The sequence below is a fragment of the Pristiophorus japonicus genome, chromosome 15 (genome assembly GCF_044704955.1).
Source record: "Pristiophorus japonicus isolate sPriJap1 chromosome 15, sPriJap1.hap1, whole genome shotgun sequence".
Taxonomy (NCBI): Eukaryota; Metazoa; Chordata; class Chondrichthyes; family Pristiophoridae; genus Pristiophorus; species Pristiophorus japonicus.
Window position 1 is genome coordinate 183,487,418 of NC_091991.1, and position 72,089 is coordinate 183,559,506.

Consider the following 72,089-nt stretch of genomic DNA (forward strand, 5'->3'; position numbering starts at 1 on the left):
CACAATCCCAATGGACCCAACCACCTTCCCATTCACTCCCATTGTAAACAATCACAATGGACCCAATCCCCTTCCCATTCACTACCACTATATACAATCCCAATGCACCCAAACCTCTTCCCATTCACTCCCTATACACAATCACAATGGACCGAAACCCCTTCCCATTCACTCCCATTATACACAATCCCAATGGACCAAACCCTTTCCCATTTACTCCCTGTACACAATCACAATTGTCCCAAACCCCTTCCCATTCACTCCCATTGTACACAATCCCAATGGACCCAAGCCGATTCTCATTCACTCCCACTATACACAATCCCAATGGACCCAAACCCCTTCCCATTTACTCCCTGTACACAATCCCAATGATCCCAACCCCTTCCCATTCACTCCCTGTACACAGTCCCAATGGGACAAAATCCCTTCCCATTCACTCCCATTGTACACAATCCCAATGGATCCAATCCCTTCCCATTCACTTCCATTGTACACAATCCCAATGGACCCAAACCCCTTTACATTCACTCCCAATGTAAACAATTGCAATGGACTGAAACCCCTTCCCATTCACTCCAATTGTACAAAATCCCAATGGACCCAATCCCTTCCCATTCAATCCGACTGTACACAATCCCAATGGGCCCAAACCCCTTTCCATTCACTCCCATTGTACACAATCCCAATAGACTCAAACCCTTTCCCATTCACTCCCATTGTAAACAATCCCAATGGACTGAAACCCCTTCCTATTCACTTCAATTGCACAAAATCGCAATGCAGCCAAACCCCTTCCCATTCACTCCCATTGTACACAATCTCAATGGACGCAAATAATTTCCCATTCACTCGCACTGTACACAATCCCAATGGACCCAAACCCTTCCCATTAACTCCCACTGTACACAATCGCAATGGACCCAACCCCCTTCCCATTCACTTCCATTGTACACAGTCCCAATGGACCCAAACCCCTTCCCATTCACTCCCATTGTACACAATCCCAATGGACAAAACCCCTTCCCATTCACTCCCATTGTACACAATCCCAATGGACCCAAACCCCTTCCCATTCACTCCCATTGTAAACAATCCCAATGGAATGAAACCCCTTTCCATTCACTCCAATTGTACAAAATCCCAATGGACCCAACCATTGTCCATTCACTCCCTGTACACAATCCCAATGGACCCAACCCCTTCCCATTCACTCCCATTGTATACAATCCCAGTGGACCCAACCCCTTCCCATTCACTCCCATTGTACACAATCCCAATGGACCCCAACCCCTTCCCATTCACTCCCATTGTACACAATCCCAATGGACCCAAGCCGCTTCTCATTCACTCCCACTATACACAATCCCAATGGACCCAAACCCCTTCCCATTTACTCCCTGTACACAATCCCAATGATCCCAACCCCTTCCCATTCACTCCCTGTACAACGTCGCAATGGGCCCAAATCCCTTCCCATTCACTCCCATTATACACAATCCCAATGGATCCAATCCCTTCCCACTCACTTCCATTGTACACAATCCCAATGGACCCAAACCCCTTTACATTCACTCCCAATGTAAACAATCGCAATGGACTGAAACCCCTTCCCATTCACTCCAATTGTACAAAATCCCAATGGACCCAATCCCTTCCCATTCAATCCCACTGTACACAATCCCAATGGGCCCAAACCCCTTTCCATTCACTCCCATTGTACACAATCCCAATAGACCCAAAACCCTTTCCCATTCACTCCCATTGTAAACAACCCCAATGGACTGAAACCCTTTCCCATTCACTCCAATTGTGCAAAATCGCAATGCAGCCAAACCCCTTCCCATTCACTCCCATTGTACAAAATCCCAATGGACCCAAACCCCTTCACATTCACTCCCATTGTACACAATCCCAGTGGACCCAACCACTTCCCATTCACTCCCATTTTACACAATCCCAATGCACCCAAACCCCTTCACATTCACCCCCATTGTACACAATCCCAATGGACCCAAACCCCTTCACATTCACTCCCATTGTACACAATCCTAATGGACCCAAACCCCTTCACATTCACTCCCATTGTACACAATCCCAATGGACCCAAACCCCTTCCCATTCACTCCCACTGTACACAATCCCAATGGACCCAACCACTTCCCATTCACTCCCATTGTATACAATCCCAGTGGACCCAACCCCTTCCCATTCACTCCCATTGTACACAATCCCAATGGACCCCAACCCCTTCCCATTCACTCCCATTGTACACAATCCTAATGGACCCCAAAACCCTTCCCATTCACTCCCTGTACACAATCCCAATGGACCCAAACCCCTTCCCATTCACGGCCATTTGTACACAGTCCTAATGACCCATACCCCTTCCCATTTAATCCCACTGTACAGAATCCCAACGGACCCAACCCCTTCCCTTCAGTCCCATTGTACACAATCCCAGTGGACCCAACCCCTTCCCATTCACTCCCATTGTACACAATCCCAATGGACCCAACCCCTTCCCATTCACTCCCATTGTACACAATCCTAATGGACCCCAAACCCCTTCCCAATCACTCCCTGTACACAATCCTAATGGACCCAAAACCCCTTCCCATTCACGGCCATTTGAACACAATCCTACTGACCCAAACCCCTTCCCATTCACTCACACTGTACAGAATCCCAATGGACCCAACCCCCTTCCCATTCACTCCCATTGTACACAATCCTAATGGACCCCAAACCCCTTCCCATTCACTCCCTGTACACAATCCCAATGGACCCAAACCCCTTCCCATTCAGTCCCACTGTATACAATCCCAATGGACCCCAAACCCCTTCCTAATCACTCCCTGTACACAATCCCAATGGACCCAAACCCCTTCCCAATCAGTCCCTGTACACAATCCTAATGGACCCAAAACCCCTTCCCATTCACTCCCTGTACACAATCCCAATGGACCCAAACCCCTTCCCAATCACTCCCGGTACACAATCCTAATGGACCCAAAACCCCTTCCCATTCACTCCCTGTACAGAATCCCAATGGACCCAACCCCTTCCCATTCACTCCCATTGTATACAATCCCAGTGGACCCAACCCCTTCGCATTCACTCCCATTGTACACAATCCCAATGGACCCCAACCCCTTCCCATTCACTCCCATTGTACCCAATCCTAATGGACCCCAAACCCCTTCCCATTCACTCCCTGTACACAATCCCAATGGACCCAAACCCCTTCCCATTCAGTCCCACTGTATACAATCCCAATGGACCCAAACCAATTCCCATTCACTCCCACTGTGCACAATCATAATGGACCCAAACCCCTTCCCATTCACTCCCATTGTACACAATCCCAATGGACCCAAACCCCTTCCCATTCAGTCCCACTGTATACAATCCCAATGGACCCCAAACCCCTTCCCAATCACTCCCTGTACACAATCCCAATGGACCCAAACCCCTTCCCAATCATTCCCTGTACACAATCCTAATGGACCCAAAACCCCTTCCCATTCACGGCCATTTGAACACAATCCTAATGACCCAAACCCCTTCCCATTCACTCCCACTGTACAGAATCCCAATGGACCGAACCCCTTCCCATTCACTCCCATTGTATACAATCCCAGTGGACCCAACCCCTTCCCATTCACTCCCATTGTATACAATCCCAGTGGACCCAACCCCTTCCCATTCACTCCCATTGTACACAATCCCAATGGACCCCAACTCCTTCCCATTCACTCCCATTGTACCCAATCCTAATGGACCCCAAACCCCTTCCCATTCACTCCCTGTACACAATCCCAATGGACCCAAACCCCTTCCCATTCAGTCCCACTGTATACAATCCCAATGGACCCAAACCAATTCCCATTCACTCCCACTGTGCACAATCGCAATGGACCCAAACCCCTTCCCATTCACTCCCATTGTACACAATCCCAATGGGCCCAAACCCCTTCCCATTCAGTCCCACTGTATACAATCGCAATGGACTCCAAACCCCTTCCCAATCACTCCCTGTACACAATCCCAATGGACCCAAACCCCTTCCCAATCACTCCCTGTACACAATCCTAATGGACCCAAAACCCCTTCCCATTCACGGCCATTTGAACACAATCCTAATGACCCAAACCCCTTCCCATTCACTCCCAATATACAGAATCCCAATGGACCCAACCCCTTCCCATTCACTCCCATTGTATACAATCCCAGTGGACCCAACCCCTTCCCATTCACTCCCATTGTACACAATCCCAATGGACCCCAACCCCTTCCCATTCACTCCCATTGTATACAATCTTAATGGACCCCAAACCCCTTCCCAATCACTCCCTGTACACAATCCTAATGGACCCAAAACCCCTTCCCATTCACGGCCATTTGAACACAATCCTAATGACCCAAACCCCTTCCCATTCACTCCCACTGTACAGAATCCCAATGGACCCAACCCCTTCCCATTCACTCCCTTTGTATACAATCCCAGTGGACCCAACCCCTTCCCATTCACTCCCATTGTACACAATCCCAATGGACCCCAACCCCTTCCCATTCACTCCCATTGTACCCAATCCTAATGGACCCCAAACCCCTTCCCATTCACTCCCTGTACACAATCCCAATGGACCCAAACCTCTTCCCATTCAGTCCCACTGTATACAATCCCAATGGACCCAAACCAATTCCCATTCACTCCCACTGTGCACAATCCCAATGGACCCAAACCCCTTCCCATTCACTCCCATTGTACACAATCCCAATGGACCCAAACCCCTTCCCATTCAGTCCCACTGTATACAATCCCAATGGACCCCAAACGCCTTCCCAATCACTCCCTGTACACAATCCCAATGGACCCAAACCCCTTCCCAATCACTCCCTGTACACAATCCTAATGGACCCAAAACCCCTTCCCATTCACGGCCATTTGAACACAATCCTAATGACCCAAACCCCTTCCCATTCACTCCCAATGTACAGAATCCCAATGGACCCAACCCCTTCCCATTCACTCCCATTGTACACAATCCCAATGGACCCCAACCCCTTCCCATTCACTCCCATTGTATACAATCCTAATGGACCCCAAACCCCTTCCCATTCACTCCCTGTACACAATCCCAATGGACCCAAACCCCTTCCCATTCAGTCCCACTGTACACAGTTGCAATGCACCCAAACCCCTTCCCATTCACTCCCATTGTACAAACTCCCAATGGACCCAATCCCTTCCCATTCACTCCCATTGTACACAGTTCCAATGGACCAAAGCCTTTCCCTGTCACTCCCATTGAGTATTATTTAAAACTAACATTGATTACGAAATGCTGATGAAATTGAGTCATTTTTGATGTTGTGCAAAATCTGAAAGTGGATTGCTCTGAACAGTTCCTGCCAAATATCCACCAACGGACAATGGCACATTAAAAATATTCATTACCGTTATGAAATAAATATGGCTGTGTTGTGATTTTTTGTTCTGTTTGTTTTTCTACTGAGATGCTGAATGAAGCATTGGGCAGCTGATGAAAGAATCGTTTGCCAAAGATTCTCCTTTGAACAAACCGTAATCAATGCATGCGATGGGTTTTGGCAGACATCAATGGTTCTCTGGGCTGCATGTATCAGTAAGTGCCCAAGTGAGGTGAAATACTGCATGAGAGGTGGCTTGTCAATTTACTAACAACCCTCGCCCTTAGTTTTGCATGATTGATATATTTTCTCCATTATCTCCCCTTCTCTCCCAAAGGTGCTTAATATTTATGGAGTCCTCGTTGTACGGATGTCACCAGCCAATCAGCACCTTGCTCTGCTAGCCAATCGTATGAGTGAGCGCCATGAGAGAATTCTGTTGCTATCCTGAGTCGGCCCTATTCCGATTCTTACCAGTTGCCCATCAATACATTTTCCCGCTGGGGTCGGTGGTGGAGGTGGGACCCTGGCCGGTTCCTTTCTGCTTCCTGACCCCAGGCCGAGGCCAATTCCAGTATCCCACGTGGCTCCCGAGCTGGGAGCCAGCGAGTTCAGCACAGGCCCAGACCAACTCGGCACGTTCTGATCAAGCCTTTCCCTACCTCAGCCCTGTGAAGCATTCTGACCATGGTCTTTATTGCCTTCATAACTGATTTAATCCCTCAGCTCCACTTCCCCGCCCGCTCCCCATAACCCTTCACTCTCTTGTCACTCAAAAATCTGTCTATTTCCGCCTTAAATACATTCAATGACCCAGCCTCCACAGCTCTCTGGGGCAGAGAATTCCACAGATTTACAGCCGTCTGAGAAAAGAAATTTCTCCTCATCTCAGTTTTAAATGTGCAGCCCCTTATTCTGAGACTATGTCCCCTAGTTTTAGTTTCCCCTATGAGTGGAAATATCCTCTCTGCATCCATCTTGTCCAGCCCCTTCATTATCTTATCAGTTTCAATAAGATCATCTCTCATTCTTTTGAACTCCAATGAGTAGAGGTCCAATCTACTCAACCTATCTTCATAAGTCAATCCCCTCATCTCCAAAATCAACCGAGTGAACCTTCTCTGACCAGCCTCCAATGCAAGTATATCCTTCCTTAAATACGGAGACCAAAACTGTACGCAGTACTCCAGGTGTGGCCTCACCAATACCCTGTACAGTTGTCTCTGCTTTTATACTCTATCCCCCTTGCAATAAAGGCCAACATTCCATTTAGTTGGCAGAGTGACAACAATTCTGCTCTCACGCTAAGTGATGTGGCCACTTGTCACTTCACAGCCTGTCGCTGGGAGTTGGTGACAGAGCAGGAGGAGGAACGTGAATGGTTTGGAAAGGCAGGGGAAAGCTGGAGCCCAGCACAGTAACATTGGGCCGAGCGCAGAAATATCAAAGCTCAGCAGCTCATTGGTTGCCCGTGTGTAAAACTACTGCTAACCACCCTGTTTATTCCTCCTGCACTGGCCGGTTGTCGGAAGCTGTCAGTGAGATAAGATACAAACAAGACAGGCACAATAAAAACAGACAGATAGGCCGACCAAAAATAAATAGGTTTTTGATTCCACTGGTGCGTGTGCTTAGCACGATTATCAACTGAAGGATTTGACGATATTGATGGGCAAGTCCCTGAAATGCCCAGGCTGAGGGGCCGCCCTCCCCCCAGGGCCCCCCCCGCAGGTTCAGGGCCCCCCACCCAGGCTCAGGCACCCCCCCGGCCCCCGGGTTAAGCCCCCCCTGCCTCCCCAGGCTGAGGGACTGCCCCCACCCCTCCATGCTCAGGGCCCCCCCCACAGGTTCAGGGTACCCCCCACCAGGCTAAGGCCCCTCCCCCCAGGCTCAGGACCCACCCCCCAGCCCCCAGGCCCAGGCCCCCCCCCCCGCCTCCCCAGGCTGAGGGACTGCCCCCACCGCCCCCCCCAGGCTCAGGGACGCCCCCACAGGTTCAGGGCCCCCCCCCAGGCTTAGGGCTGCCCCCAGGCTCAGCGACACCCCCCAGGCTCAGGCTACGCCAGGCTCAGGGCCACCCCTACCCCCCACCGCACAGGCTCAGGCCCCCTCACCCACCCCCAGGCTCAGGGCCACCCCTACCCCCCACCGCACAGGCTCAGGCCCCCTCACCCACCCCCAGGCTCAGGGACTCCCCCCAGGCTCAGGCCCCCCCACCCACCCCCAGGCTCAGAGACAACCCCCCCAGGCTCAGGCCCCCCCCCACCGGCTCAGGGTCCCCCCACCCCAGGCTCAGCAACCACCACCCCCCAGCCCCCCGCCCAGGCTCAGGGACCCCCCCATCACTGGGAGGCATTGGCACTAATCGGCTGGGGCTGCAATGAGACGGAGAATGAATGGAGCTCTGCCCAGCTCAGAATTGAGACCTCCAGACCAGAAACACCTCAGCTCCATCGGCAGTCTGCCATCATGGAGGTGGAAGGGAGGGAAAGAAAGAGAGAAGGAAAGCAAGAAACAAAGAAAGAAAGAAACAAAGAAAGAAAGAAAGATCATTTTTTGAGTGTAGTTACTGTTGTAATGTGGGAAACATGGCAGGAAATTTGCACACAGCAAGCTTCCACACACAGCAATGTGATAATCACCAGATAGTCTTTTTTTTAGTGATGTTGGTTGAGGGATAAATATTGGCCAGGATGCCAGGGAGAGCTCCCCTGCCCTTCTTCGATAATGCCATGGAATCTTTTACATCCACCTGAGAGAGCAGATTGGGCCTCGGTTTAACATCTCATCCGAAAGATGGAGCTGCCAATCTGATAGTGCGGTGTTCCCTCAGTACTGCCCTCCAACAGTGCGGCACTCCCTCAGTACTGCCCCTCCGATAGTGCGGCACTCCCTCAGTACTGCCCCTCCAACAGTGCGGCAGTCCCTCAGTATTGTCCCTCCAACAGTGCGGCACTCCCTCAGTACTGCCCCTCCGACAGTGCGGCACTCCCTCAGTACTGCCCCTCCGACAATGCGGCGCTCCCTCAGTACTGCCCCTCCGACAGTGCGGCACTCCCTCTGGAGTGGGACTGGAACCCACAACCTTCTGACTCAGAGGCGAGAGTGCTACCAATACGAAGGTGCTCCATTTTGCCACAGCACCTCTGAGCCAGGTTTCACACTCCAAACCACTGCCAGACTGTGAGTGTGGGGACATCAGCTGTGCACAGGATTGGGCTCAGGACTGATATCTCCCCTATTGGCTCAACTCACACTTGATGAATGGACTCTTGAAGAATGAGTGTTTCACTCTCTCAGCCTATCCCAGTCCAGATAACCCCCACAGGAACAGGAGGAGGCCATTCAGCGCCTCGAGCCTGTTCCACCATTCAATTAGATCCTGGCTAATCTGTATCTCAACTCCATTTTCTCCATATACCTTGAAACCCATACCCAACAACAATCTACTGACCTCACTCTTGAGCCTTTCAGTTGACCACAGCATGTGCAGCCTTTTGGGGGAGAGAGTTCCTAATTCCCACAACCCTTTGTGTGAAGATGAACTTCCTAACATTGAAACATAGTAACATAGAAAATAAGTGCGGGAATAGGCCATTCGGCCCTTCGAGCCTGCACCACCATTTAATAAGATCATGGTTGATCATTCCCTCAGTACCCCTTTCCTGCTTTCTCTCCAAAACCCTTGATCCCTTTAGCCGTAAGGGCCATATCTAACTCCCTCTTGAATCTATCCAACGAACTGGCATCAACAACTCTTCTGCGGTAGGGAATTCCACAGGTTAACAACTCTGAGTGAAGAAGTTTCTCCTCATCTCAGTCCCCTAAATGGCTTACCCCTTATCCTTAGACTGTGACCCCTGGTTCTGGACTTCCCCAACATCAGGAACATTCTTCCCACATCTAACCTGTCACGTCCCATCAGAATTTTATATGTTTCTATGAGATCCCCTTTCATCCTTCGAAACTCAAGTGAATAAAGGCCCAGTTGATCCATTCTCCCCTCATATATCAGTCCAGCCATCCCAGGAATCAGACTGTGAACCTTCACTGTACTCCCTCAATAGCAAGAACGTCCTTCCTCAGATTAGGAGACCAAAACTGAACACAATATTGCAGGTGAGGACTCACCAAGGCCCTGTACAACTGCAGTAAGACCTCCCTGCTCCTATACTCAAATCCCCTAGCTATGAAGGCCAACATACCATTTGCCTTCTTCACTGCCTGCTGTACCTGTATGCCAACTTTCAATGACTGATGTACCATGACACCCAGGTCTCGTTGCACCTCCCTTTTCCTAATCTGTCGCCATTCAGATAATATTCTGCCTTTGTGTTTTTGCCACCAAAGTGGATAACCTCACATTTATCCACATTATACTGCATCTGCCATGCATTTGCCCACTCACCTAACCTGTCCAACTCACCCTGCAGCCTCTTAACGTCCTCCTCACAGCTCACACCGTCACCCATAAGAACATATAAGAACATAAGAATTAGGAACAGGAGTAGGCCATCTAGCCCCTCGAGCCTGCTCCGCCATTCAACAAGACAATGGCTGATCTGGCCGTGGACTCAGCTCCACTTACCCGCCCGCTCCCCATAACCCTTAATTCCTTTATTGGTTAAAAATCTATCTATCTGTGATTTGAATACATTCAATGAACTGCCTCAACTGCTTCCTTGGGCAGAGAATTCCACAGATTCACAACCCTTTGGGAGAAGAAATTCCTTCTCAACTCGGTTTTAAATTGGCTCCCCCGTATTTTGAGGCTGTGCCCCCTATTTCTAGACACCCTGACCAGTGGAAACAACCTCTCTGCCTCTATCTTGTCTATCCCTTTCATTATTTTAAATGTTTCTAGAAGATCACCCCACATCCTTCTGAACTCCAACGAGTAAAGACCCAGTTTACTCAATCTATCATCATAAGGTAACCCACACATAGAAACATAGAAACATAGAAAATAGGTGCAGGAGCAGGCCATTCAGCCCTTCTAGCCTGCACCGCCATTCAATGAGTTCATGGCTGAACATGCAACTTCAGTACCCCATTCCTGCTTTCTCGCCATAACCCTTGATCCCCCGAGTAGTAAGGACTACATCTAACTCCTTTTTGAATATATTTAGTGAATTGGCCTCAACAACTTTCTGTGGTAGAGAATTTCACAGGTTCACCACTCTCTGGGTGAAGAAGTTTCTCCTCATCTCGGTCCTAAATGGCTTACCCCTTATCCTTAGACTGTGACCCCTGGTTCTGGACTTCCCCAACATCGGGAACATTCTTCCTGCATCTAACCTGTCTAAACCCATCAGAATTTTAAACGTTTCTATGAGGTCCCCTCTCATTCTTCTGAACTCCAGTGAATACAAGCCCAGTTGATCCAGTCTTTCTTGACATGTCAGTCCCGCCATCCCGGGAATCAGTCTGGTGAACCTTCGCTGCACTCCCTCAACAGCAAGAATGTCCTTCCTCAAGTTAGGAGACCAAAATTGTACACAATACTCCTGGTGTGGCCTCACCAAGGCCCTGTACAACTGTAGCAACACCTCCCTGCCCCTGTACTCAAATCCCCTCGCTATGAAGGCCAACATGCCATTTGCTTTCTTAACCGCCTGCTGTACCTGCATGCCAACCTTCAATGACTGATGTACCATGACACCCAGGTCTCGTTGCACCTCCCCTTTTCCTAATCTGTCACCATTCAGATAATTGTCTGTCACTCTGTTTTTACCACTAAAGTGGATAATCTCACATTTATCCACATTATACTTCATCTGCCATGCATTTGGCCACTCACCTAACCTATCCAAGTCAATCTGCATCCTCATAGCATCCTCCTCGCAGCTCACACTGCCACCTAACTTAGTGTCATCTGCAAATTTGGAGATACTACATTTAATCCCCTCGTCTAAATCATTAATGTACAGTGTAAACAGCTGGGGCCCCAGCACAGAACCTTGCGGTACCCCACTAGTCACTGCCTGCCATTCTGAAAAGTACCCATTTACTCCTACTCTTTGCTTCCTGTCTGACAACCAGTTCTCAATCCACGTCAGCACACTACCCCCAATCCCATGTTCTTTAACTTTGCACATTAATCTCTTGTGTGGGACCTTGTCGAAAGCCTTCTGAAAGTCCAAATATACCACATCAACTGGTTCTCCCTTGTCCACTTTACTGGAAACATCCTCAAAAAATTCCAGATTTGTCAAGCATGATTTCCCTTTCACAAATTCATGCTGACTTGGACCTATCATGTCACCTCTTTCCAAATGCGCTGCTATGACATCCTTAATAATTGATTCCATCATTTTACCCACTACTGAGGTCAGGCTGACCGGACTATAATTCCCTGTTTTCTCTCTCCCTCCTTTTTTAAAAAGTGGGGTTACATTGGCTACCCTCCACTCCATAGGAACTGATCCAGAGTCAATGGAATGTTGGAAAATGACTGTCAATGCATCCGCTATTTCCAAGGCCACCTCCTTAAGTACTCTGGGATGCAGTCCATCAGGACCTGGGGATTTATCGGCCTTCAATCCCATCAATTTCCCCAACACAATTTCACGACTAATAAGGATTTCCCTCAGTTCCTCCTCCTTACTAGACCCTCTGACCCCTTTTATATCCGGAAGGTTGTTTGTGTCCTCTTTAGTGAATACCGAACCAATGTTTTGTTCAATTGGTCTTCCATTTTCTTTGTTCCCCGTTATGACTTCCCCTGATTCTGACTGCAGGGGACCTACGTTTGTCTTTACTAACCTTTTTCTCTTTACATATCGATAGAAACTTTTGCAATCCATCTTAATGTTCCTGAAAGCTTCTTCTCGTACTCTAATTTCCCTGCCCGAATCAAACCCTTTGTCCTCTGCTGAGTTCTAAATTTCTCCCAGTCCCCGGGTTCGCTGCTATTTCTGGCCAATTTGTATGCCACTTCCTTGGCTTTAATACTATCCCTGATTTCCCTTGATAGCCACAGTTGAGCCACCTTCCCTTTTTTATTTTTACGCCAGACAGGAATGTACAATTGTTGTAGTTCATCCATGCGGTCTCTAAATGTCTGCCATTGCCCATCCACAGTCAACCCCTTCAGTATCATTCGCCAATCTATCCTAGCCAATTCACACCTCATACCTTCAAAGTTCCCCTTCTTTAATTTCTGGACCATGGTCTCTGAATTAACTGTTTCATTCTCCATCCTAATGCAGAATTCCACCATATTATGGTCACTCTTCCCCAAGGGGCCTCGCACAACGAGATTGCTAATTAATCCTCTCTCATTACACAACACCCAGTCTAAGATGGCCTCCCCACTAGTTGGTTCCTCAACATATTGGTCTAGAAAACCATCCCTTATGCACTCCAGGAAATCCTCCTCCACCGTATTGCTTCCAGTTTGGCTAGCCCAATCTATGTGCATATTAAAGTCACCCATTATAAGTGCTGTACCTTTATTGCATGCACCCCTAATTTTCTGTTTGATGCCCTCCCCAACATCACTACTACTGTTTGGAGGTCTGTACACAACTCCCACTAACATTTTTGCCCTTTGGTGTTCTGCAGCTCTACCCACATCATCCAAGCTAATGTCTTTCCTAACTATTGCATTAATCTCCTCTTTAACCAGCAATGCTACCCCACCTCCTTTTCCTTTTATTCTATCCTTCCTGAATGTTGAATACCCCTGGATGTTGAGTTCCCAGCCCTGATCATCCTGGAGCCACGTCTCTGTAATCCCAATCACATCATATTTGTTAACATCTATTTGCACAGTTAATTCATCCACCTTATTGCGGATACTCCTTGCATTAAGACACAAAGCCTTCAGGCTTGTTTTTTTTAACACCCTTTGTCCTTTTAGAATTTTGCTGTACAGTGGCCCTTTTTGTTCTTTGCCTTGGGTTTCTCTGCCCTCCACTTTTCCTCATCTTCTTTCTGTCTTTTGCTTTTGTCTCCTTTTTGTTTCCCTCTGTCTCCCTGCATTGGTTCTCATCCCCTTGCCATATTAGTTTAACTCCTCCCCAACAGCACTAGCAAACACTCCCCCTAGGACATTGGTTCCAGTCCTGCCCAGGTGCAGACCGTCCGGTTTGTACTGGTCCCACCTCCCCCAGAACCGGTTCCAATGCCCCAGGAATTTGAATCCCTCCCTGCTGCACCACTGCTCAAGCCACGTATTCATCTGCGCTATCCTGCGATTCCTACTCTGAATAGCACGTGGCACTGGTAGCAATCCCGAGATTACTACTTTTGAGGTCCTACTTTTTAATTTAGCTCCTAGCTCCTTAAATTCGTTTCATAGGCCCTCATCCCTTTTTTTACCTATGTTGTTGGTACCAATGTGCACCACAACAACTGGCTGTTCTCCCTCCCTTCTCTGGAATCAGCCTAGTGAATCGTCTCTGTACCCCCTCTAAGGCTAGTATATCCTTTCTTAAGTAAGGTGACCAAAACTGCACGCAGTACTCCAGGTGTGGCCTCACCAATACCCTATACAGTTGCAGCAGGACCTCCCTGCTTTTGTACTCCATCCCTCTCGCAATGAAGGCCAACATTCCATTCGCCTTCCTGATTACCTGCTGCAACTGCAAACTAACTTTTTGGGATTCATGCACAAGTAACCCCAGGTCCCTCTGCACCGCAGCATGTTGTCATTTCTCCCCATTCAAATAATATTCCCTTTTACTGTTTTTTTTCCCAAGGTGGATGACCTCACATTTTCTGACATTGTATTCCATCTGCCAAACCTTAACCCATTCGCTTAACCTATCTAAATCTCTTTGCGGCCTCTCTGTGTCCTCTACACAACCCGCTTTCCCACTAATCTTTGTGTCATCTGCAAATTTTGTTACACTACACTCTGTCCCCTCTTCCAGGTCATCTATGTATATTGTAAACAGTTGTGGTCCCAGCACCGATCCCTGTGGCACACCACTAACCACCGATTTCCAACCCGAAAAGGACCCATTTATCCCGACTCTCTGCTTTCTGTTTGCCAGCCAATTCTCTATCCATGCTAATACATTTCCTCTGACTCCGCGTACCTTTATCTTCTGCAGTAAACTTTTGTGTGGCACCTTATCGAATGCCTAAATACACCATATCCATCGGTACACCTCTATCCACCATGCTCATTATATCCTCAAAGAATTCCAGTAAATTAGTTAAACATGATTTCCCCTTCATGAATCCATGTTGCGTCTGCTTGATTGCAATATTCCTATCCAGATGTCATGCTATTTCTTCCTTAATGATAGCTTCAAGCATTTTCCCCACTACAGATGTTGAACTGTTAAACACAGCTTAGTGTTATCTGCAAACTTGGAGATATTACACTCAATTCCTTCATCTAAATCATTAATGTATATTGTAAATAGCTGGGGTCCCAACACTGAGCCCTGCGGCACCCCACTAGTCACTGCCTGCCATTCTGAAAAGGAACCGTTTGTCCTGATTCTCTGCTTCCTGTCTGCCAACCAGTTCTCTATCTACGTCAGTATATTAGCCCCAATACCATGCGCTTTGATTTTGCACACCAATCTATTGTGTGGGACCTTGTCAAAAGCCTTTTGAAAGTCCAAATACACCACATCCATTGGTTCTCCCTTGTCCACTCTACTAGTTACATCCTCAAGAAATTCTAGAAGATTTGTCAAGCATGATTTCCCTTTCATAAATCCATACTGACTTGGACCGATCCTGTCACTGTTTTCCAAATGCGCTGCTATTTCATCCTTAATAATTGATTCCAACATTTTCCCCACTACCGATGTCAGGCTCACCGGTCTATAATTACCCGCTTTCTCTCTCCCTCCCGTTTTAAAAAGTGGTGTTACATTAGCTACCCTCCAGTCCATAGGAACTGATCCAGAGTCGATGGAAAATGATCACCAATGCATCCACTATTTCTAGGGCCACTTCCTTAAGTACTCTGGGATGCAGACTATCAGGCCCTGGGGATTTATCAGCCTTCAATCCCATCAATGGATGGCCTGGCTCTAAATGTAAGAATATGCCTCCTTGTTGTGAACTCCCCCAATGGAGGAAACCATTTCTCTGTATCTACCCGATGGAATCCCTTTGTCATTTTAAACCCCCCAATCTTCTAATCTGAGAGGAATGCTCCAATCCTATTGCCAGCGATGTAACCAGCCACCAGCTTTTGTAAGAGATAATGGTCACTGCTCCAGCTGTCCTTGGGGAGTTTGTTCCACAGCTCTGGCACATTATGTTTCACAACAGAAACTTCCTTTAAATCTCACATCTGTTAATGACTCATTACTCTTTGACGTGTTCTACGTCGAGTGCCCTACTCCCACTGACATTGTCCATAAATATTCCCACTCTCCAACACGGAAGATTTGGCGGCTCAGTTTCCTCGGACATGGTCAGTGAAGGAGTGGGATTTAGGACCGAGGAATAAGAAAGGATGGAAGGATTTCCAGCATAAACATGTTTGAGCAATACTCAGTGCAGCAGCAGATTGGCTCAGTGCCCCTTCACCCCTGGGGTCACAGCAGAACTCCAGCCCAATATAATGGGTTGCAGGGCCGCTGCCTCGAGCCACTGTAAGGGGCTTCAATGAAATGAGCTTAATTGTATGTCTTGTCAGAGCAAACCCATCGCTCGCAGTAAAACTCAATGTTAATCGATAATCTCAATGTGGAGCAGCTGAGCATGGCTGGTGTTGGAAATGAAAATGTCGCTACAGTAAGGGCTGAGACCCTACACTGAGTGTCAGAGCGAGGGTTTTATACTGAGACCCTACACTGAGTGTCAGAGCGAGGGTTTTATACTGAGACCCTACACTGAGTGTCAGAGCGAGGGTTTTATACTGAGACCCTACACTGAGTATCAGAGCGAGGGTTTTATACTGAGACCCTACACTGAGTGTCAGAGCGAGGGTTTTATACTGAGACCCTACACTGAGTATCAAAGCGAGGGTTTTATACTGAGACCCTACACTGAGTGTCAGAGCGAGGGTTTTATACTGAGACCCTACACTGAGTGTCAGAGCGAGGGTTTTATACTGAGACCCTACACTGAGTGTCAGAGCGAGGGTTTTATACTGAGACCCTACACTGAGTGTCAGAGTGAGGGTTTTATACTGAGACCCTACACTGAGTGTCAGAGCGAGGGTTTTATACTGAGACCCTACACTGAGTGTCAGAGCGAGGGTTTTATACTGAGACCCTACACTGAGTATCAGAGCGAGGGTTTTATACTGAGACCCTACACTGAGTGTCAGAGCTAGGGTTTTATACTGAGACCCTACACTGAGTGTCAAAGCGAGGGTTTTATACTGAGACCCTACACTGAGTGTCAGAGCGAGGGTTTTATACTGAGACCCTACACTGAGTATCAGAGCGAGGGTTTTATACTGAGACCCTACACTGAGTATCAGAGCGAGGGTTTTATACTGAGACCCTACACTGAGTGTCAGAGCGAGGGTTTTATACTGAGACCCTACACTGAGTATCAGAGCGAGGGTTTTATACTGAGACCCTACACTGAGTGTCAGAGCGAGGGTTTTATACTGAAACCCTACACTGAGTGTCAGAGCGAGGGTTTTATACTGAGACCCTACACTGAGTATCAGAGCGAGGGTTTTATACTGAGACCCTACACTGAGTATCAGAGCGAGGGTTTTATACTGAGACCCTACACTGAGTGTCAGAGCGAGGGTTTTATACTGAGACCCTACACTGAGTATCAGAGCGAGGGTTTTATACTGAGACCCTACACTGAGTGTCAGAGCGAGGGTTTTATACTGAGACCCTACACTGAGTGTCAGAGCGAGGGTTTTATACTGAGACCCTACACTGAGTGTCAGAGCGAGGGTTTTATACTGAGACCCTACACTGAGTGTCAGAGCGAGGGTTTTATACTGAGACCCTACACTGAGTGTCAGAGCGAGGGTTTTATACTGAGACACTACACTGAGTGTCAGAGCGAGGGTTTTATACTGAGACCCTACACTGAGTGTCAGAGCGAGGGTTTTATACTGAGACCCTACACTGAGTGTCAGAGCGAGGGTTTTATACTGAGACCCTACACTGAGTATCAGAGCGAGGGTTTTATACTGAGACCCTACACTGAGTGTCAGAGCGAGGGTTTTATACTGAGACCCTACACTGAGTGTCAGAGCGAGGGTTTTATACTGAGACCCTACACTGAGTGTCAGAGCGAGGGTTTTATACTGAGACCCTACACTGAGTGTCAGAGTGAGGGTTTTATACTGAAACCCTACACTGAGTGTCAGAGCGAGGGTTTTATACTGAGACCCTACACTGAGTGTCAGAGCGAGGGTTTTATACTGAGACCCTACACTGAGTGTCAGAGCGAGGGTTTTATACTGAGACCCTACACTGAGTATCAGAGCGAGGGTTTTATACTGAGACCCTACACTGAGTGTCAGAGCGAGGGTTTTATACTGAGACCCTACACTGAGTGTCAGAGCGAGGGTTTTATACTGAGACCCTACACTGGGTGTCAGAGCGAGGGTTTTATACTGAGACCCTACACTGAGTGTCAGAGCGAGAGTTTTATACTGAGACCCTACACTGAGTGTCAGAGCGAGGGTTTTATACTGAGACCCTACACTGAGTATCAGAGCGAGGGTTTTATACTGAGACCCTACACTGAGTGTCAGAGCGAGGGTTTTATACTGAGACCCTACACTGAGTGTCAGAGCGAGGGTTTTATATTGAGACCCTACACTGAGTATCAGAGCGAGGGTTTCATACTGAGACCCTACACTGAGTATCAGAGCGAGGGTTTTATAGTTAGACCCTACACTGAGTGTCAGAGCGAGGGTTTTATACTGAGACCCTACACTGAGTGTCAGAGCGAGGGTTTTATACTGAGACCCTACACTGAGTGTCAGAGCGAGGGTTTTATACTGAGACCCTACACTGAGTGTCAGAGCGAGGGTTTTATACTGAGACCCTACACTGAGTGTCAGAGCGAGGGTTTTATACTGAGACCCTACACTGAGTATCAGAGCGAGGGTTTTATACTGAGACCCTACACTGAGTGTCAGAGCGAGGGTTTTATACTGAGACCCTACACTGAGTGTCAGAGCGAGGGTTTTATACTGAGACCCTACACTGAGTATCAGAGCGAGGGTTTTATACTGAGACCCTACACTGAGTGTCAGAGCGAGGGTTTTATACTGAGACCCTACACTGAGTGTCAGAGCGAGGGTTTTATACTGAGACCCTACACTGAGTGTCAGAGCGAGGGTTTTATACTGAAACCCTACACTGAGTGTCAGAGCGAGGGTTTTATACTGAGACCCTACACTGAGTATCAGAGCGAGGGTTTTATACTGAGACCCTACACTGAGTGTCAGAGCGAGGGTTTTATACTGAGACCCTACACTGAGTGTCAGAGCGAGGGTTTTATACTGAGACCCTACACTGAGTGTCAGAGCGAGGGTTTTATACTGAGACCCTACACTGAGTGTCAGAGTGAGGGTTTTATACTGAGACCCTACACTGAGTGTCAGAGCGAGGGTTTTATACTGAGACCCTACACTGAGTGTCAGAGCGAGGGTTTTATACTGAGACCCTACACTGAGTATCAGAGCGAGGGTTTTATACTGAGACCCTACACTGAGTGTCAGAGCTAGGGTTTTATACTGAGACCCTACACTGAGTGTCAAAGCGAGGGTTTTATACTGAGACCCTACACTGAGTGTCAGAGCGAGGGTTTTATACTGAGACCCTACACTGAGTATCAGAGCGAGGGTTTTATACTGAGACCCTACACTGAGTATCAGAGCGAGGGTTTTATACTGAGACCCTACACTGAGTGTCAGAGCGAGGGTTTTATACTGAGACCCTACACTGAGTATCAGAGCGAGGGTTTTATACTGAGACCCTACACTGAGTGTCAGAGCGAGGGTTTTATACTGAAACCCTACACTGAGTGTCAGAGCGAGGGTTTTATACTGAGACCCTACACTGAGTATCAGAGCGAGGGTTTTATACTGAGACCCTACACTGAGTATCAGAGCGAGGGTTTTATACTGAGACCCTACACTGAGTGTCAGAGCGAGGGTTTTATACTGAGACCCTACACTGAGTATCAGAGCGAGGGTTTTATACTGAGACCCTACACTGAGTGTCAGAGCGAGGGTTTTATACTGAGACCCTACACTGAGTGTCAGAGCGAGGGTTTTATACTGAGACCCTACACTGAGTGTCAGAGCGAGGGTTTTATACTGAGACCCTACACTGAGTGTCAGAGCGAGGGTTTTATACTGAGACCCTACACTGAGTGTCAGAGCGAGGGTTTTATACTGAGACACTACACTGAGTGTCAGAGCGAGGGTTTTATACTGAGACCCTACACTGAGTGTCAGAGCGAGGGTTTTATACTGAGACCCTACACTGAGTGTCAGAGCGAGGGTTTTATACTGAGACCCTACACTGAGTATCAGAGCGAGGGTTTTATACTGAGACCCTACACTGAGTGTCAGAGCGAGGGTTTTATACTGAGACCCTACACTGAGTGTCAGAGCGAGGGTTTTATACTGAGACCCTACACTGAGTGTCAGAGCGAGGGTTTTATACTGAGACCCTACACTGAGTGTCAGAGTGAGGGTTTTATACTGAAACCCTACACTGAGTGTCAGAGCGAGGGTTTTATACTGAGACCCTACACTGAGTATCAGAGCGAGGGTTTTATACTGAGACCCTACACTGAGTGTCAGAGCGAGGGTTTTATACTGAGACCCTACACTGAGTGTCAGAGCGAGGGTTTTATACTGAGACCCTACACTGAGTGTCAGAGCGAGGGTTTTATACTGAGACCCTACACTGAGTGTCAGAGCGAGAGTTTTATACTGAGACCCTACACTGAGTGTCAGAGCGAGGGTTTTATACTGAGACCCTACACTGAGTATCAGAGCGAGGGTTTTATACTGAGACCCTACACTGAGTGTCAGAGCGAGGGTTTTATACTGAGACCCTACACTGAGTGTCAGAGCGAGGGTTTTATATTGAGACCCTACACTGAGTATCAGAGCGAGGGTTTTATACTGAGACCCTACACTGAGTATCAGAGCGAGGGTTTTATAGTTAGACCCTACACTGAGTGTCAGAGCGAGGGTTTTATACTGAGACCCTACACTGAGTGTCAGAGCGAGGGTTTTATACTGAGACCCTACACTGAGTGTCAGAGCGAGGGTTTTATACTGAGACCCTACACTGAGTGTCAGAGCGAGGGTTTTATACTGAGACCCTACACTGAGTGTCAGAGCGAGGGTTTTATACTGAAACCCTACACTGAGTGTCAGAGCGAGGGTTTTATACTGAGACCCTACACTGAGTGTCAGAGCGAGGGTTTTATACTGAGACCCTACACTGAGTGTCAGAGCGAGGGTTTTATACTGAGACCCTACACTGAGTGTCAGAGTGAGGGTTTTATACTGAGACCCTACACTGAGTGTCAGAGCGAGGGTTTTATACTGAGACCCTACACTGAGTGTCAGAGCGAGGGTTTTATACTGAGACCCTACACTGAGTGTCAGAGCGAGGGTTTTATACTGAGACCCTACACTGAGTGTCAGAGCGAGGGTTTTATACTGAGACCCTACACTGAGTGTCAGAGCGAGGGTTTTATACTGAGACCCTACACTGAGTGTCAGAGCGAGGGTTTTATACTGAGACCCTACACTGAGTATCAGAGCGAGGGTTTTATACTGAGACCCTACACTGAGTGTCAGAGCGAGGGTTTTATACTGAGACCCTACACTGAGTGTCAGAGCGAGGGTTTTATACTGAGACACTACACTGAGTGTCAGAGCGAGGGTTTTATACTGAGACCCTACACTGAGTATCAGAGCGAGGGTTTTATAGTTAGACCCTACACTGAGTGTCAGAGCGAGGGTTTTATACTGAGACCCTACACTGAGTGTCAGAGCGAGGGTTTTATACTGAGACCCTACACTGAGTGTCAGAGCGAGGGTTTTATACTGAGACCCTACACTGAGTGTCAGAGCGAGGGTTTTATACTGAGACCCTACACTGAGTGTCAGAGCGAGGGTTTTATACTGAGACCCTACACTGAGTGTCAGAGCGAGGGTTTTATACTGAGACACTACACTGAGTATCAGAGCGAGGGTTTTATACTGAGACCCTACACTGAGTGTAAGAGCAAGGGTTTTATACTGAGACCCTACACTTAGTGTCAGAGCGAGGGTTTTATACTGAGACCCTACACTGAGTGTCAGAGCGAGGGTTTTATACTGAGACCCTACACTGAGTGTCAGAGCGAGGGTTTTATACTGAGACCCTGCACTGAGTATCAGAGCGAGGGTTTTATACTGAGACCCTACACTGAGTGTCAGAGCGAGGGTTTTATACTGAGACCCTACAATGAGTGTCAGAGCGAGGGTTTTATACTGAGACCCTACACTGAGTGTCAGAGCGAGGGTTTTATACTGAGACCCTACACTGAGTGTCAGAGCGAGGGTTTTATACTGAGACCCTACACTGAGTGTCAGAGCGAGGGTTTTATACTGAGACCCTACACTGAGTGTCAGAGCGAGGGCTTTATACTGAGACCCTACACTGAGTGTCAGAGCGAGGGTTTTATACTGAGACCCTACACTGAGTGTCAGAGCGAGGGTTTTATACTGAGACCCTACGCTGAGTATCAGAGCGAGGGTTTTATACTGAGACCCTACACTGTCCCATCAAACAGGACACCCCCATATCCTGCACCGCCCAGCCCCTAACCCAGCGCAGTCCTGTGCTGCAGCCCAGGTGTGTCTGACACTGTTCCGCGGTCACTCTCTCTCTCTCCCATTGAGGCTCAACAGCCCCAGCTAGTCAAGGTCATTCCTCGCTGCTCCTCCCTCATACCCCGGGGAACAGGCCTGTGGGCCTCCCTCATACCCCGGGGAACAGGCTCATGGGCCTCCCTCATACCCCGGGGAACAGGCCCCCGCTCCTCCCTCAAACCCCGGGGAACAGGCCTGTGGGCCTCCCTCATACCCTGGGGAACAGGCCCCCGCTCCTCCCTCATACCCCGGGGAACAGGCTCATGGGCCTCCCTCATACCCCGGGGAACAGGCCCCCGCTCCTCCCTCATACCCCGGGGAACGGGCCTGTGGGCCTCCCTCATACACTGGGAACAGGCCCCCGCTCCTCCCTCATACCCCGGGGAACGGGCCTGTGGGCCTCCCTCATACTCTGGGGAACAGGCCCCCGCTCCTCCCTCATACCCCGGGGACCGGGCCCATGGGCATCCCTCATACCCTGGGGACCAGGCTCATGGGCCTCCCTCATACCCCGGGGAACAGGCCCCCGCTCCTCCCTCATACCCCGGGGAACAGGCCTGTGGGCCTCCCTCATACCCCGGGGAACAGGCCCCCGCTCCTCCCTCATACCCCGGGGAACAGGCTCATGGGCCTCCCTCATACCCTGGGGAACAGGCCTGTGGGCCTCCCTCATACCCCGGGGAACAGGATCCCGCTCCTCCCTCATACCCTGGGGAACAGGCCTGTGGGCCTCCCTCATACCCCGGGGAACAGGCCCCCGCTCTTCCCTCATAACCCGGGGACCGGGCCCATGGGCCTCCCTCATACCCCGGGGAACAGGCCCCCGCTCCTCCCTCAAACCCCGGGGAACAGGCCTGTGGGCCTCCCTCATACCCCGGGGAACAGGCCCCCGCTCCTCCCTCATACCCTGGGGAACAGGCCTGTGGGCCTCCCTCATACCCCGGGGAACAGGCCCCCGCTCCTCCCTCATAACCCGGGGACCGGGCCCATGGGCCTCCCTCATACCCCGGGGAACAGGCCCCCGCTCCTCCCTCATACCCTGGGGAACAGGCCTGTGGGCCTCCCTCATACCCCGGGGAACAGGCCCCCGCTCCTCCCTCATACCCCGGGGACCGGGCCCATGGGCCTCCCTCAAACCCCGGGGACCGGTCCCATGGGCCTCCCTCAAACCCCGGGGACCAGGCCCATGGGCCTCCCTCAAACCCCGGGGAACAGGCCCCCGCTCCTCCCTCATAACCCGGGGACCGGGCCCATGGGCCTCCCTCATACCCCGGGGACCAGGCCCATGGGCCTCCCTCATACCCCGGGGAACTGGCCCCCGCTCCTCCCTCATACCCCGGGGACCGGGCCCATGGGCCTCCCTCATACTCCGGGGACCAGGCCCATGGGCCTCCCTCATACCTCGGGGAACAGGCCCCCGCTCCTCCCTCATACCCCGTGGACCAGGCCTGTGGGCCTCCCTCAAACCCCGGGGAACAGGCCCCCACTCCTCCCTCATACCCCGGGGAACAGGCCCCCGCTCCTCCCTCATACCCCGGGGAACTGGCCCCCGCTCCTCCCTCATACCCCGGGGACCGGGCCCATGGGCCTCCCTCAAACCCCGGGGAACAGGCCCCCGCTCCTCCCTCATAACCCGGGGACCGGGCCCATGGGCCTCCCTCATAACCCGGGGAACAGGCCTGCGGGCCTCCCTCAAACCCCGGGGAACAGGCTCATGGGCCTCCCTTATACCCCGGGGAACAGGCCCCCGCTCCTCCCTCATACCCCGGGGACCAGGCCTGTGGGCCTCCCTCATACCCCGGGGAACAGGCCCCCGCTCCTCCCTCATACCCCGGGGACCAGGCCTGTGGGCCTCCCTCATACCCCGGGGAACTGACCCCCGCTCCTCCCTCGTACCCCGGGGACCAGGCTCGAGGTCCTGCACCATCGCCCCTTTCCCTCGGGCCAGTTAAGAGATTGTCCAAAAGCAAAACACTGCGGCTGCCGGAATCTGAAATAAAAACAGAGAAGGCTGTAAATCTGAGCGGGTCGGGCAGCGTCTGTGGAGAGAGAAACTGAGTTAACGTTTCGGGTCCATGACCCTTCGTCAGAACTGGCGAACGTTCAAAATGAACAGATGCTTAAGGAGCAGTGAAGGTGCGGGGGGGGGAGGAAAGAACGAGAGGGAAGGTCTGTGATAGGGTGGAGGGCAGGAGAGATTAGAGAGACAAAGTGGATTGTCACACTTGACTCTTGGGGCTTTGCCCATTGGGAGAAGACGCAAATTCAAGCGGCCTGTTTTCTGGCCACAAATGGTCAGGAAGTCCCATTGCCCCGAAGTGCGTTCCCTCAGTGGGACATCATAGACGGCGATCCCACACTCCCGGAACAGCCAGTTCCCGACTCTGTACCCCTGCAGCGAGGGAGCCAGGGGGCTTTCGTCTGTCTGGGGGGTCCCGGTGGGACAGTGCGCTGGACCTGAGGTAGAGCTGGAACTTTGAGAAAAGAGCTGGACTGAAGAGGCTGCGGTGCTTGGTCATTCCGCGACATTTCGCTCTCAGACAGCGAGGGCAATATTGGATTTCATTCAACTATTTCCGCCATTCCTGCCTTTTATTGCCCCTCAAAACTCTTGAAGACGCTGACACTCAACACGGTTGTTGGAGCCCCCTCTCCCTGCACCCTCCCCCAGTCGTTTGGACAGAGAGTGCCAGAGGGCTATTCAACCACAGAGGGCGTCAAGGCGGAGTCTGATTAGCGCTTGCTCAATGTGCACTCCCACGTGGTTCTTGGTAGGAGCTCGGGGGGGGGTGGGGTGGTGGTGATCGGGGGCTGGGGGTAATCGGGGGCTGGAGAGGTGATCGGGAGCTGGGGGGGGTGTGATCGGGGGCTGGGGGTGTGATCGGGGGCCAGCGGGGGGGGATGATCGGGGGCTGGGGTGGGGTGATCGGGGGCTGGGGGTGATGGGGGGCTGGGGGGGTGATCGGGGACTGGGGTTTGTGTTCGGGGGCTGGGGGGGTGATCGGGGGCTGGGGGGGGGATCGGGGGCTGGGGTGTGTGTTCGGGGGCTGGGGGGGTGATCGGGGGCTGGGGGGGGGATCGGGGGCTGGGGTTTGTGTTCGGGGGCTGGGGGGGTGATCAGGGGCTGGGGGTGCTCGGGGCTGGGGGTGATCGGGGGCTGGTGGTGATCGGGGGCTGGGGCTGCTCGGGGCTGGGGGTGATCGGGGGCTGGGGGTGATCAGGAGCTGGGGGGAGTGATTGGGGGCTGGGGGTGATCGGGGGCTGGGGGGTGTGATCAGGGGCTGGGAGTGATTGGGGGCTGGGGGTGATCGGGGGCTGGGGGGAGTGATCGGGGGCTGGGGGTGATCAGGGGCTGGGGGGAGTGATTGGGGGCTGGGGGTGATCGGGGGTGGGAATGAATTGTCCGTGCCCTTACCCACCACTGCCCTGACCGAGGCCAGTGGGATCGGGCGGGTCGAGACAGTTCCTCCATCAAACCTCACCGTGGATTGTTTGCTGAAATTATCTGCAAGTTTGCCGACTCAGACAAGATTGTCACTTTCCTTCAACTGATGCGTAGTGTGCCTCCGAAAGAAAGACTTGCATTTATATAGCGCCTTTCATGACCACCAGATGTCTCAGAGCACTTTTCAGCCAATGAAGTACTTTTGGAGCGTAGTCACTGTTGTAATTTTAAAAAAATTTGTTCATGGAATGTGGGTCTGGAGTCACATATAGGCCAGACTGGGTAAGGACGGCAGATTTACTTCCCTAAAGGACATTAGTGAACCCGATGGGTTTTTACAACAATCTACTAGTTGCAATCCTAATTATTTCCATTAATGATACTCGATTTTTAAAAATGTAATTAACTGAATTTAAATTCCCCAGCTGCCATTGTGAGATCTGAACTCGTGTCTGTGTATAATTATTCCAGACCTTGGATTACTGCTCCAATAACTACTGTACTACCATACCCCATGTTGGAATAATGTGGGAAACGCGGCAGCCAATTTGTGCACAGCAAGCTCCCACAAACAATAATGTGATAATGACCCAGATAATCTGTTTTAGTGATGTTGTTTGAGGGATAAATATTGGCCCCAGGACACCGGGGAGAGCTCCCCTGCTCTTCTCCAATAGTACCCAGGGATCTTTTATATCCTCTGAGAGAGCAAACAGGACTCGGTTTAAGGTCTCGTCTGAAAGACAGCACCTCCGACAATGCGGCGCTCCCTCAATACTGCCCCTCCGACAGTGCGGCGCTCCCTCAGTACTGCCCCTCTGACAATGCGGCGCTCCCTCAATACTGCCCCTCCGACAGTGCGGCGCTCCCTCAGTACTGCCCCTCTGACAGTGCGGCACTCCCTCAGTACTGCCCCTCCGACAGTGCGGCGCTCCCTCAGTACTGCCCCTCCGACAGTGCGGCGTTCCCTCAGTACTGCCCCTCCGACAGTGCGGCACTCCCTCAGTACTGCCCCTCCGACAGTGCGGCGCTCCCTCAGTACTGCCCCTCCGACAGTGCGGCATTCCCTCAGTACTGCCCCTCTGACAGTGCGGCGCTCCCTCAGTACTGCCCCTCCGACAGTGCGGCGCTCCCTCAGTACTGCCCCTCCGACAGTGCAGCGCTCCCTCAGTACTGCCCCTCCGACAGTGCGGCACTCCCTCAGTACTGCCCCTCCGACAGTGCAGCACTCCCTCAGTACTGCCCCTCCGACAGTGCGGTGCTCCCTCAGTACTGCCCCTCCGACAGTGCAGCACTCCCTCAGTACTGCCCCTCCGACAGTGCGGCACTCCCTCAGTACTGCACTGGGAGTGTCCGCCTGGATTATGTGCTCAAGCCCCTGGAGTGGGACTTGAACCCACGACCTCCTGACCCAGAGGCAAGAGTGCTGCCCACTGAGCCACCGCTGACACTGTGCCTCAGCACCCGAGAGGAAATGAGGGGCGAAGACTGTAGGGAGCCAAAGACAGATGTGGAATGCTGCCATTTATCGTGGATCGGTGGCCAGGGTGCCCACGGGCACCAGCGAGACGGATGCTCCACATTCTGGAATGTTCCGTGCAGTGGGCGGATTGCTCTGCAGGCAAGGGGCTGCCTTGGCCCCGTTACACCAGGAACCAGCGGGTGGTGGTGAAAAGGCTGATAGTGTTAATGGCTCCTGCTGGCTTGTGTGCTGGCTTCCTGCAGCTCATTCATTATCGTTAGTGTCCCCGACAGCCCAGAGACAATGAACACAGAAATAGCCGCTTAATTACTGCCGGGGAGAGAATGGTGGGGAGCGAGAGGGAGCAGTGGCGACTGCAGCAAAGACCATCGGCCTGCGGAGATGGGGGTCTGGTCACAGGGCCTCTTTCACTCACTCTATGGCGATTACAAAGCACCGGCTGGGGACAGAGGAGCCCAAACATGGGGCAGTGCGAGCGACCTGCGATGGAGCGGCCTGTTTCGGAAGTGTGCTGCATGAGGCCGTGTGGTCTGCCAAGCTCACAGCTGCAGCGCAGTTCAAACATTTCCCCAATCCCCACAGCACCGACTCTCGCTTACCCCACAAGCAGGGTCGCCCACTCCCAGCCGATCCCAGGAGGTGTAATCACATGACTTCCAACCGCCCCGCCCCTACGCTCCCGCCATTGGTCACCCGGCATATCCATCTTTGCACAAGAACATAAGAAATAGGAGCAGGAGTTGGCCATTCGGCCCATCAAGCCTGCTCTGCCATTCAATGAGATCATGGCTAATCGTCAACCTGATCCCCATTGTCATGTATTCAACTGCCATTGTAACCCATGTATAAGCTGACCCTAACCACAGGGGGCGAACTTGTGGGAGACACTCCTAACCTGGACTTTCCGGTATAAAAGTGGAAGCTCCACCCACCGTCTGCCTCTTGAGGTCTTGGTAATAAAGGTAACTGGTCACAGAGTGACCTCCTCTCAAGTATGGGCCTCGTGTGCATTTATACTGTATAGTAAGGACATATTAACCATGTCCCTTGATTCCCCCAGACTCCAAAAATCTATCGATCACTGTCTTGAATAGACTGAAAGACTGAGCCTCCACAGCCCTCATATAGATTGGGCTAACCAAACTGGAAACAATACAGTGGAGGAGGATTTCCTGGAGTCCATAAGGGATGGTTTTCTAGACCAATATGTCGAGGAACCAACGAGAGAGCAGGCCATCCTAGACTGGGTCTTGTGTAACGAGAGAGGATTAATTAGCAATCTGGTCATGCGTGGCCCCTTAGAAACATAGAAACATAGAAAATAGGTGCAGGAGTAGGCCATTCGGCCCTTCGAGCCTGCACCACCATTCAATAAGATCATGGCTGATCATTCACCTCAGTACCCCTTTCCTGCTTTCTCTCCATACCCCTTGATCCCTTAAGCCGTAAGTGCCATATCTAACTCCCTCTTGAATATATCCAATGAACTGGCATCAACAACTCTCTGCGGCAGGGAATTCCACAGGTTAACAACTGTCTGAGTGAAGAAGTTTCTCCTCATCTCAGTCCTAAATGGCCTACCCCTTATCCTTAGACTGTGTCCCCTGGTTCTGGACTTCCCCAACATCGGGAACATTCTTCCTGCATCTAACCTGTCCAGTCCCGTCAGAATTTTATATGTTTCTATGAGATCCCCTCTCATCCTTCTAAACTCCAGTGAATACAGGCCCAGTCGATCCAGTCTCTCCTCATATGTCAGTCCTGCCATCCCGGGAATCAGTCTGGTGAACCTTCGCTGCACTCTCTCAATAGCAAGAACATCCTTCCTCAGATTAGGATACCAAAACTGAACACAATATTCCAGGTGAGGCCTCTGTACAACTGCAGTAAGACCTCCCTGCTCCTATACTCAAATCCCCTCGCTATGAAGGCCAACATACCATTTGCCTTCTTCACCGCCTGCTATACCTGCATGCCAACTTTCAATGACTGATGTACCATGACACCCAGGTCTCGTTGCACCTCCCTTTTTCCTAATCTGTCACCATTCAGATAATATTCTGCCTGTGTTTTTGCCACCAAAGTGGATAACCTCACATTTATCCACATTATACTGCATCTGCCATGCGTTTGCCCATTCACCTAACCTGTCCAAGTCACCCTGCAGCCTCTCAGCATCCTCCTCACAGCTCACACTGCCACCCAGCTTAGTGTCATCTGCAAACTTGGAGATATTACACTCAATTCCTTCATCTAAATCATTAATGTATATTGTAAATAGCTGGGGTCCCAGCACTGAGCCCTGCGGCACTCCACTAGTCACTGCCTGCCATTCTGAAAAGGACCCATTTATCTCAACTCTCTGCTTCCTGTCTGCCAACCAGTTCTCTATCCACGTCAGTACATTACCCCCAATACCATGTGCTTTAATTTTGCACACCAATCTCTTGTGTGGTACCTTTTGAAAGTCCAAATACACCACATCCACTGGTTCTCCCTTGTCCACTCTACCAGTTACATCCTCAAGAAATTCTCGAAGATTTGTCAAGCACGATTTCCCTTTCATAAATCCACGCTGACTTGGACCGATCCTGTCACTGCTTTCCAAATGCACTGCTATTTCATCTTTAATAATTGATTCCAACATTTTCCTCACTACTGATGTCAGGCTAACCGGTCTATAATTACCCGCTTTCTCTCTCCCTCATTTCTTAAAAAGTGGTGTTACATTAGCTACCCTCCAATCCATAGGAACTGATCCAGAGTCGATCGACTGTTGGAAAATGATCACCAATGCATCTATTATTTCTAGGGCCACTTCCTTAAGTACTCTGGGATGCAGACTATCAGGCCCCGGGGATTTATCAGCCTTCAATCCCAGCAATTTCCCTAACACAATTTCCCGCCTAATAAAGATTTCCTTCAGTTCCTCCTTCTCACGAGACCCTCGGTCCCCTAGCATTTCCGGAAGGTTACTCGTGTCTTCCTTCGTGAAGACAGAACCAAAATATTTGTTGCACTGGTCCACCATTTCTTTGTTCCCCATTATAAATTCACCTGATTCTGACTGCAAAGGACCTACATTTGTCTTCACTAATCTTTTTCTCTTCACATATCTATAGAAGCTTTTGCGATCAGTTTTTATGTTCCCAGCAAGCTTCCTCTCATACTCTAAATTCCCCCTCCTAATTAAACCCTTTGTCCTCCTCTGCTGAATTTCTCCCAGTCCTCAGGTTTGTTGCTTTTTCTGGCCTATTTATATGCCTCTTCCTTAGATTTAACACTATCCTTAATTTCCCTTGTTAGCCAAGGTTGAGCCACCTTCCCTGTTTTATTTTTACTCCAGACAGGGATGTACAATTGTTGAAGTTCATTCATGTGATCTTTAAATGTTTGCCATTGCCTATCCACCGTCAACCCTCTAAGTATCATTTGCCAGTCTATTCTCGCCAATTCACATCTCATACCATCGAAGTTACCTTTCCTTAAGTTCAGGACTCTAGTCTCTGAATTAACTGTCGCTCTCCATCTTAATAAAGAATTCTATCATATTATGGTCATTCTTCCCCAATGGGCCTTGCACAACAAGATTGCTAATTAGTCCTTTCTCATTACACATCACCCAGTCTAGGATGGCCAGCTCCCTGGTTGGTTCCTCGACATATTGGTCGAGAAAACCATCCCTAATACACTCCAGGAAATCCTCCTCCACCGCATTGCTACCAGTTTGGTTAGCCCAATCTATATGTAGATTAAAGTCGCCCATGATAACTGCTGTACCTTTATTGCACACATCCATAATTTCTTGTTTGATGCTGTCCCCAACCTCACTACTACTGTTTGGTGGTCTGTACACAACTCCCACTAGCGTTTTCTGCCCTTTGGTATTCTGCAGCTCCATCCATAAAGATTCCACATCATCCAAGCTAATGTCTTTCCTTACTATTGCGTTAATTTCCTCTTTAACCAGCAACGCTACCCACCTCCTTTTCCTTTTTGTCTATCCTTCCTGAATGTTGAATACCCCTGGGTGTTGAGTTCCCAGCCTTGGTCACCCTGGAGCCATGTCTCCGTGATGCCAATTATATCATATTCGTTACTTGCTGCCTGAGCAGTTAATTCGTCCATCTTATTACGAATACTCATCGCATTGAGGCACAGAGCCTTCAGGCTTGTCTTTATAACACACTTCGTCCCTTTAGAACTTTGCTGTAATGTGCCCCTTTTTGCTTTTTGCCTTGGGTTTCTCTGCCCTCCACTTTTACTTTTCTTCTTTCTATCTTTTGCTTCTGCCCCCATTCTACTTCCCTCTGTCTCCCTGCATAGGTTCCCATCCCCCTGCCATATTAGTTTAACCCCTCCGCAACAGCACTGGCAAACACTCCCCCTAGGACATTGGTTCCGGTCCTGCCCAGGTGCAAATCGTCCGGTTTGTACTGGTCCCACCTCCCCCAGAACTGGTTCCAATGTCCCAGGAATTTGAATCCCTCCATTGTGCACCACTCCTCAAGCGACGTATTCATCTGAGCTATCCTGCGATTCCTAGTCTGACTACTCCTAAGATTACTACCTTTGTGGTCCTACTTTTTAATTTAGCTCCTTGCTCCCTAAATTCGTCTTGTCGTACCTGATCCCGTTTTTTACCTATATCGTTGGTACCTGTCATGTTTGTAACTACAATATAACACCACTGTATTACTGTATACACTCAACTTAGATGCGCACCTTGACCACAGTGGGTGAACTTGTGGGAGACACTCCTTACCTGATCACACAGGTATATAAAGGGAGGTCCCACGCAGGTTCATCACTTCTGGAGTCCTGTAATAAAGAGTTAAGGTCACTGAGTGGCCTTGTCCCTGGAATGTGCCTCGTGTGGTTTTATGCTGTAGAGTAAGGACTTTACATTGGCGACGAGAAACGGGAATTCACGACCCACGAGAATGGCCACCGGTAGCAGAGAGGAACGGTCCTGTGTTGGGGAAGACTGGGACGATTTTGTCGAGAGGTTTCAGCAAAGCTTCGTTACGAAAGACTGGCCAGGGGATGCAGCGGCCGACAAGCGACGGGCTCATCTCCTGACCAGCTGCGGACTACAGACACACGCGCTCATGAAGGACTTACTAGCACCCGAAAAGCCGGCGGACAAAACCTTTGAAGGGCTCAGCAAATTCATCAGGGATCACCTCAAATCGGCGAGCAGCATACACTTGGCTCGACACAGATTCTACACCCACCAACATCGTGAAGGACAGAGCATACTGGACTTTGTGGCGGACCTCCGGCGTTTGGCCAGTCACTAAGTTCACAAACGCCTGCAGGGGGGAGATGCTAAGGGACTTCTTCATCGAGTGTATCGGTCATGCGGAAATTTTCCGCAAATTAATTGAGACCAAGGACTTGACCTTGGAAGCGACGGCGTTGTTAGCTCAAACTTTCATGACGGGGAGGAAGAGACGAAAATGATTTCCGCGCGCAATTCTGCCTCGAACGCAGCGATGGATCAGGGAGTCAACATCATAAATGCTACTCAGAGCCCCGCAGGCAGGCAGGGGCAGTCCAACATTTACCAGGCAGTAATAGACCCCAGAGTAGGATCTCAACAGAGACAATGGCAGGCTGAACGGAAGTTCACGCCATCACAGTGGACAATGCGGCCCGGGATGGGGCCATTGACACCCACTAATAGGTTACTTAAGAGCAGTCAAATGGACAGTCAGCACGGAATGCCTGGCCATAGTCCCTTAGTTCCCAACAATGGAAACTTTAACTCATGCTGGAGGTGTGGGGGAAAACACTCAGCCAGATTCCAACAGTTTGTCTGCAGAATCTGCAATCTCAGTGGCCATTTGTAGAAAACCTACAACCAGACTGATATATGAGACAGAGGGACCAGAAGAGGGTTCTGTGAGGCAGAATGACTTTTGAGGCAAATCGATGGGTGCTGAGGTTCAGCAGGTCCATGCGGCGAATATTCACAGTTCATACACCAAAACGTCACCAATGATGATAAGGGTTTTGTTGAACAGTATCCCTGTACGCATGGAGCTGGACACTGGGGCCAGCCAGTCACTCATGGGCGTTCAACAATTCGAGAAGCTATGGCCACTTAAAGCCAGTAGACCGAAATTAGAACGTATTGAGACACAATTATGAACTTACACCAAAGAAATTATTCCGGTGCTAGGCAGTGCAATGTTGGCTGTCACACACAATGGGTCAGTGAACCGGCTGCCACTCTGGATTGTCCCGGGCAATGGTCCCGCACTGTTGGGGAGGAGTTGGTTAGCCGAGATGAACTGGAAATGGGGGGATGTTCACGCAATGTCCTCGGTGGAGCGAAGTTTGTGCTCACAAGTCCTACAACAATTCGAGTCACTCTTTCAACCGGGCATCGGGTCTTTCAAAGGCACTAAAGTAGTGATACACATCACCCCGGACGCCAGGCCAGTGCACCACAAAGCCAGAGCGATGCCGTATGTGATGCGGGAAAAGATCGAGAGCGAATTGGACCATTTGCTGAGAGAGGGCATCATCTCGCCCGTTGAATTCAATGACTGGGCGAGCCCCATCGTTCCCGTCCTAAAAGCGGATGGCTCTGTCAGGATCTGTGGTGACTACAAGGCCACCATCAATCGGGTGTCCCTACAAGATCAATACCCGCTCCCGAGAACGGAGGACCTCTTCACCACGCTGGCAGGTGGCAAGCTGTTCACCAAGTTGGACCTCACTTCAGCCTATATAACCCAGGAACTGGCCGACGAATCCAAACTACTGACCACCATCACCACGCACAAGGGACTGTTTGCGTATAACAGGTGCCCGTTTGGCATTCGATCAGCGGCCGCGATTTTTCAACGTAACATGGAAAGCCTGCTTAAATCCATTCCTGGAACAATCGTATTTCAGGACAACATCCTCATCACGGGTCGAGATACCGAGGAACACCTCCACAACCTGGAGGAGGTGCTATGCCGACTGGACCGGGTAGGCCTGCGACTCAAGAAGTCTAAATGTGTGTTCTTAGTCCTGAGGTTGAGTTTCTGGGCAGGAGGGTTGCTGCCCACCGAATCCAAAACAGAGGCAATTCGACGAGCGCCCAGGCCCTGCAACACATCGGAGCTGCGTTCATTCCTGGGACTGTTGAACTATTTCGGGAACTTTCTGCCGAACTTGAGCACATTGTTGGAGCCGCTACACGTGTTCCTGTGTAAGGGTTGCGATTGGTTTTGGGGGGACTGTCAGGAACGGGCTTTTGATCGGGCGCAAACCTACTTTGTTCAAACAAGTTGTTGACCCTTTACGACCCCTGTAAACGTTTAGTTCTAACTTGTGATGCATCGTCCTATGGGGTTGGGTGTGTGTTGCAGCAGGGCAATGCTGAGGGTCAACTACAACCTGTGGCTTATGCCTCCAGGTCGCTCTCTCAAGCAGACCGGGGATATGGAATGGTTGAGAAGGAAGCGCTTCCATGTGTCTATGGTGTAAAAAAAATGCATCAGTACCTCTTTGGTAGGAAGTTTGAATTAGAGGCGGACCACAAGCCATTAACATCCCTGTTGTCAGACAGCAAGGCTGTCAATGACAATGCATCAGCTCGCATACAGCGATAGGCTCTCACGCTGGCTGCTTATGACTACTCCACCCAGCACCGGCCCGGCACTGAAAATTGCGCTGACACGCTCAGCAGGCTCCCACTGGCCACCACTGAGGGGGCAACGGAGCAAAATGCTGAGATGGTCATGGCTGTCGATGCCTTTGACAGCGCAGGCTCCCCCATCATGGCCCGCCCAATCAAAATCTGGACAAACAGAGATCCCCTCCTATCCCTGATTAAGAAATGTGTCCTGACTGGGGATTGGGCGCCCGCACACGGAGCATGCCCTGAGAAGGTCAGACCGTTCCACAGACGGATGGATGAACTCTCCATCCAAGCCAACTGCCTACTATGGGGCAGCCGGGAAGTCATGCCCCAGAGGGGCAGGGAGGCATTCATCAGGGAACTCCACAGTGAGCACCCAGGCATTGTGATGATGAAGGCCATTGCCCGGTCACACGTTTGGTGGCCTGGAATTGATTCAGACCTGGAACACTGTGCACAGGTGCACGACATGTGCCCAGCTGGGCAATGCCCCCAGGGAGGCCCCGCTCAGCCCGTGGCCCTGGCCCACCAAGCCATGGTCACGCATTCATGTTGACTACGTGGGCCCGTTCATGGGGAAGGTGTTCCTCATTGTAGTAGATGCACACTCGAAATGGATCGAGTGCATTTTTTTAAATTTCAAAATATACTTTATTGATATAAAAATGTGCACAATACATTGGAAGACAGTTCAGTACGTTTGGACGTGGTCAGCAATTCCATACAATACATTTGGATGCTGATGGCAGTTCCATTCAATTCATTTGCTTGCTTTACATTTCGAGGTACATTTCAGTACAATCCAGGATACATTGTAATACAGTCATCAAATTAATTTACTAGTGGCACTATACGGTACACGGAATGGGTGAGGGTACAGTTACATTTCTTTACAACATACATTACTAAACAGAACTTACATTATACAGGCACTACATAGGTTTTTTCAGATCACGGTGCTCTATGTATACAGAAAGTTTACAAGTACGGCCCGAGGGGGGTTTTATACTGATTCCAGCCCCTGGGTTTACCGTGACAGAAGGGCTTTAAACTGTGGCCCTTCCCCACCGTGCCTTTGCGGCGACTGCACCAATCTTTAGTGCGTCCCTCAGCACGTAATCCTGGATCGTGGATTGCGCCAGTCTGCAACACGCAGCCGTGGACATCTCCTTGCTCTGGAAGACCAGCAAGTTTCGGCAAGACCAAAGAGCGTCTTTGACCGAGTTGATGACCCTCCAGCAGCAGGTGATGTCTGTCTCGGTGTGTGTCCCTGGGAACAGTCCGTAGAGCGCAGAGTCCTGTGTTACGGAGCTGCTCGGGATGAACCTCGACAGCAACCACTGCATCTCCTTCCAAACCTGCCTTGCAAAGGGGCAATCCCAAAGGAGATGGATGACAGTCTCGTCCGCACCACAGCCAACTCGGGGGCAGAGTGCCGTGTCTCTGAAACCCCGGCTGTGCATGAAGGATCTGACGGGTAGGGCCCTTCTCACCGCCAACCAAGCTATGTCTTGGTGTTTGTGTGAAAGCTCTGGCGATGAGACGTTCTGCCAGACGAGTTCGACAGTCCGCTCAGGGAACCACCCAACAGGGTCCACCCTCTCCTTCTTTCGTAGGGCGTCCAGGACGTTACGTGCTGACCACTGTTTTATGGCCTTGTGGTCAAAGGGTTTTTTTTGTGAAAAACTTTTCCACGAAGGACAGGTGGACAGGCATGGTCCAGCTGGTGAGGGCGTTTCGCGGCAGCATGGCCAGGCCCATCCTTCGCAACACCGGGGACAGGTAGAACCTCAGCACGTAGTGACACTTGGTGTTTGTGTACCGGGGGTCTGTGCACAGCTTGATGCAGCCGCACACAAAGGTGGCCATCAAGATGAGGGCCACGTTCGGAACATCCTTTCCACCACTGTCCAGAGATTTGTACATCGTGTCTCTGCGGACACAGTCCATTTTGGACCTCCAGACAAAGTGGAAGACGGCCCGGGTGACTGCCGCGGCACAGGAGCGAGAGATGGGCCAGACCTGTGCCACGTGCAGCAACCCCGAGAGCACCTCACTCCTGATGACCAGGTTCTTTCCTGCCATGGAGAGGAAGTGCAGCTTCCACCATCCCAGTTTTTGTTTCACTTTGGTGATACGCTCTTCCCAGTTTTTGGCGCACGCCCCATCCACTCCGAACCATATTCCCAACACCTTCAGGTAATCTGGCTTGACGGTGAAGGGAATGGAGGCTCGGTCGGCCCAGTTGCCGAAGAACATGGCCTCGCTCTTGTTGCGATTGACCTTTGCTCCCGAGGCCAGTTCAAACTGGTCGCAGATTGTGAGCAATCCGCGGACCGACTGTGGATCCGAGCAAAAGACGGCCACGTCGTCCATGTACAGGGAGGTCTTGACCTGAGCGCCTCCGCTGCCTGGGATCGTCACCCCGCTAATGCTCGCATCCTCCCTGATGGACTCGGCAAAGGGCTCGATACAACACACAAACAAGACAGAGGAGAGGGGACAGCCTTGCCTGACTCCAGACCTGATCGGAAAGCTTTCAGTTTCCCACCCATTGATTAGAACTGTGCTACTGATGTCTCTGTAGAGCAGTTGGATCCAATTGCGGATACCCTCCCCAAACCCCATCTTAGAGAGCACGTCCATCAGGTACGTGTGCGATATCCTGTCAAAGGCCTTCTCCTGGTCTAAGGTGATTAAACAGGTGTCCACCCACCTGTCCCGCACGTAGGCGATCGTATCCGCCGATAAATCCCCAGGGCCTGATGGACTGCATCCCAGAGTACTTAAGGAGGTGGCCTTGGAAATAGTAGATGCATTGACAGTCATTTTCCAACATTCCATTGACTCTGGATCAGTTCCTATGGAGTGGAGGGTAGCCAATGTAACCCCACTTTTAAAAAAAGGAGGGAGAGAGATAACAGGGAATTATAGACCGGTCAGCCTGACATCGGTAGTGGGTAAAATGATGGAATCAATTATTAAGGATGTCATAGCAGCTCATTTGGAAAGAGGTGATATGATAGGTCCAAGTCAGCATGGATTTGTGAAAGGGAAATCATGCTTGACAAATCTTCTGGAATTTTTTGAGGATGTTTCCAGTCGAGTGGACAAGGGAGAACCAGTTGATGTGGTATATTTGGACTTTCAGAAGGCTTTCGACAAGGTCCCACACAAGAGATTAATGTGCAAAGTTAAAGCACATGGGATTGGGGGTAGTGTGCTGACATGGATTGAGAACTGGTTGTCAGACAGGAAGCAAAGAATAGGAGTAAATGGGGACTTTTCAGAATGGCAGGCAGTGACTAGTGGGGTACCGCAAAGTTCTGTGCTGGGGCCCCAGCTGTTTACACTGTATATTAATGATTTAGACGAGGGGATTAAATGTAGTATCCCCAAATTTGCGGATGACACTAAGTTGGGTGGCAGTGTGAGCTGCGAGGAGGATGCTGTGAGGCTGCAGAGCGACTTGGATAGGTTAGGTGAGTGGGCAAATGCATGGCAGATGAAGTATAATGTGGATAAATGTGAGGTTATCCACTTTGGTGGTAAAAACAGAGAGACAGACTATTATCTGAATGGTGACAGATTAGGAAAAGGGGAGGTGCAACGAGACCTGGGTGTCATGGTACATCAGTCATTGAAGGTTGGCATGCAGGTACAGCAGGCGGTTAAGAAAGCAAATGGCATGTTGGCTTTCATAATGAGGGGATTTGAGTACAGGGGCAGGGAGGTGTAGCTACAGTTGTACAGGGCCTTGGTGAGGCCACACCTGGAGTATTGTGTACAGTTTTGGTCTCCTAACTTGAGGAAGGACATTCTTGCTATTGAGGGAGTGCAGCGAAGGTTCACCAGACTGATTCCCGGGATGGCGGGACTGACCTATCAAGAAAGACTGGATCAACTGGGCTTGTATTCACTGGAGTTCAGAAGAATGAGAGGGGACCTCATAGAAACGTTTAAAATTCTGACGGGGTTAGACAGGTTTGATGCAGAAAGAATGTTCCCGATGTTGGGCAAGTCCAGAACCAGGGGACACAGTCTAAGGATAAGGGGTAAGCCATTTAGGACCGAGATGACGAGGAATTTCTTCACCCAGAGAGTGGTGAACCTGTGGAATTCTCTACCACAGAAAGTTACTGAGGCCAATTCACTCAATATATTCAAAAAGGAGTTAGATGGAGTCCTTACTACTAGGGGAATCAAGGGGTATGGTGAGAAAGCAGGAATGGGGTCCTGAAGTTGCATGTTCAGCCATGAACTCATTGAATGGCGGTGCAGGCTAGAAGGGCTGAATGGCCTACTCCTGCACCTATTTTCTATGTTTCTATGTTTCTATCCCTGAGTAGCGCGAGGCTATCAGAGATCTTCCTGCCGGGGACAGCGCAGGTCTGGTCCGGGTGGATCACCAGCTCCAGAGCAGACTTGACCCTGTTGGCGATGACCTTTGACAGGATCTTGTAGTCCACATTGAGCAGCGAAATGGGCCGCCAGTTTTTGATTTCCTTCCTATCCCCCTTCTGCTTGTAGATGAGGGTGATGATGCCTTTCCTCATTGATTCTGACATACTGCCAGCCAGAAGCATTTCAGCACTTCCAGCAGGTCTGGGCCCATCCAGTCCCACAGAGCTGAATACAACTTGACCGGTAAGCTGTCGCTTCTGGGAGTTTTACTCGTTGCCAGGGACCGGGCGGCCTATGTCATCTCATCCAGACTCTCCTGCTCGCTGTCGTCTAAGACCTCTGAGATAGACGGCAGGAATGACTGGGAGGCCGCGTGGCCTATGGGCTTGACGTCGTACAGCCCGGCATAGAAGGATTTGCTGATCCTCAGCATGTCGGGCTGTGAAGACGTCACAGAACCGTCTTCTTCCTTTCGGCTGGTGATCACAGAGCTCCCCCTGTGTACCTTTTGGAAGAAGAAACGCGAACACGTCTCATTCTGCTCGACGGAGCAGACTCTGGATCGGAAGATGATTTTGGAGGACTCTGAGGCAAAGAGTGAGGCTTGCTGGCCCTTCACCTCTTCGAGTTCCTCCATGACACCGACCCCCATCGACTGCAGCAGGAGCAGGTTTTGCATGCTCTCCTGGAGTTGGGACAATTCCCTCTGTCTCCCTCTCGCCTCCTGGACACCTTTGAGGATGAAGAACCTCTTGATGTTTGTCTTGATTGTTTCCCACCAGTGCATCGGGGAATCGCAGAGGGGTTTTACGGTTCTCCAACCTTTGTAATCCCTCTTGAGTTCCTCAACGTTTTCCGGAGTCAACAGTTTCACGTTCAGCTTCCATATCCCTCTGCCAACTTTCTGGTTTTCCTGTGTGTGACAGTCGGCCAGTAGGAGGCAGTGGTCAGAGAAGAACACCGTCGGTGGATCTGACCTTGAGCGTGTGGGACACAAACAGGAAGTCTATTCTGGAACGGACGGACCCGTCTGGTCTCGACCAGGTGTATCTGAGCGGTGCTCCGTCTGCAGGGTTGCTGAAGACATCGCACAGCTTGGCATCTTTTACCGCGTCCATCAGGAGTCTGGACGTGGTGCCCAGCTTGCTGTCGGCTCTGCTGGATCGCCCAGCCGCATCGATGATGCAGTTGAAATCACCGCCCAGAACGACCGGCCTGGATGTTGCCAGCAGCAGTGGGAGCTGCTGGAGGAGGGCCAGTCGCTCGCTTCTGAGAGGCGAGGCATACACGTTAATTAGCCTTAGAGGGGAATTTTTGTACATTACATCTGCTACGAGGAGGCGGCCGCCCACCACCTCCTTAACTTCGGTGATGGTGAAGTGGCCTCTCCGCAGCAGAATGCCCAGGCCGGAGGAACGGCAATCGTTGCCCCCTGACCAGACGGATGGTCCGTGGGACCACCATTGTGACCACTGCCGGTAACTGCTGAAGTGCGGCAGGCCGCTCTCCTGCAAGAACAGCAGGTCTGCCTTAACCTTGGCGAGGTACCCCAAGGTGGAAACACATCGCGTAGTCGACTTAATGCTACGCACGTTAATGGATGCAATCTTTAAACCCATTTTTAAATTGGTGGTTATAGTCCAAAAATTACATTTAGATCCCGCAGTCCTTTGGCCCTGTGGCCTGTTCCCGTATACATAGGTTAACTTTAAACTCTTCTACTGCACCTTGGCTGAGATATGGGTTGTCCTGTACCTTGGGGATGGTTCGACCAGGGGACGCCAGCAGTGTGGACGGAGGGTCCTCCATGTCAACTGGGCTGCTCTCGCCTGGTGTGGGTTGTTCCTTGTGTGCATCCCCTGTGGTGTCGTCGCTCCCGGTGATCTGGGGCGGGGGTGCATCCGTCGCTTCGTCACTCCCGGTGATCCGGGGCGGGGGTGCATCTGTGACATCACTGCTCCTGGGGTCCCGGAGCTGGACTGCGCTGGTCCCATTGGCATGTTGCCTCTTCTTCTGCCGGTGGTAGTGGGGGCTTTTGCCTCGCCCTTCGTCATCGGAAGAGCTGCAGCCACTGTTGTCCATCGTGGACTCGAGCCGTCTTTTGCCTCTCGTTTCTGCAGGAGGCCTCTTTTCCTTTGACTTGCGGGCCGTCTTCTTCCTGGTGACACGCTGCCATTCCTGTTCCTCTTCTGCTCCTGCTCCCTCCTCTTCCATGGACTTGGTGACTCGGGCGGGGAGTTTCACTGCTGGGTGTTAGTGTCTGGCGGCTTGCCGTGGTAGACTTCCCTTCCTCCTCTCGCTCAGTGTCGACTAGGGCGGTGGAGGGGAGGGAGGTGTCGCTCTCCTCTGGGGTGTTGCACTCCTCTGCTTTCTCCTCACGTGTCACCATGTTCTTTGCCGCCTGCACAGAGCTGAAATTCCACTTGGGGCAGGCCTTGTACAGATCTCCAGCCTGACCACAAAGGTTGCAGCACTTGCTCTCTTTACAGTCCTTTGTCTGGTGTCCTTCCTTCTTGCAGTTGCAGCAAATTATTGCTTTGCTGCTTGCCGCCACGTGGCCTGCTTTCCCACAGGTTCGGCACACGTTGGGATGTCCGGCGTACACCACATAGCCCCGACTTCTTCCGATGGTGAAGCTGGAGGGAGGTTGCAGGATGGTTCCGCTGGCGTCCACTTTCATGGTGACCTGGATCTGACGTTTGCTGGTCCCAATCCCGTGGAAATCCTTCAGGTCAATGCTGTTTCCTGCCCCATCGACATACCTGGCGAGGAATGTCAGCACATCAATGACCGGGATGTGGGGGTTGTACATGTTCACTGTGATAGTGCGTTTCCTCTGCGACGGGAGGGTGAACAGTGGTTCCCAGGTCAGCACTGAGCGCAGTGGATCGAGTGCATCATCCTGAATTCATGCACGTCATCCACCACCGTGGAAAGCCTACGTGTGATCTTTGCAACCCACGGCTTGCGGGACATCCTGGTTAGTGACAATGGCCCGTGTTTCACGAGCTATGAATTCCGGGAGTTTATGTCGGGCAATGGCATCAACCACGTCTGGACTGTGCCGTTCAAGCCGGCCTCCAATGGCCAGGCGGAACGTGTGGTCCAAATCATTAAGCAGGGAATGCTCAGGATTCAAGGACCCTCCCTACAATGCTGCCTATTGCGCCTCCTGCTGGCCTATAGATCCCGCCCGCACTCGCTCACGGGGGTCCCGCCCGCAGAGCTACTCATGAAACGAACACTCAAAACTCGGTTGTCCCTCATCCACCCAGTCCTGACTGACATAGTTGAGGGCAAGCGCCAGTCACAAAACGAGTACCATGACCGAAATTCGAGGGGGAGATGTATGGAAGTAAATGATCCTGTATTCGTCCTCAATCACGCCATGGGGCCCAAATGGCTTGAGGGCACTGTAATTGGCAAAGAGGGGAATAGGGTCATCGTGGTAAAACTCAACAATGGTCAGATATGCCGTAAGCATCTGGACCAAGTAAAAAAAAGGTTCAGCATGGACACGGAGGAACCTGAAGAAGACCATGAGATGGAGCTCACAACACCGCCAGTGAACGAGCAACAAGAGCAATCAGAAGAATGCACAGTCCCTGCGGTCAGCCCGGACAGGCCGGAATCACCACAGGTGACAGACACTCAGGTCAGTGACCAACAACCAGAGCCCCAACTGCGGCGCTCCACGAGGGAGCGTAGACCACCTATGATCCCTGTAAGACTTTGGTGGGGGGGGGGGGGAAGGTGATGTCATGTTTGTAACTATAATGTAACACCACTGTATTACTGTATACACTCAACACAGATGCACACCTTGACCACAGGGAGTGAACTTGTGGGAGACACTCCTTACCTGATCACACAGGTATATAAAGGGAGGTCCCACGCAGGGTCATCACTTCTGGAGTCCTGTAATAAAGAGTTAAGGTCACTGAGTGGCCTTGCCCCTGGAATGTACCTCGTGTGGTTTCATGCTGTAGAGTAAGGACTTTACAGTACCGATATGCACCACGACAACGAGCTGTTCACCCTCCCCCTTCAAAAGGGTAGCAGCCAGGGTAAGGTTTTCTATCAATGATGACTCAGGTTCAATCCATGCCCATAGTAAACGGGCCACAGATACTGAGCTCCCCACACAGTGCAGCATGAGCAACTGAGCCATGGCAGTCTCCAGGGTCACCCTTCGCCTCTCGCACCCCTCAACATCGATGCCAGTAATTCCCCAGCCAGATCTTTGTGGTTGGGGTAGGAGAGGCTTTGTGTGTATGTGGTGCCACCTTCAACTACTTCAGTGTTGTATCGTCCTCCACTCACACAAGAGCAGGGTGTCGGCTGGGCCTCGGGGTGATGTTCCTGTTTCATCACTTGCTGCAAACATCTGGCTTTCAAGGAGACATCTGCCCACAGCCAAGTTGCAGTGTTTAGTGAGCCAACTAATCCCCATTACATTAAAGAAAAGAGTGTTCGAAGACCAGGTCCTCAAACCTACCACCAAGCTCATGGTTTACAGGGCTGTAGTGATACCCACCCTCCTGTATTATTCAGAGGCATGGACAATGTACAGAAGACACAAGAGATTAATGTGCAAAGTTAAAGCACATGGGATTGGGGGTAGTGTGCTGACGTGGATTGAGAACTGGTTGTCAGACAGGAAGCAAAGAGTAGGAGTAAATGGGTACTTTTCAGAATGGCAGGCAGTGACTAGTGGGGTACCGCAAGGTTCTGTGCTGGGGCCCCAGCTGTTTACATTGTACATTAATGATTTAGACGAGGGGATTAAATGTAGTATCTCCAAATTTGCGGATGACACTAAGTTGGGTGGCAGTGTGAGCTGCAAGGAGGATTCTATGAGCCTGCAGAGCGACTTGGATAGATTAGGTGAGTGGGCAAATGCATGGCAGATGAAGTATAATGTGGATAAATGTGAGGTTATCCACTTTGGTGGTAAAAACAGAGAGACAGACTATTATCTGAATGGTGACAGATTAGGAAAAGGGGAGGTGCAAAGAGACCTGGGTGTCATGGTACATCAGTCATTGAAGGTTGGCATGCAGGTACAGCAGGCGGTTAAGAAAGCAAATGGCATGTTGGCCTTCATAGCGAGGGGATTTGAGTACAAGGGCAGGGAGGTGTTGCTACAATTGTACAGGGCCTTGGTGAGGCCACACCTGGAGTATTGTGTACAGTTTTGGTCTCCTAACCTGAGGAAGGACATTCTTGCTATTGAGGGAGTGCAGCGAAGGTTCACCAGACTGATTCCCGGGATGGCGGGACTGACCTATCAAGAAAGACTGGATCAACTGGGCTTGTATTCACTGGAGTTCAGACGAATGAGAGGGGACCTCATAGAAACGTTTAAAATTCTGACGGGGTTAGACAGGTTAGATGCAGGAAGAATGTTCCCAATGTTGGGGAAGTCCAGAACCAGGGGACAAAGTCTAAGGATAAGGGGAAGCCATTTAGGACCGAGAGGAGGAGGAATTTCTTCACCCAGAGAGTGGTGAACCTGTGGAATTCTCTACCACAGAAAGTTGTTGAGGCCAATTCACTAAATATATTCAAAAAGGAGTTAGATGAAGTCCTTATTACTAGGGGAATCAAGGGGTATGGTGAGAAAGCAGGAATGGGGTACTGAAGTTGCATGTTCAGCCATGAACTCATTGAATGGCGGTGCAGGCTAGAAGGGCCGAATGGCCTACTCCTGCACCTATTTTCTATGTTTCTATGTTTCTAAGACACTTCAAGTCGTTGGAGATATATCACCAACAATGTTTCCGCAAGATCCTGCAAATCCCCTGGGAGGACAGACACACCAACATCAGTGTCCTCGTCCAGGCTAACATCCCCAGCATCGAAGCACTAACCACACTCAATCAGCTCCGCTGGGCGGGCCACTTAGTTCGTATGCCAGACACGAGACTCCCTAAGCAATTGCTCTACGCGGAGTTCCTTCATGGCAAGCGCGCCACAGGTGGGCAGTGGAAATGTTACAAGGACACCCTCAAAGCCTCCCTGGTGAAGTGCGACATCACCACCGACACCTGGGAGACTCTGGCCGAAGACCGCCCGAGATGGAGAAAGTGCATCCGGGAGGGCGTTGAGCGCTTCGAATCTCACGCTGCCAGCGTGAAGAGATCAGGCGCAGACAGTGGAAGGAGCGCGCGGCAAATCAGTCCCACCCCACCTTCCCCCGACGAATGTCTGTCCCACCTGTGACAGGGTCTGTGGCTCTCGTGTTGAACTGTTCAGCCACCAAAGAACTCATTTTAGGAGTGTAAGCAAGTCTTCCTCGATTCCGAGAAACTGCCTATGATGATGATGATTACATTGTCAAACTTAGAACTGTGGTGCCCATTGTACAGTTGGATTAAAGCACGGCGTCAGTGGAGATGTGCAACAGTGTGAAGTGGGGAGAGGCAGTTGGAACTATCTGTAGCCAGTCTCAAAACAAACCGTGCCTTAACCTTGAGTGTTAATAATCAATTTAATAACAGCCTTGCATCCTGAATTCTAAACCTCACAAAATATTTGCTTTGTTTGAGTCGTTCCTTGCTCAGTGTAAGTGTTTGCTTCATACCTCAATAATACCAAGACAATGTGCGTGGTGGGGACATGTCAGCATTCTCGAACATTCTGCCCATTGTGCACCAACCCACAGCCAACAGGATCATTGCCACCTCAAGGATACACAACCTTCTGTCACGCTTTGCTTGCAGCCCAACAATAGCACTTTGGCGATGGCTTTTAGAACAATGTCCCAGTCGCGCTTGTGTCTTTGTGTAAGATTTGCAGTCAGCAGAAGGTCAGTTCGGCAGCGGAGGAGGCTGTGTCCGCTCACTGTGACAGGGGCATCAGTCCATGCCAGCTAGTCCACACCATGCATTTCCTTCCTCATTGCAAGCCCAGGGATAGCGCTTTGGTTCAGCTCTGGCCCAAATTCCAGATTCCAATTTTTATAAATATATGAAATCTCAGGATATGGGCGTCACTGGCAAGGCCGGCATTTATTGCCCATCCCACATTGCCCCGATACAACTGAGTGTCTCGCTGGGCCACTTCAGAGGGGAATTATGTGCCAACCACATTGCTGTGGGTCTGGAGTCACATATAGGCCAGACCGGGTAAGGGCGGCAGATTTCCTTCCCTAAAGGACATTAGTAAACCAGATGGGGTTTTACGGCAATCCGGTAGTTTCATGGTCACTTTTACTGATACCACATTGTTATAAGAACATAAGAACATAAGAAATAGGAGCAGGAGTAGGTCATTCGGCCCCTCGAGCCTGCTCCACCATTCAATAAGCTCATGGCTGATTTGATCACGGACTCAGCTCCACTTCCCTGCCCGCTCCCCATAACCCTTTATCCCCTTATCACTCAAAAATCTGTCTATCTCTGTCTTAAATTTATTCAATGACCCAACCTCCACAGCTCTCTGAGGCAGAGAATTCCACAGATTCACAACCCTCTGAGAGAAGAAATTTCTCCTCATCTCAGTTTTAAATGGGCGGCCCCTTATTCTAAGATTATGCCCCCTAGTTCTAGTCTCCCCCATCAGTGGAAACATCCTCTCTGCATCCACCTTGTCGAGCCCCCTCATAATCTTATACGTTTCGATAAGATCAATTGTTATTTCTATTCCATGGACTTCTAAGGTTTAAGTTTATGTTTGCTGAACCTGAATTGTTTACTCTGCTTCTGCAGCCTTAAGCAAAAGAACAACATGGCAAAAACGCTCCCTGGTCTTGTAAGAGACGGAGACTGGTCAATCAATAGATCTCATCTCCAATGATCAATAGGCTTGGAGAGGGGAAACAGATGGAAATGCTATTCTACATCACATGACACCATCCCAGCGAGGACAGGTGTGGTGACAGGTGGGAGGTGGTATGGGGTCATGGTGCAACGTGATCGAGTCTGAGGGGAGACGTGAGTTCGGGGCCAGGGGCCCAGGGGCAGCACGGGCCCAGCCCACACTGCGATATGTGCGAGCACTAGGTCCGTGCCGCAGAGCTGGGCTCCAGTCGTCTTGGGTAACCCTTGCCACTGGACCAAGACCTAACTCTGTCAGGCCCGTGTGGTGGCTGGTGTGCAACGGTCACCACACGTTAAAAAAATCCACCCACAGGCATCTTCCATCCTTCAGGACGTAGTTCAGGATCTGGGATATTAGGTCCTTCATTGGAACATCTGTGAACTCATCCTTTTTTGGCGTGGAAGCAAGTCATCCTCGCTTCGAGGAAGCGCCTATGATGATGATGATGGTATGAAGTCAGCACTGTCATGGATAAGCTGATGTTTAAGGAGGGTGGAGGGTGGCCAGAAGAGCATTGGAATAGCCAAGTCTGGAGTTGACAGAGGCATGGACGAGGGTTTCAGCAGAGTTGAGGCAGATGTAGATGGCCAATGTTATGGAGGCGGAAACAGGTGGGCTGTGTGATGGGGAGCATCGGGACAGACGGTGCATTGGTGAGGGCAAGCTGCCTTGCTGATGGACTAGATCTAGGGGTTGAAGCCCAGCTCAGGGTTGAGTCGAGCCCTGATGACACACACGATCAGGTTGAGGTTATGCGGGCAGAACGAGGGAGTGATCGGAGGCGAGGGTGTGGAGCTTTCAACAGGAGCCCAACAGGATGTGGAAAGTTGGCACTGAGCAGGTCAAAGGGCAATCGGGGGGACGGAGATGGAAGGTGGAGTCACAAAGATAGATCCCTTTCTGGAATTAGGGAGGGTGGAGGGGGTGAAGTGATCGCGGTGGAGAATTGTGCATTACAGGGAGCACTGTGATTGAATGATTGACCCCGGAGCTCAACAAAAACCTGTATTTATATCGGCTTCTTCTTCTCAAGCACTTCCTCCTATCGAGGACTCGCTTCCATCCCAAAAGGGAGGAGTTCTCAGGTCTTCCAATGTGTTCCTGATATTCCAGATCCCGAACTACATCCTGAAGGGTGGAAGATGTCTGTGTGTGGATTTTTTTAACGTGGGCTGACTGTTGCACACCAGCCACCACACGGGCCTGATAGAGCGAGGTCTTGGTCCAGTAGCAAGGGTTACCCAGGACGACTGGAGACCAGCTCTGCTGCACGGACCTAGTGCGCTCACATATCGCAGTGTGGGCTGGGCCCGTGCTGCCCCTGGGCCCGTGCTGCCCCTGGGCCCCGATCACATCTGTCCACAGTCTCTCGCCGCTCCTTCGACCCTCCTGCTCTGCCTGCCCGCACTGCAATCAGCGACCTGGATTATGGTGATGTCCAATCCAGTCGCACTCTTCACTTATATTATTTATATAGCGCCTTTAACATCGCAAATTATCCCAAGGCTTCACAGCGGTGTTATAAGATAAAACAAATACATTTGACACCGTCCACATAAGATGTAATTTGCGCAGATTGGTCAGAGAGGTCAGTTTTAAGGAGTGCCTTGATGGAGGAAAGAGAGGTAGAGAGGCGGAGAGGTTTAGGGAGGGAGTTCCAGAGCTTGGGGCCCAGGCAACAGAAGGCACGGCCACCGATGGTGGAGCGATTATAATCAGGGATGGTCAAGATGGCAGAATTAGAGGAGTGCAGACATCTCGGGGTTTTCTGGGGCTGGAGGAGATTACAGAGATAGGGAGGGGCAAGGCCATGGAGGGATTTGAAAACAAGGATGAGAATTTTGAAATTGAGGTTTTGCTGAAGTGGGAGCCGATGTAGGTCAGTGAGCACAGGGGGTGATGGGTGAGTGGGACTGGGTGCGAGTTAGGACACGGGGCAGTAAGCACAGGGGGTGATGGGTGAGCGGGACTCGGTGCGAGTTAGGACATGGGGCAGTGAGCACAGGGGGTGATGGGTGAGTGGGACTCGGTGCGAGTTAGGACACGGGGCAGTGAGCACAGAGGGGGATGGGTGAGTGGGACTCGGTGCGAGTTAGGACACGGGGCAGTGAGCACAGGGGGTGATGGGTGAGCGAGACTCGGTGCGAGTTAGGACACGGGGCAGTGAGCACAGGGGGTGATGGGTGAACGAGACTCGGTGCGAGTTAGGACACGGGGGCAGTGAGCACAGGGGGGATGGGTGAGCGGGACTGGGTGCGAGTTAGGACATGGGGCAGTGATCGCAGGGGGTGATGGATGAGCGAGACTCGGTGCGAGTTAGGACACGGGGCAGTGAGCACAGGGGCGGATGGGTGAACGAGACTCGGTGCGAGTTAGGACACGGGGCAGTGATCGCAGGGGAGGACGAGTCGTCTGCAGTGGGAGGAGCAGTAACAACAGAGCAATGGGTAACAGTCACATCCTTCTCACAGAGGAACCCCCCGTCCCTAATCCTGTTGGTTGTGTGAGAAGAGAAGCAGGTTGTCAATCATCATAAGCAGTCCCTCGGAATCGAGGAAGACTTGCTTCCAGTCTAAAAGTGAGTTCTCAGGTGACTGAACAATCCAATACGGGAATCACAGTCTCTGTCACAGGTGGGACAGACAGTGGTTGAGGGAAAGGGAGGGTGGGACTGGTTTGTCAGCAAGGGCGGAAATTGATGACAAGGCTCAACACTGCCTCCAGTGCGCCAGTGCAGCCTTCGGCCGCTTGAGGAAAAGAGTGTTCGAAGATCAGATCCCTCAAATCTGGCACCCAGCTCATGGTCTACAGGACTGTAGTAATACCCGCCCTCCTGTATGGCTCAGAGACGTGGACCGTGTACAGTAGACAGCAGGTTGTACAAGGGGGACTGCCCCTCAGGTACACAGAAGAAGCATGGCTTGCAGCAATGGTGAATTCTCACATCAGCGAAAGGGAGCGAGAGAGTTTCCATACTGAATCAAAAACAAAACCTTCCCAATTAACCTGATGCTGTCTGCTTTTCCACCAGCAGCTCAAGCCTGGTTGGTGTGGTTGCAAATCGATTGTGTATTCATGCTATATGCGCATTGCATGTCTGGATGTAATTGGCCATTTAGAGATTGTGTTGCTTTCCTTCTCATGGCTGCTCATGAAACAATGCACTGGCATTTCCCTCCTGCACTCTGGCTAACAGCTTCTTGTTACAAAGCCTCTTTTGCAATGAGATAATTCATCTCCCTTTTAATGTCCAATCACCATCCATTCAGCTGGCTCCCCCTCCATTCATTCTGCCATCTGATTTATCAATGCATTTTTCATCTCTGGCAATGCTGACTTGGGAACATTTGCAGTCTGACACTGGTCACAAACTATTCAGTGCAATATATCTCTTCACAGCACTACGAGGTAAAGGTCTTGTAGCCCTTCATTTGGAGGCTGCATTTGTATTCAAAATACCACCTCTGCATAGGCAAACAAAATTGACACTCGAATAAATACACATAAATCAAGGGATGAGATGGCACTGAGTGAATCCAGATGATGCCGCCCTGAGTGCAATTGTGCTGAAATCCTTTTTTCCTTGTGCTAAACAGTTGTCTTTGATTCAAAATTCATTTCATCTTTTATTTAAGCTGAAGTAATTTAATTTTCAATTTTTTTTTTGCATGCCAGGAGTTTGCGCGTCTCCTGATTACAAATCCTGCCTGCTCTGTGTTACACTAAACGCAGCGAGAAATTCTCCCCAAGCGGAACCAAAGGTACACCACGCTCCTTATCCAGAAGGAAAATAAGAATTTTTTGAGGAAAATCATATTTACTTGTTTCTCCCCACTGCCCGCGCAATTGTCCCTCCTTCGCCTCCTGAAGATGTTTGATGCTCACGGGGCAGCCTGGGCTGGACAATAAATACAACACACCAGGAGCTGCTCATTCATCGCCAACTTTACATCAAGCGCAGGATTTCTCCTGGCTGGTGTGAAGATTCTACAAGTGCCTGGTGCTTCCTCGAGTTGTTTCAAGTTGCTAAAGTCTACAGGGAGCATATGGCAGGTGCTGAAGGACTTCCTCCTGACTTTTGGCTTTTCCACAAACCACTTGCTGCCAGGCATGGGTGCAGTTGTAGGCATTCCCCTTGGAACACAGCATGACTGGGAGTACGAGTAGAGGGCGCGCAGAGCAGGACCAAGCTGCTGGAAGAGGGAGGAGGAGGAGGAGGGGGAGAAGTGCTCTCAGCAGGTGACCTTATCTGCCCAGGGTGTCCAGGGAACAATTCTCCGACCCGAACCTCAGCGAGGGAGAGTTCTGCGCTTCAGTAAGGACATCCTCACTGGAAGCTGCTGCAGGCATAACAGCAACCTCTGAGCGGGGCATGCTCCGTGACATTGCGCGCAGACTTTCCAACGCACCAGACCTTTCATTGTGCAAACCCACTTCTTCTGTAGTCTGCCCCATCGACATCCTCATCTGCGTCCTCTGCAGCACAGCTCATGTGCGACCTCGCCCTCCAGTGAGCTGGAACCTGTGCCACCCTTTCCCCAGCCCGGGTTAGTCCGCTCGTGCCCAGTGACTCACCAAGTGCAGAACCCGTGTTGAAGCTGCCCTCTGAACTCCGCGCAGTGTCAGTATCTGAGCTGGGGGCTGCCACTGTGAAATCGAGTGACAGTGTGTCTTCCTGCCCTTCCTCCACTACCGGGTCGGGTTGCAGTTGTTGGGGATCTGAAATGAGAAAGGCCCAAGGGTCGGGTTGTGCTGAGGTTGGGGGGGAAAGCAAGAGGTGCATGTTTACACCATCTGCAGCATGTCAATCAGAAGAGGTTGTGGGTTGATGGAGAAGTGGGATGTGAGCAGGAGGATTAGGTATGAGGATACCGTCATCTTCAATGGATCCTGCTCAACCCTGGCCACGGCCTCAGCAATGGCCCTTTCCCACAATGGCCAGCACTGTCTCCTCCATGGGAGCTAGAGCATGCAGGGGCACCTGACCTCGCCGGTTCGCTCCTGTTGTCCAGCAAGCGAGAGGGAAGTGAGTCTGTGCGTGTGGTGCAATGTGCTTGGGTGATGTTCCCGTCATGGTTGAATAGGTGGCAGTGTGTGCGGGCTGTGTGATGTGGGTGTGAGGATTGCTACAGTGTGTGAGGGTCAGGTGAAGCAATGATTGTGAGGTGAGAATCGTGTTTGGTGGGGATTGTTGGTGGGTGAGTGAAGGGGATATGGTGCCTTGAGCAGGGTGTGAGGCGAATGGTGCAGTGGGTGAGATGTGGCATTTGAAGATGCATTCACTGACCTTGACCATCCGTGTAAGGTCATTGAACTTCTTGTGGCACAAGATCTAGGTTTTCAGGACTACACTCCTGGCATTGATCTCCACAGCGATCTGCTCCCATTGCCTTCTCAGCATGTCTGGAGGGCTTCCTGCTCTTCCGCCCACCCACCCCCCTCTGCCCCGCCTCTTGCGGATGCAGGACCTCTCTGCTCCTGTCCACCTTCTCCACCAAGCTCCCCAGAGCAGCATCCGAGAGCCGGGAAGCCCGTTCTCTCTCATATTCCCTGGGTCAGATTCACTTCCTGATTGACTCCCAGCACTTGCTGCAGGCACGATGCACGTCCCCTGTAAGCGGTGCAGTCCAGCTTTAACCGGAGCGAGCCTCTCTCAATGTTTGGCCCTTGCCGCTGTGAGCAGCCAATGAAACAGTGCGGTGAGCACTGGCCGCACACTGAAATCATTGCAATCAGCAGCAAGCACGGAGTTGGCACGCTATCTCAATTACATTGAAAGGACGCGGGTCCATTGCACATCACCATCACCCCGCCCGTATCGGGGGCAAGCGAACTTAGGCCCGACGGATTCAGGCAGCGGCGGAGTTTCTGCAGGCACCAGCCACACCGTGCTGGAGGGGGGGGGGGTTAATTAGTCACGTCCAACTTTGTCCCCACCTTACCTCTACACACTCGTACCTTCCAGCAGAAAGTGTGTTATTGGGGCTGAAATTCGGGTCGGAGGCTTCTCGCGGGCAATTACCTCCGGCCTGAAACATTCCTCCGAAAGTACCTGATGGTCCGGGGGATTCCGGTGGGGGGGGGGGCCTTCTCTTCCCGCGCTGCGGAGCGCGCTCCCGTCCTCCAGGTTCCCGCGGAGACGGTGAAGTCACATGTGAGTGCTCAGCCAATCAGGAACAGTATTCCACAGCTTTCCCATTAATAGCAACGGGAACTCCGTATCTACCCGTTCTCATTGTTATTAAATGAGGGAAAAACCCAGACACTAAACACATATAATAAAAAATAAAAAACACACCGCACATAATTAAAATGAATTTAAATTAAAGTTAATAAATATCTCAGTGACATTTTTTTTCTGAGTTTTTTAAAAGTTTTTTTAATTATGGTTAAAAATAAATGTAACGTAGTGGGCAGGGTTTTTAAAAATAATATGTGTTTTTTCAGTTTAATTTAATTATATTTTTGTAGTTTTAAACTTTTACGCCTGTAACAGTAGTCTATGTGCCTGCTTTTATCAGGCGCGTGTTTTGAGGACATTTGCTGGGGAAGATATGGGTAAATCCTGCAATCTTGCCCGTGCAAATGTTCTCGCTCCCGAGATGCGGAGGATCTGTCAGGCTCCAGCTCGACAGATCGGAAAAGCCGGTTTTCAGCGCATGCGCATTGTGCGCCTAAAACGGGCTTTTGCGATGACTTCCCGGGTCCATACATACTCAGTACACACTCCGTACACAACCCGTACACACCCCGTACACAGTCCGTACACACCTCGTACACAGTCCGTACACAGTCTGTACACAGTCCGTACACACCCCGTACACAGTCCGTACACAGTCCGTACACACCCCGTACACAGTCTGCACACAGTCCGTACACACCCCGTAAACAGTCCGTACACAGTCCGTACACACCCCGTACATACCCCGTACACACCCCGTACACAGTCCGTACACAGTCCGTATACACCCCGTACACACCCCGTACACACCCCGTACACACACTGTACACAGTCCGTACACAGTCCGTACACACCCCGTACACACCCCGTACACAGTCCGTACACAGTCCGTACACACCCCGTACACACCCCGTACACACACCGTACACAGTCCGTACACACTCTGTACATACCCCATACACACCCCGTACACACACCGTACACAGCCCATACACACTCTGTACACACCCCGTACACAGTCCATACACACTCTGTACACACACCTTACAGTCCGTACACACCCCGTACACACCCCGTACACACACCGTACACAGCCCGTACACACTCTGTACACGCCCCGTACACACTCTGTACACACCCCGTACACAGTCCATACACACTCTGTACACACACCTTACAGTCCGTACACTCCCCGTACGCACCCCATACACACACTGCACACACTCCGTACACAACTCCGTACACAACTCCATACACGCCCCATACACACCCCGTACATACGCCATACGCACCCCGTACACACCCCGTACGCACTCCATACGCACCTAGTACGCACCCCGTATGCACTCCATACACAACTCCGTACACAACTCCGTACACACCCCATACACATGGGTACGGACCCGGGGAGGCCAGGATTTCCAGGCCATTATATAATATACAGGAGCGTTATACCCAGTAACACACAGTGTGCTATTATAAAATATATACAGGAGTGTTATACCCAGTAACACACAGTGTGTTATTATAAAATATATACAGGAGTGTTATACCCAGTAACACACGGTGAGTTATTATAAAATATATACGGGAGTGTTTTACCCAGTAACACACTGTGTGTTATTATATAATATATACAGGAGCGTTTTACCCAGTAACACATGGTGTGTTATTATAAAATATATACAGGAGTGTTATACCCAGTATCACACGGTGTGTTATTATATAATATATACAGGAGTGTTATACCCAGTAACACACGGTGTGTTATTATATAATATATACAGGAGTGTTATACCCAGTATCACATGGTGAGTTATTATATAATATATACAGGAGTGTTATACCCAGTAACACACAGTGTGTTATTATATAATATATACAGGAGTGTTATACCCAGTATCACACGGTGTGTTATTATATAATATATACAGGAGTGTTATACCCAGTATCACACGGTGTGTTATTATATAATATATACAGGAGTGTTATACCTAGTATCACACGGTGTGTTATTATATAATATATACAGGAGTGTTATACCCAAATAAGAAACGGTGTGTTATTATATAATATATACAGGAGCGTTATACCCAGTATCACACGGTGTGTTATTATATAATATATACAGGAGTGTTATACCCAGTAACACACGGTGTGTTATTATATAATATATACAGGAGTGTTATACCCAGTATCACATGGTGTGTTATTATATAATATATACAGGAGTGTTATACCCAGTATCACACGGTGTGTTATTATATAATATATACAGGAGTGTTATACCCAGTATGACACAGTGTGTTATTATATAATATATACAGAGTGTTATACCCAGTAACACACAGTGTGTTATTATATAATATATACAGAGTGTTATACCCAGTATCACACAGTGTGTTATTATATAATATATACAGGAGTGTTATACCCAGTAACACATGGTGTGTTATTATATAATATATACAGAGTGTTATACCCAGTATCACACAGTGTGTTATTATATAATATATACAGGAGTGTTATACCCAGTAACACATGGTGTGTTATTATATAATATATACAGAGTGTTATACCCAGTAACACACAGTGTGTTATTATATAATATATACAGAGTGTTATACCCAGTATCACACAGTGTGTTATTATATAATATATACAGGAGTGTTATACCCAGTAACACATGGTGTGTTATTATATAATATATACAGGAGTGTTATACCCAGTATCACACAGTGTGTTATTATATAATATATACAGAGTGTTATACCCAGTATCACACGCTGTGTTATTATATAATATATACAGAGTGTTATACCCAGTATCACACAGTGTGTTATTATATAATATATACAGAGTGTTATACCCAGTATCACACGGTGTGTTATTATATAATATATACAGAGTGTTATACCCAGTATCACACAGTGTGTTATTATATAATATATACAGAGTGTTATACCCAGTATCACACGGTGTGTTATTATATAATATATACAGAGTGTTATACCCAGTATCACACAGTGTGTTATTATATAATATATACAGAGTGTTATACCCAGTAACACACAGTGTGTTATTATATAATATATACAGAGTGTTATACCCAGTAACACACAGTGTGTTATTATATAATATATACAGAGTGTTATACCCAGTATCACATGGTGTGTTATTATATAATATATACAGAGTGTTATACCCAGTAACACACGGTGTGTTATTATATAATATATACAGGAGTGTTATACCCAGTATCACACGCTGTGTTATTATATAATATATACAGAGTGTTATACCCAGTATCACACGCTGTGTTATTATATAATATATACAGGAGTGTTATACCCAGTATCACACGCTGTGTTATTATATAATATATACAGGAGTGTTATACCCAGTATCACACGCTGTGTTATTATATGCAGCATCAGTTTCCACATGTACGCTGGTGACACCCAGCCAGACCTCACCACCCCGACTTGCGAGAGGACACCACCGCGGGTCGGGAGGATTCAAGAGCTGGAGCGCGAGCACTGCAGCTTCCAGTGTGAGCTGCTCCAAGTTTCCCACGGCTTCGAGGTGTGTGACTGGGTGACGTCATCAAAACCCAAGTCATTGTTTGGAGCATTGGCAGGAACATAGCTGTGGCCCAGGTACAGCGGAGGAGCGGGAAGGTCATGGTGGAGGAACGGTGACAGATCGTGGCGGAGGTGCGGCGAGGGATCGTGGCGGAGGTGCAGCGAGGGATCATGGTAGAGGTGCTAAAATGAGGGTACGGGACCCAGGAGAGGCGAGGGCCCAGGCCCAGCCCACACTACGATATGTGAGCGCACTGGGTCCGTGCAGCAGGCCAGGTCTCCAGTCATCCTGGGTAGCCCTTGCCACTGGACCAAGGCCTCGCTCTGTCAGGCCCGTGTGGTGGCTGGTGTGCAACGGTCACCCCATGTTAAAAAAATCCACCCACAGGCATCTTCCACCCTTCAATTGGAGTTCAGGTCCTTCATTGAAACATCTGTGAACTCATGTGGAAGCAAGTCATCCTCGTTGGAGGGACCCTCTATTATTAGCCCGCTGACACTTCCCGCCTCATCTCACACAGGACCATTGACCCAGCTGCATGAGGTACGGGAGTTATTCAGTCTCCCTGGGACTGTACACCCACGAGGAGGGAACACTTTCAGAGACGGAAGGTAGAAAACTGACAGAAGAAAAGACTACAAAAGTCAGGGGAAGGAGTTTAATGTAGCTTATTAGCATATGAGACTTTCAGCAATTAGTTTTGGGCCATTAATAATACAAGCTTACTCTCCAGGGCAATCAAGGCTTGATAGCCAACGGTTCCGGATGCTGATAGAAAAGATGAATCATCGGGGGATATTGGGTACTTGATTACAGTTACTGAAGACATTCAGAACACTGAGTAAGGCAGATATAATATCACGCTCAAATACTTCACAAAAATTCAATTTGGGCTGGCAGTATTTTACAAAAAGTTGTATACCAAAGTTACGTTTTGTCGAAAAAAGAAACATATATAAGAGTTTTTAGAGACACAAAGAGGCATCAGCTCCCAGCATTACTCCCTTGACCAATAGCAGCAAAAGCCCATCAGCTGGTTGCTCTGCTCACTGCTGCCGTGGGATCTTGCCGTTTGCAAAATGGCCGCCGCATTTACCAACACAATAGTGACCACACGTCAAAATAATTTATTCTACGCAGAATGCCTTGTTGTTCCCAAGGGTTGTGATGAGGCGCTGTATCAAGGCAGCTCACAGAAATTACAGCACAGGACGAAGGCCATTCGGCCCACTGTGTCTGTACTGGTGCTCGCAGTTTAACAGGAGCTTCCTCCTCACATCCCAATTCACCACTCTCTCTCTGTCACCCAGTCCAGGCGAGCGGACACCCACATACCCACCTCCTCTTGCACCCCTTCAGGGTGTGTGTGGGAGACGGGGCACTGAGTGGTCCATTTAGTCGCTGATTGACACTTCCCCCACCCCCACCTCACCAACTGAGCACCTCACAATCTGCTCCATAGTTTGCTCAAGTACCATTGGAGGAGACCATATTGTTGCAAGAATGATTGTAATAATCGATCTGACAGGTTTGCAGATTGAATTAGATTGCAGGTGATAAGATACGATCCCCATTTCACACACCATCTTGGTTTGCCCTTTCACCCCTTGGACTTACAATCAAATCCAGCTCAAACTAATTTGTTGAAAGTGTTATTTATCCAATGCTTGCAAAGGTCAAATGGTTTAAAAACTAGGATTAAAACACTCTACCTAAACGCACGCAGCATTCGAAATAAAGTAAATGAGTTGACGACACAAATCATTACAAATCACAGAAACGTGGTTGCAGGGTGGCCAAGACTGGGAATTAAACATACAGGGGTATCTGACGATTCGGAAAGATAGACAAGAAGGGAAAGGAGGTGGGGTAGCTCTGTCAATAAAGGATGATATCAGGGCAGTTGTGAGAGATGATAATGAACAAAATATTGAATCATTGTGGGTGGAGATTAGAGATAGTAAGGGGAAAAAGTCACTGGTGGGCGTAGTTTAAAGGCCCCCAAATAATAACTTCTTGGTGGGGCGGGCAATAATCAAGGGAATAATGGAGGCATGTGAAAAAGGAACGGCAGTAATCATGGGGGATTTTAACCTACATATCGATTGATCAAATCAAATCGCACGGGGTAGCTTGGAGGAGGAATTCACAGAATGCATACGGGATTGTTTCTTAGAACAGTATGTTACAGAACCTACAAGGGAGCAAACTATCTTAGATCTGGTCCTGTGTAATGAGACAGGAAAAATAAACGATCTCCCAGTAAAAGATCCTCTCGGAATGAGTGATCACAATTTGGTTGAATTTGTAATACAGATTGAGGGTGAGGAAGTAGTGTCTCAAACGAGCATACTATGCTGAAACAAAGGGGACTACAGTGGGATGAGGGCAGAGTTGGCTAAAATAGACTGGAAACACAGACTAAACGGTGGCACAATTGAGGAACAGTGGAGGACTTTTAAGGAGCTCTTTCATAGTGCTCAACAAAAATATATTCCAGTGAAAAAGAAGGATGGTAAGAGAAAGGATAACCAGCCGTGGATAACCAAGGAAATAAAGGAGAGTATCAAATTAAAAACCAATGCGTATAAGGTGGCCAAGGTTAGTGGGAAACTAGAGGATTGGGAAAATGTTAAACAACAGCAAAGAATGACTAAAAAAGCAATAAAGAAAGAAAAGATAGATTATGAAGGTAAACTTGCGCAAAACATAAAAATAGATAGTAAAAGCTTTTACACATATATAAAACGGAAAAGAGTGACTTAAGTAAATGTTGGTCCATTAGAAGATGAGAAGCGGGATTTAATAATGGGAAATGTGGAAATGGCTGAGACTTTAAACAATTATTTTGCTTCGGTCTTCACAGTGGAAGACACAAAAACCATGTCAAAAATTGCTGGTCACAGGAATGTGGGAAGGGAGGACCTTGAGACAATCACTATCACGAGGGGGGTAGTGCTGGACAGGCTAATGGGACTCAAGGTACACAAGTCCCCTAGTCCTGATGAAATGCATCCCAGGGTATTAAAAGAGATGGCGGAAGTCATAGCAGATGCATTCATTATAATCTACCAAAATTCTCTGGACTCTGGGGAGGTACCAGCGGATTGGAAAACAGCTAATGTAACGCCTCTGTTTAAAAAAGGAGGCAGACAAAAGGCAGGTAACTATAGGCCGGTTAGTTTAACATCTGTAGTGGGGAAACTGCTTGAAATTATCATTAAGGAAGAAATAGCGGGACATCTGGATAGGAATAGTGCAATCAAGCAGACGCAGCATGGATTCATGAAGGGGAAATCATGTTTAACTAATTTACTGGAATTCTTTGAGGATATAACGAGCATGGTGGATAGAGGTGTACCGATGGATGTGGTGTATTTAGATTTTCAAAAGGCATTCGATAAGGTGCCACACAAAAGGTTACTGCAGAAGATAAAGGTACGCGGAGTCAGAGGAAATGTATTAGCATGGATAGAGAATTGGCTGGCGAACAGAAAGCAGAGAGTCGGGATAAATGGGTCCTTTTCGGGTTGGAAATCGGTGGTTAGTGGTGTGCCACATGGATTGGTGCTGGGACCACAACTGTTTACAATATACATAGATGACCTGGAAGAGGGGACAGAGTGTAGTGTAACAAAATTTGCAGATGACACAAAGATTAGTGGGAAAGCGGGTTGTGTAGAGGACACAGAGAGGCTGCAAAGAGATTTAGATAGGTTAAGCAAATGGGCTAAGGTTTGGCAGATGGAATACAATGTCAGAAAGTGTGAGGTCATCCACCTTGGGAAAAAAAAACAGTAAAAGAGAATATTATTTGAATGGGGAGAAATTACAACATGCTGAGGTGCAGAGGGACCTGGGGGTCCTTGTGCATGAATCCCAAAAAGTTAGTTTGCAGGTGCAGCAGGTAATCAGGAAGGCGAATGGAATGTTGGCCTTCATTGCGAGAGGGATGGAGTACAAAAGCAGGGAGGTCCTGCTGCAACTGTGTAGGGTATAGGTGAGGCCGCACCTGGAGTACTGCGTGCAGTTTTGGTCACCTTACTTAAGGAAGGATATACTGGCTTTGGAGGGGGTACAGAGACGATTCTCGAGGCTGATTCTGGAGATGAGAGGGTTACCTTATGATGATAGGTTGAGTAGACTGGGTCTTTACTCGTTGGAGTTCAGAAGGATGAGGGGTGATCTTATAGAAACATTTAAAATAATGAAAGGGATAGACAAGATAGAGGCGGAGAGGTTGTTTCCACTGGTCGAGGAGACTAGAACTAGGGGGCACAGCCTCAAAATACGGGGGAGCCAATTTAAAACCGAGTTGAGAAGGAATTTCTTCTCCCAGAGGGTTGTGAATCTGTGGAATTTTCTGCCCAAGGAAGCAGTTGAGGCTAGCTCATTGAATGTATTCAAATCACAGATAGAGAGATTTTTAACCAATAAGGGAATTAAGGGTTACGGGGAGCGGGCGGGTAAGTGGAGCTGAGTCCACGGCCAGATCAGCCATGATCTTGTTGAATGGTGGAGCAGGCTCGAGGGGCTAGATGGCCTACTCCTGTTCCTAATTCTTATGTTCTTATGTCCTGCTGTCGTGGACATGGAGCAGTCCCAACACAGTGACTCCAGGCGATTGGCCAACAGCACAAACCTGCACAAAACCCGCAGAACGTGGAGTAGGATTCACAGTCGCATTCAGAGTGGGACAACAGTCGAGCGGAAATGATGTAGTGGTACTGGACTAATCTACATTGGTGGGGCAGTGTAGAGAGAGCTTTACTCTGTATCTAACCCCCTGTACCTGCCCTGGGAGTGTTTGATGGGACAGTGTAGAGGGAGCTTTACTCTGTATCTAACCCCCTGTACCTGCCCTGGGAGTGTTTGATGGGACAGTGTAGAGGGAGCTTTACTCTGTATCTAACCCCCTGCACCTGCCCTGGGAGTGTTTGATGGGACAGTGTAGAGGGAGCTTTACTCTGTATCTAACCCCCTGTACCTGCCCTGGGAGTGTTTGATGGGACAGTGTAGAGAGAGCTTTACTCTGTATCTAACCCCCTGTACCTGCCCTGGGAGTGTTTGATGGGGCAGTGTAGAGAGAGCTTTACTCTATCTAACCCCGTGCTGAACCTGCCCTGGGAGTATTTGATGGGACAGTGTCGAGGGAGCTTTACTCTGTATCTAACCCCCTGCACCTGCCCTGGGAGTGTTTGATGGGACATTGTAGAGGGAGCTTTACTCTGTATCTAACCCCCTGTACCTGCCCTGGGAGTGTTTGATGGGACAGTGTCGAGGGAGGTTTACTCTGTATCTAACCCCCTGTACCTGCCCTTGGTGTGTTTGATGGGACAGTGTAGAGGGAGCTTTACTCTGTATCTAACCCCGTGCTGTACCTGCCCTGGGAGTGTTTGATGGGGCAGTGTAGAGGGAGCTTTACTCTGTATCTAACCCGTGTTGTACCTGCCCTGGGAGTGTTTGATGGGACAGTGCAGAGGGAGCTTTACTCTGTATCTAATCCCCTGTACCTGCCCTGGGAGTGTTTGATGGGACAGTGTAGAGGGAGCTTTACTCTGTATCTAACCCCCTGTACCTGCCCTGGGAATGTTTGGTGGGGCAGTGCAGAGAGAGCTTTACTCTATCTAACAGCCTGTACCTGCCCTGTGAATGTTTGGTGGGGCAGTGTAGAGATAGCTTTACTCTGTATCTAACCCCCTGTACCTGCCCTGGGAGTGTTTGGTGGGGCAGTGTAGAGGGAGCTTTACTCTGTATCTAACCCCGTGCTGTACCTGCCCTGGGAGTGTTTGATGGGGCAGTGTAGAGGGAGGTTTACTCTGTATCTAACCAGTGCTGTACCTGCCCTGGGAGTGTTTGAAGGGACAGTGCAGAGGGAGCTTTACTCTGTATCTAATCCCCTGTACCTGCCCTGGGAGTGTTTGATGGGACAGTGCAGAGGGAGCTTTACTCTGTATCTAACCCCCTGTACCTGCCCTGGGAATGTTTGGTTGGGCAGTGTAGAGAGAGATTTACTCTATCTAACGGCCTGTACCTGCCCTGGGAATGTTTGGTGGGACAGTGTAGAGGGAGCTTTACTCTGTATCTAACCCCATACTGTACCTGCCCTGGGAGCGTTTGATGGGGCAGTGTAGAGAGAGCTTTCATCTATCTAACCCCGTGCTGTACCTGCCCTGGGAGTGTTTGATGGGTCAGTGTAGAGTGAGCTTTACTCTGTATCAAACCCAGTGCTGTACCTGCCCTGGGAGTGTTTGATGGGACAGTGTAGAGGGAGCTTTTCTCTGTATCTAACCCCCTGTACCTGCCCTGGGAGTGTTTGATGGGACAGTGCAGAGGGAGCTTTACTCTGTATCTAACCCCCTGTACCTGCCCTGGGAGCGTTTGATGGGGCAGTGCAGAGAGAGCTTTACTGTATCTAACCCCCTGTACCTGCCCTGGGAGTGTTTGATGGGGCAGTGTAGAGAGAGCTTTACTCTATCTAACCCCGTGCTGTACCTGCCCTGGGAGTGTTTGATGGGGCAGTGTAGAGGGAGCTTTACTCTGTATCTAACCCCCTGTACCTGCCCTGTGAGTGTTTGATGGGGCAGTGTAGAGGGAGCTTTACTCTATCTAACCCCCTGTACCTGCCCTGGGAGTGTTTGATGGGACAGTGTCGAGAGAGCTTTACTCTGTATCTAACCCCCTGTACCGGCCCTGGGAGTGTTTGGTGGGGCAGTGTAGAGGGAGCTTTACTCTGTATCTAACCCCCTGCACCTGCCCTGGGAGTGTTTGATGGGACAGTGTAGAGGGAGCTTTACTCTGTATCTAACCCCCAGTACCTGCCCTGGGAGTGTTTGATGGGACAGTGTAGAGGGAGCTTTACTCTGTATCTAACCCCCTGTACCTGCCCTGGGAGTGTTTGATGGGACAGTGTCGAGGGAGCTTTACTCTGTATCTAACCCCGTGCTGTACCTGCCCTGGGAGTGTTTGATGGGACACTGTAGAGAGAGCTTTACTCTGTATCTAACCCCCTGTACCTGCCCTGGGAGTGTTTGATGGGACAGTGTAGAGGGAGCTTTACTCTGTATCTAATCCCCTGTACCTGCCCTGGGAGTGTTTGATGGGACAGTGTAGAGGGAGCTTTACTCTGTATCTAACCCCCTGTACCTGCCCTGGGAATGTTTGGTGGGGCAGTGTAGAGAGAGCTTTACTCTATCTAACGGCCTGTACCCCCCTGCCCTGGGAATGTTTGGTGGGACAGTGTAGAGGGAGCTTTACTCTGTATCTAACCCCATACTGTACCTGCCCTGGGAGCGTTTGATGGGGCAGTGTAGAGAGAGCTTTCATCTATCTAACCCCGTGCTGTACCTGCCCTGGGAGTGTTTGATGGGTCAGTGTAGAGTGAGCTTTACTCTGTATCTAACCCAGTGCTGTACCTGCCCTGGGAGTGTTTGATGGGACAGTGTAGAGGGAGCTTTACTCTGTATCTAACCCCCTGTACCTACCCTGGGAGTGTTTGATGGGACAGTGTAGAGGGAGCTTTACTCTGTATCTAACCCCCTGTACCTGCCCTGGGAGTGTTTGATTGGGCAGTGTAGAGAGAGCTTTACTCTATCTAACCCAGTGCTGTACCTGCCCTGGGAGTGTTTGATGGGCAGTGTAGAGGGAGCTTTACTCTATCTAACCCCCTGTACCTGCCCTGGGAGTGTTTGATGGGACAGTGTAGAGGGAGATTTACTCTATCTAACCCCCTGTACCTGCCCTGGGAATGTTTAATGGGACAGTGTAGAGGGAGCTTTACTCTATCTAACCCCCTGTACCTGCCCTGGGAATGTTTGATGGGACAGTGTCGAGGGAGCTTTACTCTGTATCTAACCCCCTGCACCTGCCCTGGGAGTGTTTGATGGGACAGTGTAGAGGGAGCTTTACTCTGTATCTAACCCCCTGTACCTGCCCTGGGAGTGTTTGATGGGACAGTGTAGAGGGAGCTTTACTCTGTATCTAACCCCCTGTACCTGCCCTGGGAGTGTTTGATGGGACAGTGTAGAGGGAGCTTTACTCTGTATCTAACCCCCTGTACCTGCCCTGGGAGTGTTTGATGGGACAGTGTGGAGGGAGCTTTACTCTATATCTAACGCCGTGCTGTACCTGCCCTGGGTGTGTTTGATGGGACAGTGTAGAGAGAGCTTTACTCTGTATCTAACCCCCTGTACCTGCCCTGGGAGTGTTTGATGGGACAGTGTAGAGGGAGATTTACTCTGTATCTAGCCCCCTGTACCTGCCCTGGGAGTGTTTGATGGGACATTGTAGAGGGAGCTTTACTCAGTATCTAACCCCCTGTACCTGCCTTGTGAGTGTTTGATGGGACAGTGTAGAGCGAGCTTTACTCTATCTAACCCCGTGCTGTTCCAGCCCTGGGAGTGTTTGATGGGACAGTGCAGAGAGAGCTTTACTCTATCTAACCCCGTGCTGTACCTGCCCTGGGAGTGTTTGATGGGACAGTGTAGAGGAAGCTTTACTCTATCTAACCCTGTGCTGTACCTGCCCTGGGAGTGTTTGATGGGACAGTGTAGAGGGAGCTTTACTCTGTATCTAACCCCCTGTACCTGCCCTGGGAGTGTTTGATGGGACAGTGTAGAGGGAGCTTTCCTATGCATCTAACCCCATGGTGTACCTGCCCTGGGAGTGTTTGATGGGACAGTGTAGAGGGAGCTTTACTCTGTATCTAACCCCCTGTACCTGCCCTGTGAGTGTTTGATGGGGCAGTGTAGAGGGAGCTTTACTCTATCTAACCCCCTGTACCTGCCCTGGGAATGTTTGATGGGACAGTGTCGAGGGAGCTTTACTCTGTATCTAACCCCCTGCACCTGCCCTGGGAGTGTTTGATGGGACAGTGTAGAGGGAGCTTTACTCTGTATCTAACCCCCTGTACCTGCCCTGGGAGTGTTTGATGGGACAGTGTAGAGGGAGCTTTTACTCTGTATCTAACCCGCTGTACCTGCCCTGGGAGTGTTTGATGGGACAGTGTAGAGGGAGCTTTACTCTGTATCTAACCCCCTGTACCTGCCCTGGGAGTGTTTGATGGGACAGTGTAGAGGGAGCTTTACTCTGTATCTAACCCCGTGCTGTACCTGCCCTGGGAGTGTTTGATGGGACAGTGCAGAGAGAGCTTTACTCTGTATCTAACCCCCTGTACCTGCCCTGGGAGTGTTTGATGGGACAGTGTAGAGGGAGCTTTACTCTGTATCTAGCCCCCTGTACCTGCCCTGGGAGTGTTTGATGGGACATTGTAGAGGGAGCTTTACTCAGTATCTAACCTCCTGTACCTGCCTTGTGAGTGTTTGATGGGACAGTGTAGAGCGAGCTTTACTCTATCTAACCCCGTGCTGTACCTGCCCTGGGAGTGTTTGATGGGACAGTGTAGAGAGAGCTTTACTCTATCTAACCCCGTGCTGTACCTGCCCTGGGAGTGTTTGATGGGACAGTGTAGAGGGAGCTTTTCTCTATCTAACCCTGTGCTGTACCTGCCCTGGGAGTGTTTGATGGGACAGTGTAGAGGGAGCTTTACTCTGTATCTAACCCCCTGTACCTGCCCTGGGAGTGTTTGATGGGACAGTGTAGAGGGAGCTTTACTCTGCATCTAACCCCATGCTGTACCTGCCCTGGGAGTGTTTGATGGGACAGTGTAGAGGGAGCTTTACTCTGTATCTAACCCCCTGTACCTGCCCTGGGAGCGTTTGATGGGGCAGTGTAGAGAGAGCTTTACTGTATCTAACCCCGTGCTGTACCTGCCCTGGGAGTGTTTGATGGGGCAATGTAGAGTGAGCTTTACTCTGTATCTAAACCCGTGCTGTACCTGCCCTGGGAGTGTTTGATGGGACAGTGTAGAGGGAGCTTTACTCTGTATCTAACGCCCTGTACCTGCCCTGGGAGTGTTTGATGGGGCAGTGTAGAGAGAGCTTTACTCTATCTAACCCCGTGCTGTACCTGCCCTGGGAGTGTTTGATGGGGCAGTGTAGAGGGAGCTTTACTCTATCTAACCCCCTGTACCTGCCCTAGGAGTGTTTGATGGGACAGTGTCGAGAGAACTTTACTCTGTATCTAACCCCCTGTACCTGCCCTGGGAGTGTTTGGTGGGGCAGTGTAGAGGGAGCTTTGCTCTATCGAACCACGTGCTGTACCTGCCCTGGGAGTGTTTGATGGGACAGTGTAGAGGGAGCTTTACTCTGTATCTAACCCCCTGTACCTGCCCTGGGAGTGTTTGATGGGACAGTGTAGAGGGAGCTTTACTCTGTATCTAACCCCGTGCTGTACCTGCCCTGGGAGTGTTTGATGGGGCAGTGTAGAGGGAGCTTTACTCTGTATCTAACCCCCTGTACCTGCCCTGGGAGCGTTTGATGGGGCAGTGTAGAGAGAGCTTTCATCTATCTAACCCCGTGCTGTAACTGCCCTGGGAGTGTTTGATGGGTCAGTGTAGAGTGAGCTTTACTCTGTATCTAACCCAGTGCTGTACCTGCCCTGGGAGTGTTTGATGGGACAGTGTAGAGGGAGCTTTACTCTGTATCTAACCCCCTGTACCTGCCCTGGGAGTGTTTGATGGGACAGTGTCGAGGGAGCTTTACTCTGTATCTAACCCCCTATACCTGCCCTGGGAGTGTTTGATGGGGCAGTGTAGAGAGAGCTTTACTCCATGTAACCCCGTGCTGTACCTGCCCTGGGAGTGTTTGATGGGCAGTGTAGAGGGAGCTTTACTCTATCTAACCCCCTGTACCTGCCCTGGGAGTGTTTGATGGGACAGTGTAGAGGGAGCTTTACTCTATCTAACCCACTGTACCTGCCCTGGGAATGTTTGATGGGACAGTGTAGGGGGAGCTTTACTCTATCTAACCCTCTGCACCTGCCCTGGGAATGTTTGATGGGACAGTGTCGAGGGAGCTTTACTCTGCATCTAACCCCCTGTACCTGCCCTGGGAGTGTTTGATGGGACAGTGTAGAGGGAGCTTTACTCTGTATCTAGCCCCCTGTACCTGCCCTGGGAGTGTTTGATGGGACAGTGTAGAGGGAGCTTTACTCTGTATCGAACCCCCTGTACCTGCCCTGGGAGTGTTTGATGGGACAGTGTAGAGGGAGCTTTACTCTGTATCTAGCCCCCTGTACCTGCCCTGGGAGTGTTTGATGGGACATTGTAGAGGGAGCTTTACTCTGTATCTAACCCCCTGTACCTGCCCTGGGAGTGTTTGATGGGACAGTGTAGAGGGAGCTTTACTCTGTATCTAACCCCATGCTGTACCTGCCCTGGGAGTGTTTGATGGGACAGTATAGAGGGAGCTTTACTCTGTATCTAACCCCCTGTACCTGCCCTGGGAGCGTTTGATGGGGCAGTGTAGAGAGAGCTTTACTCTATCTGACCCCGTGCTGTACCTGCCCTGGGAGTGTTTGATGGGGCAGTGTAGAGTGAGCTTTACTCTGTATCTAAACCCGTGCTGTACCTGCCCTGGGAGTGTTTGATGGGACAGTGTAGAGGGAGCTTTACTCTGTATCTGACCCCCTGTACCTGCCCTGGGAGTGTTTGATGGGGCAGTGTAGAGAGAGCTTTACTCTATCTAACCCCGTGCTGTACCTGCCCTGGGAGTGTTTGATGGGGCAGTGTAGAGGGAGCTTTATTCTATCTAACCCCCTGTACCTGCCCTGGGAGTGTTTGATGGGGCAGTGTAGAGGGAGCTTTGCTCTATCTAACCCCCTGTACCTGCCCTGGGAGTGTTTGATGGGACAGTGTAGAGAGAGCTTTACTCTGTATCTAACCCCCTGTACCTGCCCTGGGAGTGTTTGGTGGGGCAGTGTAGAGGGAGCTTTACTCTATCGAACCCCGTGCTGTACCTGCCCTGGGAGTGTTTGATGGGACAGTGTAGAGGGAGCTTTACTCTGTATCTAACCCCCTGTACCAACCCTGGGACTGTTTGATGGGACAGTGTAGAGGGAGCTTTACTCTGTATCTAACCCCGTGCTGTACCTGCCCTGGTAGTGTTTGATGGGGCAGTGTAGAGGGAGCTTTACTCTGTATCTAACCCGTGTTGTACCTGCCCTGGGAGTGTTTGATGGGACAGTGCAGAGGGAGCTTTACTCTGTATCTAATCCCCTGTACCTGCCCTGGGACTGTTTGGTGGGGCAGTGTAGAGAGAGCTTTACTCTATCTAACGGCCTGTACCTGCCCTGGGAATGTTTAGTGGGACAGTGTCGAGGGAGCTTTACTCTGTATCTAACCCCATACTGTACCTGCCCTGGGAGTGTTTGATGGGACAGTGTAAAGGGAGCTTTACTCTGTATCTAACCCCCTGTAGCTGCCCTGGGAGCGTTTGATGGGGCAGTGTAGAGAGAGCTTTCATCTATCTAACCCCGTGCTGTACCTGCCCTGGGAGTGTTTGATGGGTCAGTGTAGAGTGAGCTTTACTCTGTATCTAACTCAGTGCTGTACCTGCCCTGGGAGTGTTTGATGGGACAGTGTAGAGGGAGCTTTACTCTGTATCTAACCCCCTGTACCTGCCCTGGGAGTGTTTGATGGGACAGTGTAGAGGGAGCTTTACTCTGTATCTAACCCCCTGTACCTGCCCTGGGAGTGTTTGATGGGGCAGTGTAGAGGGAGCTTTACTCTATCTAACCCCCTGTACCTGCCCTGGGAGTGTTTGATGGGACAGCGTAGAGGGAGCTTTACTCTATCTAACCCCCTGTGCCTGCCCTGGGAATGTTTGATGGGACAGTGTAGAGGGAGCTTTACTCTATCTAACCCCCTGTACCTGCCCTGGGAATGTTTGATGGGACAGTGTCGAGGGAGCTTTACTCTGTATCTAACCCCCTGCACCTGCCCTGGGAGTGTTTGATGGGACAGTGTAGAGGGAGCTTTACTCTGTATCTAACCACCTGTACCTGCCCTTCGAGTGTTTGTTGGGACAGTGTCGAGGGAGCTTTAATCTGTATCTAACCCCCTGTACCTGCCCTGGGAGTGTTTGATGGGACAGTGTAGAGGGAGCTTTACTCTGTGTCTAACCCCCTGTACCTGCCCTTTGAGTGTTTGATGGGGCAGTGTAGAGGGAGCTTAACTCTGTATGTAACCTCCTGTACCTGCCCTGGGAGTGTTTGATGGGACAGTGTAGAGGGAGCTTTACTCTGTATGTAACCCCCTCTACCTGCCCTGGGAGTGTTTGATGGGACAGTGTAGAGAGAGCTTTACTCTGTATCTAACCCCCTGTGCCTGCCCTGGGAGTGTTTGATGGGACAGTGTGGAGAGAGCTTTACTCTGTATCTAGCCCCCTGTACCTGCCCTGGGAGTGTTTGATGGGACAGTGTAGAGGGAGCTTTACTCTGTATCTAACCCCCTGTACCTGCCCTGTGAGTGTTTGATGGGACAGTGTAGAGCGAGCTTTACTCTATCTAACCCCGTGCTGTACCTGCCCTGGGAGTGTTTGATGGGACTGTGTAGAGAGAGCTTTACTCTATCTAACCCCGTGCTGTACCTGCCCTGGGAATGTTTGATGGGGCAGTGTAGAGGGAGCTTTACTCTATCTAACCCCCTGTACCTGCCCTGGGAGTGTTTGATGGGGCAGTGTAGAGGGAGCTTTACTCTATCTAACCCCCTGTACCTGCCCTGGGAGTGTTTGATGGGACAGTGTAGAGAGAGCTTTACTCTGTATCTAACCCCCTGTACCTGCCCTGGGAGTGTTTGGTGGGGCAGTGTAGAGGGAGCTTTACTCTATCGAACCCCGTGCTGTACCTGCCCTGGGAGTGTTTGATGGGACAGTGTAGAGGGAGCTTTACTCTGTATCTAACCCCCTGTACCTGCCCTGGGAGTGTTTGATGGGACAGTGTAGAGGGAGCTTTACTCTGTATCTAACCCCCTGTACCTGCCCTGGGAGTGTTTGATGGGGCAGTGTAGAGAGAGCTTTACTCTATCTAACCCCGTGCTGCACCTGCCCTGGGAGTGTTTGATGGGCAGTGTAGAGGGAGCTTTACTCTATCTAACCCCCTGTACCTGCCCTGGGAGTGTTTGATGGGACAGTGTAGAGGGAGCTTTACTCTATCTAACCACCTGTACCTGCCCAGGGAATGTTTGATGGGTCAGTGTAGAGTGAGCTTTACTCTATCTAACCCCCTGTACCTGCCCTGGGAATGTTTGATGGGACAGTGTCGAGGGAGCTTTACTCTGTATCTAACCCCCTGCACCTGCCCTGGGAGTGTTTGATGGGACAGTGTAGAGGGAGCTTTACTCTGTATCTAACCACCTGTACCTGCCCTTCGAGTGTTTGTTGGGACAGTGTCGAGGGAGCTTTAATCTGTATCTAACCCCCTGTACCTGCCCTGGGAGTGTTTGATGGGACAGTGTAGAGGGAGCTTTACTCTGTGTCTAACCCACTGTACCTGCCCTTTGAGTGTTTGATGGGGAAGTGTAGAGGGAGCTTTACTCTGTATCTAACCCCCTGTACCTGCCCTGGGAGTGTTTGATGGGACAGTGTAGAGGGAGCTTTACTCTGTATCTAACTCCCTGTACCTGCCCTGGGAGTGTTTGATGGGACAGTGTAGAGGGAGCTTAACTCTGTATGTAACCTCCTGTACCTGCCCTGGGAATGTTTGATGGGACAGTGTAGAGGGAGCTTTACTCTGTATCTAACCCCCTCTACCTGCCCTGGGAGTGTTTGATGGGACAGTGTAGAGAGAGCTTTACTCTGTATCTAACCCCCTGTGCCTGCCCTGGGAGTGTTTGATGGGACAGTGTGGAGGGAGCTTTATTCTGTATCTAGCCCCCTGTACCTGCCCTGGGAGTGTTTGATGGGACAGTGTAGAGGGAGCTTTACTCTGTATCTAACCCCCTGTACCTGCCCTGTGAGTGTTTGATGGGACAGTGTAGAGCGAGCTTTACTCTATCTAACCCCGTGCTGTACCTGCCCTGGGAGTGTTTGATGGGACTGTGTAGAGAGAGCTTTACTCTATCTAACCCCGTGCTGTACCTGCCCTGGGAATGTTTGATGGGGCAGTGTAGAGGGAGCTTTACTCTATCTAACCCCCTGTACCTGCCCTGGGAGTGTTTGATGGGGCAGTGTAGAGGGAGCTTTACTCTATCTAACCCCCTGTACCTGCCCTGGGAGTGTTTGATGGGACAGTGTAGAGAGAGCTTTACTCTGTATCTAACCCCCTGTACCTGCCCTGGGAGTGTTTGGTGGGGCAGTGTAGAGGGAGCTTTACTCTATCGAACCCCGTGCTGTACCTGCCCTGGGAGTGTTTGATGGGACAGTGTAGAGGGAGCTTTACTCTGTATCTAACCCCCTG